Below are 72,089 nucleotides of genomic sequence, written 5' to 3' on the forward strand. Positions count from 1 at the left end.
CTGTCACCCACGGAAGCAGTCAGAGAGCTCCTGTAGCCACAACTGTTGAAGCTACACTTCTGGCAGATAGCATGATAGAATCCAGTGATGCCTCAGAAAGGAAAAAAGTTTTGTTTTTTTTCCGTTATTTCCATTCTCTTCAATATTCTACTTAGTTTCTCTTGAATGTCTTTATACAGATTATCCATCCAAATTCTGAGTGCTCAGGAGACCGAGGCCATGGCTATTCCCAGAATGAATTACCATTCCACAGGCAATATGAAGCATTTAAAAATATATACCCCATTTTCCTATCCATTGGGTCATTTAATGGACCTCCATCTTCCAATGGAATAGCAGTTCATGCCGAAAGGTAGGCGACTGCAGCATCAACTTTAGGTACCGAGTCATTTCCAATTGATCCCATTCCTTATCCAGAAGTTCTCTAATCAGTTTGTGTACTATGAACATTCTACATTTGTGATGCTTATAGCCAAAAAGGCATCCTGGGGACTGGCATGTCCTGTTTTTCTGTAGTCTTAATATGTTTGATCAGTTCATACACTACTTCGGCGTTAAACGTCTGGGGTTCCTTTTAATCTTCCCTTCTTCACTATCTGATGAGCCGTCTCCGAAGGTACCTATAGACCTACGCAAAGAAATTTCTTGTATGCTATCCATGTCTTACACATCTGAGACCCGGTCCTTTTTAACCCCTTGACATGCTTTAAGTTCTTTTGATACAAAATATTTAAGCATTCAGCAAATTGACGCTTTATATTGTCCTGGGGGTTATATTGGGTTTTCTCTATGATGAATACTGTCCACACATAAAGCCTCATTATAATTATTCGGTAAATCCTTTTTACATGCTTCACAGAAGCATTTATGAGCCTTGCTAGTGTTCTTCCATTCAACAGACTCTGAAAGAGTACTGAGAGTTTGAATTCAATGTCATTACAGTCCCTGTTTGTGTAATGGTTAAGCGTCCGAATTCTTTTGTCCCTAAAGTATATGTAGACTGCATTAAACATTAAAAAAATGTCCATGATGTTCTGCATAAATCTCTATTTGTCTTGTTCATTTTCATAAACAAATGAAGTTGAATTATTAATTTATGTTACCAACTGTAAGTGATATCATCAGAAAGTGGAAGCGTTTAGGAACAACATCAACTCAGCCGCTAAGACGCATGGTGCATAAAAGTCACCAACGCTCTGCTGATTCCATAGCTGAAAAGTTCTGAATTTACACTAGCATTAATGTCAGCACAAAAACTGTGCGGTGGGAGCTTAATGGAATGGGTTTCCATGGCTGAGCAACCAATACCAAGCATCAGATGGAGTGGTATAAAGCACACCGACACTGGACTGTGGAGAGGTGGAAACGTGTTCTGTGAAGTGACGAATCACGCTTCTCTGTTTAGCAGACAGATGGACGAGTCTGGGTTTGGCGGATGTCGGGAGAACGTTACCTGCCTGACTGCATTATTCCAATGATGGTTTGGTGGAGTAGGGATAATGGTATGGGGCTGTTTTTCAGGCTTTGGGCTAGGCGCCTTCTCTCCAGTGAAGGGCAATCTTAATGCTTCAGCATACCAAGTAATTTTGGACAATCCTATGCTTCCAAGTTTGTGACAACAATTTGGGGACAGTCCTTATCTATTTCAACATGACTGTGCCCCAGTGCACAAAGCAAGGACTACAAAGACATGGTTTGATGAGTTCGGTGTTGAAGATCCTGACTGACCCGCACAGAGCCCTGACCTCAACTCCATTGTACACCTTTGGAATGAACTGGAACGGAGACTGAGAGCCAGTCCTTCTTGTCCAATATTAGTGCCTGACCTCATAAATGCTCTGCAGAATGAATGGTCACAACATCTCACAGAAACACGCCAACATCTTGTGGAAAGCATTCCAAGAAGAGTGGAAGCTGTTATCGCTGCAAAAGGGGACCAACTCCATATTAAAGTATATGTATTTGAATACAATGTCATTACAGTCCCTGTTTGTGTAATGGTTAAGCGTTCAAATTCTTTTGTCCCTATAGTATATGTAGACTGCATTGAACATTAAAAAAAAATGTCCATGATGTTCTGCATAAATCTCTGTTTGTCTTGTTCATTTTCATAAACAAATGAAGTTAAATGATTAATTTATGTTAACCAATGTCTCATTAAATTGTCAACTTTTATTATGACAAGGGTGTTGTATGACATGGCCATGAAGGACCAAAATAAAGTTTGAAAAATCTGGTTATATATCGAAATAAAGAAAATCAGCAGGGTAGCAAACTAACAGAATAAGAATGTACACATCTTATCTCCAAAGCGAATAGGTCAAATTACCGGATAGAGAGTCTGTAAGCTATAAGCAGTGTATATACATGAGAATTGAGAAAATTACAAGACCAAATGCCTAGGAGGACTCATCATTGGAATTCTCAGAGATGACAACGCATATCGTGACTTAACCCACCGTGACCATATTTTGTAGTATTTACGCATGGAGTTCTTGGCTGAATGAATATAGCGCTCATGGCCTACTTTTTCATTAGCAGCAGACAAAAGCGGGGTCATCAGCAGCCATCCATTTTCTAGCTATAGTAACTTTAGCCAGTGCAAGCAAATATATCACATAATGGGAGGACAAAAAGGAGATCAAGGGAGAACCCAAAGAGGCAAATTCTTGGGAACACTAATGGGACCCTAATCCCTTTTAACTGAATACAAGACCCAATCTCCTTCCAATAACATCTGACCCTGGACAGGACTAAAAGAGATGCCAGAAAATAGCTGCCCCGTACCACACCTAGGGCACTTTGAGTCCTGCCTCCTACCAAATTTCATTAGTCTCACAGGAGTATAGTAAACTCTGTGCAGCAGATATTATTGGATCTGACGAAACTGATGTATGAGGTAGCAACGCGAGTACTGCCAAGCATAGTGCTCCAGTCCTCATCAAAGGGACCTAAGTCATCTTCCCATCTAGTTTTAAGGAGAAACAAATCCCCCTGTAAAAGATCAGGAAGAATATTGGCATACAAATATGGAAATCATTTTACAGGGTCCCAATCCATATAGTATAGCTTTAACCGGGGCATAACAGAACTGAGGATCAACATCATAAAATTGAGCTTAGAAGGCATGTCATAGCTGTAAATAACCAAAAAATAACTGCTTCAATATCCCAAATTCTGACTACAATTTGTTGAAGGGTTTCAAATAGGTTTCAGAGTAGAGCTGGTCAATTGACCTTACTCCATATTTAAGCCAGGAGAAGGCAAGCCCCAACTTAAGTACTCAATTTAGAATTTCCCCACAGAGGTGTATTCAGATCCCAGCTCAAATAATCCATGGAGTCATGCACCTGGTTCCAAACCAGAATTGCCTGTCTAAGAAGGGGGGCTGTACCTCTAGAGACCCTGGTTCCCAGAAGGACCTGCATCTGAGACTTGGAGGAGCCCGCCTGCCCACATGTGAATCCGCAAAGCGTTCCACCTCGGTCATTCCCAACCGTCTGTGTATTCCTAGAGGGGGGGCTCTGCATTTTTTTTTGTAGACCGGACCCCACTCCCTAGGGAATCCATCCTTATGCTGACCAGCCTGGGGTTGGTGGTCATCATGGCAGGAGGACCCCCTGCTGCGGATTCCCCTGCTGCAGGTTCTGTCTGTCTGGGGACCTTTATATGTTCCGCTACTCTGGTAATTAATGTGCCCTGAAGAAAAGCCTTAAAGGAATCCCACAACACAGGGAAGCTGATGGTATGAGAATTATCCCCAAAAATATCTTTCCCATTCGGCTATCAGATCACTGCCCATACCCATTAGGGTAAGCCAAAAAAAGGGTAAGCCTTTCCAGAATTTAGTTCCAGTAACAGGCTTAAGGGTGACATAAGGAGAGGGGTGAATGATCCAAGATTCCTCTAGACATATATCAGACATCCCCAATTAGAAAAAGCAGACTATAGGAGACCAGGGCCAAGGCAATCCAGGACAAAGTATGATGGAATACTGTAGCAGGCAAAATGCTGCACCCAGGGGTACCTACATCTCCAAACATCAGTCAGACCAAGTTCGGCTACTAATTTAATACCGTGGGCCCAGAGAAAATGGCAACGGCAGAAGCAGATTCCCTCCACCTATCAAGCTCTATATCCATCACATTATTACAATCTCTAACACAGAGCAGTGGAGCGTCCGGGGAGAGGTCTGTAAGGGCAGACGCTTTCCTGAGAACATCATTACTAAAAGAAGGGGGAATGTACACCATCAGGATAACAAGGGTGAGGTATCAACTTTAGCACGAAGAAATACAAAACGACCATATGGGTCAGTCTGCACCTGCTTCATAAAGTGTACGCTTTTCTAAATTAGGATGGACACCCTCTAGAATTAGAACACTGGAAGGAATGATAAGCCCAACCCACCCATGGGCACTTAAGAGCAAGACTGTGACTGCCTTTCAAATGCATTTCTATCAGGCATGTTATGTCAGGATTGTATTTCTAAACCTGAGTCAGAACCAATGATCGCTTGATCTTACCATTAAGATCCCATACAGGAGCACCAAGCACAAGAGGGTAACACAGCAACAGAATGGTACCAGTCTCCAGGCATGCAAGTGGGAGATCTGGAGCCCTGTTACATGCAGGGTAAGAGGAACACATCTATAAGTAGCCAGGATTTAATATAAGAGAGTCAGGGAAATGTGTCCTACTCTATGCTCATCCAAGCCACTCCCCTTAATTTTATTTTTAAAGACACTTTAGCATATGACTATATAATTTTGTTATCTTCTTTTGGGTATCTTAAGCAGGGCTGCACAGTGGCCTAGTGGTTAGCACTTCTGCCTCACAACACTGGGGTTTATGAGTTTGATTCCCAACCATGGCCTTATCTGTGTGGAGTTTGTATGTTCTCCCTGTATTTGCGTGGGTTTCCTCCGGTTGCTCCAGTTTCCTCCCACACTCCAAAAAACATACTGGTAGGTTAATTGGCTGCTATCAAAATTGACCCTAGTCTCTCACTCTCTGTCTGTCTCCTTCTCTGTCTGTCTGTGTCTGTGTGTGAGTGTGTGTCTATGCTAGGGAATTTTGACTGTAAGCTCCAATGGGGCAGGGACTGATGTGAATGAGTTTTCTGTACAGCGCTGCGGAATTAGTGACGCTCTATAAATAAATGATGATGATTGTGACTATTTACAATATGAAGTTCCATTTAATAACACTCTGCCTTTGTGTTCTTAACAAAATTATATGCTAATTAAGCTCATTTATTAAAGTGCTACTGTTTGTTGGTTAATGAAAACTGGTTAAATTAAGCTTAATTGTAGTCGAATAGAATTTCCCTCACAGTGGGATCTTTGAAGATAAATTTTGGTGGCAGTTTAGAATCAATAGTGAGCATGTGATATAAAAAGGAGGGATTTAATCATTGCCAGACACACCATGTTGGTTTGCTGTGATCAACACATTGTCACAAACACATACTCCATTGTGGCGACCTTTCTTAAGTTCTTTGCACAGGATATCATTGTTACTTCTAATATCATTGCATTGCTTCTGGCGCCTTCTTATCAATTTATAAAGGCAACTACTGTTCTGTTGTCAGAAAAACTCTTTTGAGATATCTGTGTGGCAGGAAAGAATTAAAGTCTTCAATTGCTCTCATTTCCAGGATATTTGTGTGCAGGTGTGTTGCAGTCTGCAACTATGTGCTGTTACGAGCCGTTGCGGTGCCCGCGACTCTCACCTGCGTCCCGGCCGTCGCTATGGCCAGGGCAACGGCTGGACGCAGAACGTTCCTTTAGCACGCCCCAGCAACACTAAGCAGCTGGGCGTGTACGCTAGTACTGCACAGCCTGTGGGCTGATTAAATCCCTTATTAATTAATTAGCTGGTAGTGATTACAGGGCTTAGCCCTGATTGGATAGTCTCAGTATATAAGGCAGGGAGGGCTTAGCCTCCCTGACGGTTATAGCTTCCAGTTTACTGCCCGCTACCTGCTCCTGAGGTGCTGTTGGTGTATAAAACTTTTGGATTGTCTTTGCTGTGTATGACCCCTGCCTGTATCTTGCATTTGCCTCTTTGCCTGTGTCTTGGACCCCGCTATATTGCTCGTGACCCTGACCTTTGGCGTGTTTCCAGATTATCCTGTTTGCTAGTGACCCCTGACCTTGGCTTTTCTCTGACCATTCGCTGCAATCTACACTGCCTCCTGGCCTGCCGCTACGGTTTTGTATCACAAACGCACACTACATCTGGAGATAAGACCTGGGGGCATCCGAGTACCGGTGAGCGTATAAAGCTCTATGGGAATGGCGGCTGCTAAAGGTGAAGACCTCCGCCAACTAGTTCTGTGAGTTTGTGTACTGACTGTCAGCGTAACATGTGCCTTGTACTGTCACTGTTAGTAGGTAAGCTCCCCAACCTATGGGGCTAGAATCCTCAGAACAATCTATTCTAGTTCTGAAAGGGACATGCCTTTATTTCATACTTTTGGATCTTGCCACCATGTGAGAAACTCTAAGGAGCTTTGTAAATCTAGTCATTGGATCCAGAGAACCTGAATTGAGATTCCATTGGGGCTAATAGATCTTGACCATCATACGCTAGCTTGCCAAAAGAAGAATGACTGGCTGCTGGGAATGTTTTAGTCAGCCATATCATCGAGACAAATCCTTATCAAAGATCATTGTTGACACTGAAGCTAGCATGGCAGAAATTGAATCTTGATAAGTCTTTCTTGTGACAAAGCCCTTGGTGGGTCTATTGACACTCATAAGAACTACAGTTGTTGATGGACCTTTAACCACATTGATATTCCAGCCATGTTGTTGCAGAAACAAGGTTAACTGTATTGTCATATTCTTTGCAATTTGTTTGGACTTTCCAAAGATAAGAATATCATCCAGATAACAATAAGAGCTACTTTCTGTTTTATGAGAGCAGTCATAACAGTAATGGCTGCCTAACACTTTGGTAAAAGTCCTCGGAAATGTGGCAGAACGGAAGACAAAGTAAACTCAAAATGCCGACCTTGGACAGAGAACCTGAGACATTGATGCGCCGCAATAGGAATATGGAAATACGCAATCTGTAAGTATTGAAGAGAATTCCTATATCCCAATCAGATTGAGAATGGAATTTACAGATTTCATGTGGAAACATCTTGCATGAATAAACAGAACATAAGTCTTCAGAAAAAACACCTTCTTTATGAGGAAAAGCTTTTCATAGAAGCCAGTGACTCTGGGTTATGTATAGGAGAGATGGCTTTTGCTTTCATAAAATGTTGTAGGCCATTTAGTAAGGTCTAATTCCACTGGGGAGGATTTTACAAAATAGTTTTCTGTGTATCTAGTAAAATTAGATGTAAAAATGTTTGGCGATAATATTTAGGGCTTACTGATCCTGGGTTGTAAGCGGAGTTTGATATCCTGACACCCACAGGAGTTATTAGATGTTGAGACTGGAGATATTTATTGAGATGTTTGGGCTACCTCATTTAGGCCATAGGGGCCACTTAGATCACACAACAGATAAAGAGGACAAAAATGACAGCTGCAGTACACAAACAGAAAGGAAAGTGTTCTGTAAAGACTAAATACAACCCCAGTAAGATAGTGGAGATAGAGTGAGGTTTTCCATGTAAATTATAATACTTCCTAAGGAGAGAGCTTCAAGATGCCTTTGCCTGACCATTTTGGTAGGCTTTTCTGGGTTTTAAGATGATAAACCACAAGGTAACTTTATAAACATTTATAAAATGTAACAAATGTAACTAACTTACTCACTTTATCTTAACAGAAAGAGAAGACAAATGACACCTGCAGTTCACAAACATGAAACATTCCTGCAACAAGACACCAGAAATAACATAACGCACACAGAAACTTCTTACACTTGTATTGCCATTAGGAAAGAGAAGGAAGGAGCTGCAGATTGGGTCTGTTTTGGCAGGCTTTTCTCTGTGAGGAAAAGCTGCCAATGAGTATGTGCTAAGTTTTCTCGTTTTGCAGATCCTCTAAGGGCCCAGCACTGAACTCACTAATAGGGGGGTTTGTATTATGCACATTGTCCATGATTGTGACTAGTGAGGGGCTGCTATATACATTATCTGGCCCACCTCCCTAACACTGGAGGCACTGCACTACCACACAGACCCCCCCATATGGTGGGCCACAACAGTAGACTCCCATCCCCCAGTCAGAGAGAAGTTCACTTATTATTCTCCTGTGTGAAGTGTGGCATCCAATGTCGCTTCATCAGCACTGGGTTCTACTGTGACTACCTGCAGTGGTAGTGACCAGGACCCCCCATGGAGGCAGATCCATGTGGAAAGCAGACACCAAAAGAGCATCTTCCGCTCACTTCTGGTCTCCCACCTGGATGCTGCTAGCTGTAAAAAGATTGAAGTAAATAAAATAATGGGCAGCACGGTGGCGAAGTGGTTAGCACGTCTGTCTCACAGCACTGAGGTCATGAGTTCAAATCCCAACCATGGCCTTATCTGTGTGGAGTTTGTGTGTTCTCCCGGTGTTTGTGTGGGTTTCCTTCAGGTGCTCCGGTTTCCTCCCACACTCCAAAAACATACTAGTAGGTTAATTGGCTGCTATCAAAAATTGACCCTAGTCTGTGTGTGTGTTAGGGAATTTAGACTGTAAGCTCCAATGGGGCAGGGACTGATGTGAATGAGTTCTCTGTACAGCGCTGCGCTATTAGTGACACTATATAAATAAATGATAATAATTCAATGCCAGAAGCAGCCATGATGAAAAACAATACTCATGTGGGTGCTCAGGGAGGGGGACAAAAACCCCAAAACAAAACTGGAGTTACCGCCAGGGAGGGAATATAGAAGGGAGAGGAGTTTTAACTTGAAGTTTAAAACTCTAGACTCTTGTCTGTACCCTATATACACCTTAGTTCCTTTTCAGAATATGTGCATCAAATACATGGGAGGCTTACTTTCAAATCTTTACACAGCAGCTGCTGTCCACCACAGTGGATTTATTGAAAGTGTACTGTTGCTCCTGGCCCACTAGAATGCCGTGCATTTGCTACTGAAGGTAGACAAAAAGCATTAGTGGAGCTTAAACTTGTCCCTGTTTGAACTGAACTAGTGCACCACAAGCACCCTGAGAAATGGGCAAGCCCACAAAAAATAAAATGCTAGCTACACTAAAGCAAAAACTGCCTTAATTACAAGACAGGAAAAGACACAGGGGAAGCCACACCAGGGTGTTCCTTTTCCCATCTACTCAGCTGAATGAAGTTAAACATAAGATCTGTTAAAAAACGCACACACGGGGAGGTGTGTGACAATCTTGATTTCTAGCCATACAAAATCAACGAGACAAAAAATCCCGTGTTAGACATGTGCACATTATGATTTATAATTACTGAATCCTTCACCGTGATTCAATTACCTTATTTACCATAATTATATCATTGGATGTCACCCATCAATTTGCTGCCCTATACCCCAATTTGTCTAGCTCCTAATGTAGCTTAGACATTTTAGAAAGCAAAGTGGCAGAGGCACCAAGCAAAACCTTCAATAATAGCACCATACCGAAGTGTTTAGATTTAAGTCATCTACACAATCTACAAAGGAAGATGATGGATTTGCAGAGGAACAGGGGTTTGCACTGGCTGATGGGAGTTAATTATGTCAATCAGTCTAAAAACAAAGAGCACCAAGTCTACCTAATTTAAATTTTGTTCTGTACAGTTATATTGAGATGATACCGTACAGTTCAAAGTGTTCCTAGCCTGGGGCTGATCTAGTGGAAATTGTGCCTCATGTACTTTTAATGACGTTTTCTTGTCATGTACAATGTAAAGTTTTGTTTAATAAAAAGGAGATTGAGAGAGGCTGGACTCTGACATATTAGAAATATTGTAGGTTACACAGCGATGTGGAATGTTCTCATTAAGGGCAAGAAAACATTTAGTGGTATATAGACCCAAACACTGGGATTAAAATAAGTTAAATGAGCATAACACTGCTTTTAACTATCTCTGGATTGCTGTATCAATATGAAGGGGCTTGCAATGAATCCCTTTATTGTAGCTGCTGCATCAGACTATCCTATTATAGATATCATGTGTGCCAATAGAGCTTTTCTTCATATTATACTTATTTGTGCATAGCCAAACACACGCAAGCAGTAATACTGGAGAATAGAACATGAAAGCCCAGTCACCAAAAACAATACTGTTTATATAGTTTATTGAAAAAAATAGATTACATTGATTCAAAGTTGTGGTTTCCAAAAAAGGTATCCCAGGAATAGTCCAGTACTTCAAATGAAGGTTAATCTAAGACAATGAGAACAATGAAGTGGCTTTCTGACCTTTGTCAATGCTACCACGTCAATGGTATAAAAAAAAAATAAAAGGGTTCTGTACAATCCTTAAAACAGGATAACTATTTATTCAAGACCTTCCCAACAGAGTGCCAGGTCACATTCCACCACTGTACTTGTTTCTAATCAGAAGGCTCTCTGTGTTTCTTTTTTTTCTTCATGCTTTTTGTCAACTAATATTAAAGGAAAAATAGAATACAAGTTAATGGAGGAGACTTGTAAAGAAGTAAAAAAATAACATTGTTTACGTTAAGCACAAAGCTTTCATACTGCCATTAAGGTGCACCAGCAACATCACATTAACTGACACTAAGGGGCAGACTCAAATCAGAGTGATGTGCAAATGATGTCCAGCTGCATGCAATTCCGGTCAATACATTAAAGAAATGTCCGGTCTGTACAGTGCCTTGGAGTGACTGCATGGAGGTACCCCGCACTTAGTTGTATCTGCCATAAGATTAAGTACACTAGAAATTCAGTACCAACAAAGGGTCATATACTGCCATGGTAGTGGGAGGGGTATACTACATTGTATATACATATAGGTAGGGCCAGTCAAGCACAAGTAGTTTTGCCTCCCCCATTCCACTCTAGGTTAAATGCTAGATTTGGGGGTGGTTGTCACATGTGAATGCTGTCATTCACCGTAGTAGCATTTCTACTATTGATGTCCAAAATTATCAACTAAGAAGATCTAAACTTTAAATTGTAAAGCATTCTCACTGGGAAAGTCCAAAACTAAGAAGCCTTACTCATTTTCTATGGCCTCAAACCACACTTTGAAATGGCTCATCTTAAGTTTGGAGCTGTGTATGGCACCAGTTTGCACAAAAGTTAGTGTACAAACCTTTGGAGATTCTTCTGTCAATGATTGGTCGCCTGTGCCTTCCTCCTGGTGTTTCTTCTTTTTCTTTATTTTAAGTGAGACCCCTTCACTGTCACCATCACTCTCTATGTTTCTCTGAGGGAGGAAAACGATAAAAAGGTGAGTTTTTTGGGGGAGGGGGTAGAAAATAAGACACCCCCAACACACACTGCACATAACATTTCAAGACAAGGCCCAAGGCAGTTCCCTTTTATGCAATGTGTAGCATATACTGTTCTCAACTCTTCACAGAAATAACAGTCATAAAATTTATGGAGCGCTTTACCTTAGTTGCTTCTTTAGCTGGAGTGTCACCACTCTCGTGCTTCTTCTAAGAGGAAATAAGAAAAAAGTTTAAATGAAAATTATCTACCTTCAAACATAATAACTACCGTTCAGCAGGATCAAATTTGTTTTCTACACTTAATGATCAGATTTCCCCCCAGCAAAACATTGAATTAAAATTGAGCAGCTGCGATATGAAAACAGAGCATCAAGAAATGTGTTGGAGAAATACCACCACTAAGGGTCCACAACACCAAGTCAAATTTACTACTGGCTCAAAAATTTAATTTCAAATATACACACATTTCTTTTTTTATGCATCACGAGACAATTGTCAATTATGAAATCCGGGATCAATTCTGTTCGGGAATTTAGTTACTCTTTATTGGCGCTCCTTGTAATCTGTCATGCATGATGGGAGTGATCTTATGTTACTGATACAGAAATGTGAAGATGAATCTTACCACTCTTCAAACCATTTCATACACAGAACATAACATTGCTCACTTCCTTCCTATAGAACCACTCAGAACTATGCAGCCTCTTCAATAATGCTGCAGCTGTAACATATATTACCTCTGTACATGCAGCCTAGTGTATGTAGCATTACAATAATCAAAACTGACCTGCTTCAGAGATATACAGCTTCTTACATAACGCTGCAGCTGTTACATGTTGCCAGTCTGAGCCAACAGCCTAATCCAATGATGCCAACAGGTTGCACTGCAGCCTTCACCTGTGCCCTCCCCCCAGCTAGTCCATGCTTTATTGACAGATTTGTTTGTTATTGCTTATAACAAGTTACCTTTTTCTTTTTGCTGGAGGACTTTGGAGTCGCCACATCACTGTTTTCTGTGTCGCTTGCATGTTGTCTCTAAAATAGAAAAAAAAAAAAGTTAAGTTACACAACAGACATATACCCCAATGGGTAGTGTTGGCTGTACTTTGACAGAGGAGACACATTGAACCCCTGATAAGGAGTAGCCAGTTTATATTGCAGGGTGACTCCCCCATGATACCATGAGTGGGCAAGAGGGGGATAACTTCCTGCTTGCTATAACATGGGTATATGGCAGAAAAGCTGCATACCATAGGAAAGCCAAGTTATATAACAGACGTAAATATATTCCAGTGGGTAGCACTGGCTGTACCTTGATATAGCAACATTTTGAATGTCTGCAAAGAGTTGCCAATTTATAGTGCAGGGTGGCTACCCCATGATATTATTGGGCCAAAGAGGGATAGCTTATTTTAAGTTTAACATTCACTGTAGCTTCCACTCTTTGGTAAGAATGAAGCTAACCTGAAATGTTCTCTGCATTGTGTGAGGGATAAGGCCATGGCAGTTCCCTTCTATGCAATGTTCAGCAAATCCTATTCAAATGAAACAGATTACAAATTCTCAATATTTTATATTTACCATAACAGCGACTTCTGCGGAGTCACCACTCTCCTGCTGCTTCTTCTGAAAAAAGAAATTAGATTTACAGTAAGAATACTACTGTTCTTTCAGAATGAAAATTTACCATTCGTTCAACATGTAATGCTAAGTCTGCACATATAAATTACAATGCCACCTGATAAATGCTTATTAAACAGGTATCTGAACATTATGGGGAAAAAACCCCACTAGTTAGTAATTTAGTTTACTTATTTAATGCCACTCTACAATCTTTCATACACTGTGGGAGTGGCCTTACCAGTATTCAAATGTCTTAATTTCACACCAAAATATTTCATAAATCAAATATTTTATAACTAGCCAGCAGACGAGAAGAAAGTTCAGTCTTAGCAATACCTTCTACCTATTGACCCTGAGGTAGAGTGGATGTAATTTCTCTATATCTGTGTATATGCAATTGTAAAAAGTAATTTGCTGGTTTGGCATGTGAGCCATATAGTGCCAATTTGCTTGTACTACATGTAGTTCTCATTTGGATAGTTATCTGGCATAGTACCTCAGTTTATATAGTGCAAACAAATTCTATAGCGCTTTCCAATTGGATGGAAACTAAAAATTACTAGGTAAAGCAGACAGAGGTAAGGTGGCCCTGTCTGCAGGCTTACAATGTATGGGACAATGAGTTTGATAGATGAGGTTAAGTGCTACATATTGCATATTGGTCTAGCCAGATTGCAAAGGTAAAAAGTGCTTAGTGAGTTATATAACCCAGTCTCACAGCAATGCTGATCGAAGGGTTCTTGTCTTGTGTGAACTGTGTAAAGGGAGATAAGGCAACCTAGAGAGGTGGTTGAGGATTATTATTTTGCCTGAAGAGGTGGGCACTTGAAGACTAAAAGTAAAGTCGTATTGTGCAAGGGCAGAAATTCCACAAATTAACTGCATCCCAAAAAAAGATGTTGCCTGCCTATAGATTCAGATTCTAGTTATCATTTATTTAGTACATTCTACAAAATTACAGCTACAATCTGATTGGTTGCTATAAGCAACATCTCCACTTTTTCAAACCTGCAACTTGATAAATTTACCCCTAAGAGTGGATCAGGAAAGGAAGAACGATTTGAAAAGGAAAACCAATCTAGCTGCTGCGTGCAAAATAGATAGTAAGGTTGAGTGATTCGGAGAAGATCAGCAAGAAGGGAATTGCATTAGTCAATGCGGGAGATGACATTGAATTAAAGTTTTTGCAGTGTTGTTCGATGTGCATATTTTAGAATCTTTTAAACATATGCAACATGATTTAAAAATTGTTAATGTGGGGGAACAAAGGATAGTTCTGAGTCAAGGATCACACACAGGCAGCAAGCTTGCGTGGTGCGATTTATAGTCAGGCTATCAACAGAAATAGCGATATCAGGTAAGTCACTTCTGTTGATGGGTGGAAATATTAACTTATTGAAAGTTTTGAGTTGGGAGAGGACATTCAAGATGAAATGTCAGAAAGACAGTCAGTAACAAGAGCCAACACTAATGGTGAGAGAAGATATACGTTTGGGTATCAGCCATATAGAGAGGATACTGAACACCAAATGAGTTATTGGTTTTCCATGACAATCGGTGAGCAGTTTCTGGAGTGTTGAGAACAAAAGCCGGACTGAAAAGGATCCAACATGTTGCAAGGAAAAAGCGTGCGAGGCTGCAGGCAATTTCAAATTTTTGGACAACTTTGAAACTTGTTATTCCTACGTATCTACAATACATCCCTGGATGTCATTTCTTTGTATTTGGTCTTAGCCTGTGTATGTGCAACTGGAAGCAATTCACCTATTTTGTATGCAATCTACATTGTGCCAATTCTCTTGCAATACATATGGTTTATTATCTGGCACAGTACCTCAATTGTGTATGTTGTTGTAATGCAATTAGTGTCCACTTTAAAGCAATGTTCCATGTCCTAACTTGTTCTTTTTTCATTGTAATACATCTACTTACTTTTTTCTTTTTGCTGGAGGTTTTTGGAGTCGCCACATCACTGTTTTCTGTGTCACTCACATGTTGTCTCTGTACAAATAGAAAATCAAAGTTACATAACAGACGTAAATATCTAGCTGTACCTTGATATAGTAACATTTTGAATGTCTGATAAGCAGTAGCCAGTTTATACTGCAGGGTGGCTACCCTGTGATACAATATTGGCCAAGAGGGCGATTGCTTATTTTAAGTGAAACATTCACTGTAGCTACCACTCTTTGGTAGAAATGAAGACATCCCCCACAATGCACAGAACCTTTCAGGTTAAGGCCCATGGCAGTTCTCTTGTGTGCAATGTGTTAAAGTCCTATACAAATGGACCAGATTACAAGTTCTCAATATTTACCTTAACACCGGCTTCTGCAGTGTCACCACTCTCCTGCTTCTTCTGAAGAGAAAAAACAAAAAAAAGACCCCCAAACAATAATTGTGAATTTAGTTTATTTAATGGCACACCGCAATCTTTCATACATGGTGGAAGTGGTCTTACCTTCTGTTCCTCTGATATGCAATTTAATATCTATTAATGTAATAACACACCAAACTATTTCATAAACTATTTTATAACTAGCCTGCAAACAAGAAAGCAAACTACACTGTCTTATCAATACCTTCTGCCCATTGACCCCTCTGGCGCTGGAGGTACAATGAATGTAATTTCTCCTCCAGTGTCAGAGGGGTATCTGTGTGTATATGCAATTGTAAAAGGTAATTTGCTTTTACTACATGTAGTTCTCATTTGGATAACTATCTGGCACAGTACCTATTATGTAAACATGTTTGATGCAATGCTTTAAGTGTTTAGTGTAAAGTGATGTCCTCCCTTCTTAGTTATTTTTTATTCTAATACATTTAGTTCCAAACCCGTCCTTACTTTTTTCTTTTTGCTGGAGGCTATTGGAGTCTCCACATCACTATTTTCTGTGTCGCTCACATGTTTTCTCTGTAAATTAGAAAAAAAAAAAAGTTAAGTTACACAACAGACATATACCCCAATGGGTAGTGTTGGCTGTACCTTGACAGAGGAGACACATTGAACCCCTGATAAGGAGTAGCCAGTTTATATTGCAGGGTGACTCCCCCATGATACCATGAGTGGGCAAGAGGGGGATAACTTCCTGCTTGCTATAACATGGGTATATGGAGGGGAAAAAAGCTGCATACCTTTGCTGGAGTTTTCACCACTGTAGGAGTCACAGGTATCTGTGATGCACTGAAATAAAAATGTACAATGGCTTGAGAAAATGAGAAGCAACCAACTCTCCGCAAAAAGGTACATTGCAGAGATGGGTGTAAAGATTACCCGATCGCAGAGTTTAATAAGCCATTTACCTATAATCAACATATCCTTGGCTCCAGCTCTCTGGGGTACTCTCATTGGGTTTCCCATGCTTGTCAAGTAATCCTTTCTGAATCATCATCTTCTTCTGACTGGCCTAAGAAACAACAATTCTGTTAGATATACAAATTCACAAGCATAAACTTCCTGTATGCATTATTCAGCCACAAGTGAGAGCCATCAGCTATAGGGTGATAGATGGAAGTCATCATTACTCAAAGTTCACAAAATCAGATTCACATCATATGGCTCAACAGGCTTATACAGTACATGCTGGAAACTGTTCCTGTTTGTAACTTTACCTTTGGACCAAGGCCCCACTTGCGTGGATAAGTGTCCCTCTCCATAATAACACGCTTAATCTTTGCCACAATACCATGGTCACATGTAGATATCACAGCTGTAGTCATAAGGGCAGTAGCTGCAGGTAAAGGATTTAAAAAAAATTATAGGAAAAACAGTTTCTTCACATGTGCACCTTATACTTTTATCAATGTGATCAGACAGTTTCTGTCATCTTAAGCACTAAACCAGAATTCCTGACCCAACACCTATTTGCAAAGGTAGCTGCAGAACACAGCAACCAATGCTAGTAGGCGGTTGTTTCCCTGAATTCTTAAGACAAGAACGCAGAAATGGAAGCCTGAAGGCTCAGAGAATGGATAAACTTTGTCATCACATCACATTGATGATTCAAGTTAAGCTAGGAAGAAAAGTTACTTACCTATGCAGATTGCTTCACCTTTGGTTGTTATCACCACAATATCCTGGTTAATTTCAATACCATCTTCATACCTCAGAAGGCCAGGCAGCATAATCTTTGCCCCATAACATATAGCATTAACCTGTGGGGAGGAAAAGTAAACTTTCACGAGACAAAAACAGGAAGCATTCTTTTTATATGCTCAATGCTACTGTGTAATACTTACAGCACTGTCCTTCATGACCAGTCTTTTATGAGATACCAGAAGCTTTTCCAACGGAAAGATAACTCTACGAAGGTAATTTTCATCCTTATTATTATCATATTGCCATTGAGCATCCAATACATCATGCATCGTGACAAGATTATCCTATAATAAAAAAATAAAAAAAAAAAAAAAAAAAAAAATATATCAATATGCTGCCAGGAAAGATTGGCCAACTGAAACTGTCACCTCCAAGCCAAGACAAAAACTTGTCTGAAAGCCTGTGAGTTTGTTAATGTCCCAAAGCTAATTACCAGCCACAGGGAGAGAGGCCTTTGACTGAACTCAACGCTTTTGGGTGGGCATTTTGAATGAAATTGTTACCTTCTCTCCCAGGACACCTGAACGAACCCTGCGCAGCTCCTGCATCTGCCCACCAACCCCAAGCAGCAGACCAAGGTGAACACAAAGAGTGCGGATGTATGTACCAGCTTCACAGCTCACCCAAAATATACCTATGGGAGAGGGAAGCAAAAAACAAAAATCTCATACATATTCTAGCTTTGTTATGTAGGACTAAAGTAATGTTTTACCAATTCACACTCGGAGCCATCAGTAATTGGGTGATAGATATTAGTCAGCATTACATAGTTCATGAAAGTTCATTCACATCATATGGCTCATAAAGCAGTTTCTCTTTGTTTAAGTAAAGTGGTTTAGTTCCAACTAACAAATTACAGGGCTTTAAAAGTGGGCTGCACAGAATAAGTTCATGTATAGGCCCATCTAAAGGTTTTTGCCCCTTTAAGCAATTAGGATACAGTCCTGTCCCCTCTTAATGAATCAGTGGTGTACTTTGACAGAAGCTAGTCCAAATGACCAACCCAGGATACTCACCCAGTCTACGCTCTGGATCATATTCTATGAGTTTGCTCTCATAGATTGTTCTTACACGCAACTGTCTCTTCACAGCAGCTATCAGAGGAGGCCTCTGAAAAAGCGCACCTGTGAGAGTCTCTAGAGCCTGTAGGACAAGAGGAAGAAAAATGTTAATAAAAATTTACACAAGTTATATTTAAATCAATATACACAAAACCCTCCAGCTTGATCAGTCAAGTATGCCTCATCTTAACCATAAGCCAAACCTCCTGCTCTTAAACACTGAGTGTAAGCAACACTGCAAAACACAGGATCACCAGCCCAGCATAGAGAGCACACCAGATTCCAAACATGGAAACTAGTGCTTCAGAGACAGCTATAGGATCAGAGAATGGATAAACTGTGTCATCATGTACACTGGGGGTTCAGATGTATTGAAAAGCTGAGGATAGAGGAAACAAAAATAAAGATCAGTAAATAACTAGCACATTTTACCCGTGAAAGTTGCAGTTCATTCTCCAGTGCATTGTGAAGTCTTACAATTCCAACATACTCTTTACCTAAAAAACAAAACAAAAAATTCAAAGTTGTAGAATGAGAATGTTTGTCAAGTTGCTAAGAGATTGCTCCTAACACGTGCTTAATCTCATACCCTCCAATTAATAGTGCTGCAAATAAAAAAAACTAAGAAATAAAAAACACAAACAGGAGCAACTAGGCGTACTAGTGCCTTTTCCAACTGAAGTCGTGTCGCTAAATATCTCCAGCTCACAAGGGGATATTTTAAAACAATATCCATTAATTTAGTAGTAAGTTACAAGATCACTCACCTGCACTCTGCTGTGATTTCACAAGTCGTGTAGCACGGTCAATGCATACTATCAAACAACCTGTAACTTTTGGATCCAATGTTCCACTGTGACCAGTTTTCTCCACCCTCAAAATGCGGCGAATCCATGCTACCACCTCATGTGAGGAAGGGTTAGCCGGTTTATCCAGATTAATGAATCCTGTTCTGAAGAGATAAAAAGTCAAGAATACATAAAACAGATTAGATTCCAACACGAGAGAAGACTGGATTTGTGGACTAGAATTGACCTGTTGCAGTCAAAACCTTGCTCTTAAAGGATCAACAAATCTAAAATATAAAGTCTCTACAAGTTTGTTTTTCCCATCAAGGTGATATTAAATGCATTGTTTGGATATAGTAGCATTCACATGTCACTTGACAGTAATATGACAATTGTTTGGCAAGGTGATCAGCATAGAAGGGCATTTCAAATACTCTCCCCTTTCCTCCAGATTTACAACAGATCCTTCTGAGCCCAGAGTGTCAACAGGCATGTGTCCAAAGACACCCTATTTCACAGGTGCCACAGTGATCCATTCAGATGACATGTAAATGTCTATTATTGTCTCTGTACATTTAAAGCTCAGGCAATTGTAGTTCCAGCGCATTCTTGGGAAATACTCCCACTAGACTGTGCGCTCCTCTAAACAGCACTTTAACATATTAATCCCACAAACCAGGTATCCCAGATACCTCGATACTTACTTAACATATTCAGTGATGTCTCTCTTCAAGGGATTGGAACCAGATGGAATGGGGGTGTAGTGTGCTGTCCGAACATTTAGTTTATCAAAGTTCTAAGAAAGAAAGGCAGGTAAGAGTTGACCCACACATTGTACCAAAGAACCATGACAATTTGCTTAAAAAGAATGTGCAATAGATCATGTAAAGAAAAACTGATATATAAAAAGAAAACCACAATACTAACTTCAACAGCTTAATATCTAGAAAGGTCAAGGATATACAAATACTGCCCCCTCACTCATATTGTAATGATCAAGAAAAACCTAGATCAGCAGTGGTTTTAGATCCACTAAGAACTTTATAGATCTGAAGCAGTTCCTGTGTTTTAGAAGTAGTTTGCTCTGTCCCAATAACACAATCCCAGTGTTAGTAATCCTATGAAGTACCCAGGGAAAAGGTGGGCAGCATCAGCCCCCTGGGCCAATCCCATAATGGGCTACCTTGGGCTGGGTCATCTGCATTTTTTTTTTTACCTTAAAAATATTCCCAATAAGCTACTGAGTTGAGTCTTCCCCCCCCCCCCCCGTGCTAAAATTTGCCAGCCCTTCTCTGGAAGTACCCCATTTTAGGATTACACTAAATGTAGCCAGTAAACAAATTAGTGGTTATGTTTGCAAAACAGATCCCTTAGACAAAAGGGTCAAGATACAAATATATTTACAATACATACTAACCTTGAGCAGCAGAGGCCACTGAGACGTATTCAACTGAGTAACTTTGGATTCTGGTTGAATGAGAAAGCTTCCTTCATGCTGAATATCCTGCAAAGAATAGCAGAGTCAGAGTTTGATAGTGATAAACCAAAACACAAGACTGTGGCAACACAGTGTTAACCACTGAAATAAAGAGCTAATTTGCGCTAATCACCAACACAGGGTAACCCAGAAAGGGAAACAATGGAAGACTCAGTGGTTAGCATTTCTGCCTCACAGCACTAGGGTCACGAGTTTGATTCCCAACCAGTGCCTTATCTGTGTGAGGTTTATATGTTTTCCCTGTGTTTGCGTGGGTTTTACTATGTGCACCGGTTTCCTACAACACTACAAAAACATACTTGTAGGTTAATTGTCTGCTAACAAGATTAATCCATCTGTCTATATGTTAGGGACAGTACATTATGTTAATATGGGGCAGGGACTCATGTGAGTGACAAATTCTCTGTATAGCACTGCAGAATTGGTGGTGCTATAAATGATTAAGGATGATGAAGGCCTGGCAAATTATGTTCCAATACTGTATGTACAGTTTGTCTAAAAGAGCAGTGGGGAAGAGATCAAGTTACAAGGATGGCTGGCATGAGCACGTTCTAACACATGCTACATTTTAGAATCTTACTTTCACTAAGGAAACCACATTTCTTTACAGTAGACAATTCAGGGCCAGAAAAAAATGGCTCCAGCAGTGTGGCACTTAAAATACTTGCATGAAAACATCACAAGGCTACCTAGGCATTTATAATTTTTAATCCAAGGACCAGATCCCCACTACAGTATACACTGAAAAAAACATTTGTCAGAATTACACAAAAAAAAGCCAGTGTTAAAAGGTGGCTTTCCCTATTATGCCAAAAAGGGGTATATGTTGCAAAAAGAAAGTTAAGCTAAAATGGATACAATGAACACAAAAGTGCAGATTAAATATCATATGTAAAGTTAAAACAAAATATCTAAATCCAATTTATGCACATAAACGGTATATGAAAGCCTGGTGTCCGCATTTACATAGCTAATCTATTGCATAGACAAACATTTGAAAAATGCCCCTTATCCTGCGCAACATTACGAAAAATGAAAGTTCAAAAGAGCCAATAAAAAGTTACCGTACAGTGCATACACCAAAAAAAAAAAAAAAAACAAATATGAAAGAAATACACTCACTGCAATCTCCCCGAGTGTTTGAATCCGCGACTTCTTTTTCTTAGAGCCTAGATTTAATGATGAGAACGATTAAGACACTACATATTGCGCGCTAGAATGAGACAGGGTCACTCACGTAGATTGTTAGTGAATAAAAGTTACACAAATAAAAACCGTGCTGCAAACACTGCCGCACAGGGCAAAAAATGACTATAAACTTTTTTGCACGAGCTGAAAAGCAGCAGTGCCCTTACCCTCTCCCTCCGCCATATTTCCACCCTCGCTTTCTCCACGCGGCGACTGAGACAGAAATGCTCGAGAAGCAGCAGGATATACCACGTGGGAGGACTCATGTCTGAAGCCAGCCTCTTCCGTCTCTTAAATCTACACTTGTATCCTCTTCCGACAATTCTAAGCGCCATGTTGTTGTGGCCTCGTGGAAATGCTTTATGGGCTGATCTTCGAAAATGTGGAGGAATATCGCAGACATTTTCACACAGTAAAACGCACGTAAAAATGTCTCATCCACTAAATAGAGCTGCACAACAGGAACGTTTTTCAAATGTAAAAGTAGAGAATGCGTAAAAGATTTTTTTTTTTAAAGTATAGTTGGGACACCGAGAAGCAGATGACCACAATACAGATTATGGGGTCCCAAACCACCGGTTACGCATCTCTGGCTTACCATACTCATTTTTTTTTTTTTTAAATAGTAATTGTCATATCTGACAGGACTTAAGTCACAATTGCTGGGACTGTTGTGAGGTATGTCTCGATCACCACGTTCTGCACTGCAAAGCTACGGTGGTTTTAGGAGACTAGGTTTGTGAGCCTAGGGGCACGGCCGGTGATAGCCTCCATGGCGCCCTAGGCATTTTTACAAAATCGGCGCCCCAGCCCCCCCCCCCCCCCCAACAATCGGCGCCCTCCTCCCTCCGTCTTTCCTTACCTCACCACCGCCGCCTCTCTGCTCCGTCTCCTCCCCTCCACTCACTGAGTGGAGGGGAGGAGACGGAGCAGAGAGGCGGCGGTGGTGAGCAATAGCCTCTTCCCCCGTACATCTGAATGTTGTGCGGCGGCCGTGACAGGTATGGTCAGCGGTCGCCGCACAGTTTTAAAGTACTTTTAATTCTGGCGCCCTCCAGAGCCCGGCGCCCTAGGCAAGTGCCTAACCTTGTCTAATGGGAGCGCCGGGCCTGCCTAGGGGGCATATTTAACAAATAATGATAGTGCACTATCCTGCACTTATCATTAAAAAAACGTCCCTCTGTGTCCCTCGCATATTTAAGAAGGGTGCATCACAGCAGATATCATGGATCTGCTGCTTTGCATTCCTTTTCGTTTGTGGGAGCAGTCACCATTCTACAGTATGGTGACTGCTCCCAGCCGCAATCTAACAAGTTCCGAAAAAAACATTTTTTTCGGAAACTTGTCATGTTAATGTATGCCAGCCGTACATTATCATAATGGAAAGTTTTCAGTGCTGCTCCGAAGAGCAGAGCTGGACAGCACATGTGTGGAGGGATCACATGATCCCTCCCTGTCACTCACTGCTCGCTCTGCAACTATAGTTGAAGAGACAGAGCGGAGATGTCTGTGCGTATGTGCAGTTCTTCGAACTGCACATGCGCAATTCCACTGTGAAGACAAATGACCTGGAGGACATCACGTTCCGAAGACGCAGGGTAAGTGTGATTTTTTTTTTATCACAGAAACAGCAGTTTATTGGAACTGCTGTTTCTGTGTTCTGTTTTTAATACATTTGAGAAATAGTTCAATCCTTATCCATGCGATAAGGATTGATAACTATTTTTCATTTTTGACAAGCATTGATAAATGTGCCCCTAGGGCCTGATTCATTAAGGATCTTAACTTGAGAAACTTCTTATTTAAGTCTCCTGGACAAATCCATGTTACAATGCAAGGGGTGCAAATTAGTTTTCTGTTTTGCACATAAGTTAAATACTGACTGTTTTTGAATGTAGCACACAAATATCAACTTTAGATTTCAGTGTACAAATAAGCTATCAAGTATTCGTGTGGTACATGAAAAAACAGTATTTCACTTATGTGCAAAACAGAATACTCATTTGCACCCCTTGCATTGTAACATGGTTTTGTCCAGGAGACTGAAATAAGAAGTTTCTCAAGTTAAGATCCTTAATAAATCAGGCCCCTAGTTCTTTAAAAGCACTAGGCACAGGCGATATGGCATGATGATACAGCCACGTTTCCAGCACTACATGACAACGTGACGTCCCCTATTTGGATGGCCCGATTCCAAAACTTAAAATATTGGGAGGTATTCATTTATGATAGGATGTACTAAAAAGAATGACAGTTCCAGTCTGCAAGAAGGAATGCCAATTGACTTGTTTTTATATTGTCCTGGCCTAGAGCTGGATTAAGGCTCTGGGGTAACCCCTATGATGTCACATGGTTATCATTTTAGACAAGTACACAGGCAATACTGTGTGCACTACTGTTATGTGCACACAGTTCTGCCTTCACGAGCAGTACACAGTGAAGCGAGACATACCTGCCAACTGTACTAAGCGAAACAGTCACCCAAATTTGGGACTGCCCCACCAGATTCAGGACAGTTGGCAGACTGTCCTGCTCTCTCCTACCTGTTCTTGTCTGTTAAAGTAATTCTATCATTTTAAAATAAGCATTGCCCAATCAATTGAATGTGTGTCCAAAGCTCAAAGTGATTTATTTTTAACAGATGTAAATAGTCAACAATTCAATACATTATTATATCATGATAAAGTACAGTACAGCACAGCCAATACCAAAAGATAAGTACATACCAATGCAATCGCTTGCGCTCGCTTGCGCACCCACGGGACCCGATGGACAATATTCTGTATAGAATATTGTGTCAGAGTTGACTGAGGCCCCAGTGAGATGCAGCTAATATATATACAGTCAGTGTTTCATTGTGAACAATAGAGATGACGTAGATTGTTTCTATAGGTCCAGACGTTGGGTGGGTCCAGGCCAGACAGGTAATAGGTTGATTCAATCTAAGGAATCCAAAGGTGGGGGTCTTCTCTCCAGGGGGTCTGCTCCTTTTCATAGCCAGTATCATACAAAGGTTTTACTCTCTAATATCAATAGCTAAAGTATGCAATGTGCGATCTCTTCGCCGACTGCACCGGACAGCTGCTGATGATTAGGGCTTCAATATGATATCAGGCATGACACCTTTCCTATTACCTAAACCTTTAATAACATTACAATGTACATATAATCAATATATATATATATATATATCTATATATATCTATATATATAGATATATATATAGACTAATAATAAACCGAATACTATCTGCTCCTGAATTACAGTGTAACAGAACCAATATGAAATTATATAAATAACTGTTGTAATGCGAGTGTGTGCGTACGCATTTTACCGTGCGAAAGCACCACGTCACGTAACACGTGGCGTACGCTTCGCAATACGCACGGCAAACCAATATTGAACCAATATACTTTCGTTCATCCAATTATACGACTTTGACAGTCCACCCTTTGATAGTACAATAAACTATCACCTTAAAGGTGTTATAAGCAGGATCTCAGTACCACGTTTCATTGTTATGTAATACAAATCCCCCTTGGTGTATGTCCACGCTGTTTGTAGATCTAAACAAGTTATCATAAGAGAGAGTCTTAATCCTCTAAACGACTTCTTCTTTTACTATAAACCGTACACTTCTGGAGCTTGGAGATAACCTTTTGTATGCCCTTCAAGGGTGCAATAAAACACTTAATACATTATTTGGAAAGGTACATGGTACAGTAGAACGTGTATCAGCTATACAGAATTCTCTACTACAGTTCTTCAAGTTTAACAGGTTCTTCTGTCCAACGCATGTCTTTAAGCTCAGAATACATTTAAACACTTCATGTTCATCAATAGCATCATCCTCTGTCTATCAATAATGTCATATGCAATCTCCTTCAGCTTGCGTTAATATACACACATCTAATAATGTCACCAGTTCTTTTCATCAACACTTGTGGGCGGGCTATTGTCTGTTCGTTCTTCCCAGTCTCCCAATACTCAGATTTAACAGTGATCGGCTTGTAAAGCATTGGGAGACTTCAGACTAAGGGACCTAGGTGTCCTACTTTTTCCCCTAGTGACCTCCCACCCATAGTTCGGGTACCTCAAGAATATTTAGTGGAAAGAGAACTAATCCTACTTGATATAATCACTGAGGCACGTGTGAGCACGCCCAGCCCTTTGTTTGGTCTAAAACCTTACCCTCCCAAGAATGATAATCATTCTCAAGGATGCCTGCTCAAGTCCGAATATTACTGGACTGGCATCGCTGGGTGTGTCTCTTTTCTAACCATGGGGTAGCCGTACTTACGGACGTAATGCTACTCAGACAATAGCCCCTTGCACTTTCTCCAAGCTCCAAGGTTTTCAAATTTTCCTTTACCCCTGAATTGAATAGAGTAATTGGCCGGACTGATTATGCTACTAACTTCTTCCTCCCCAATACCTCCTTATCATTACCCGAACCAGTCTCTGTCACCTGCTAATAATCAAAAGAATTAACCGTCCTGAGAAGAGAGTGAAATGAGAGAACACAAAAGAGGAAAAACTACAACTTCATGCTGGACAACAGTCTTAGCCTTTGGCTCAGGTGCTACTAACTGCATTCGAGGCCTTCCAGTACAGACTCATGAGTGCCCTTGGACCCTTCTCTGAGTGTTGGCCCCTCTACAGTGGGTGGAATGGGCACCAGTGTGTCTCTGCTACCCTTGAAGCCGTGATGCTGGTAGCCTACACCTGGTACCTGTCTGTCAAATAACCTAAGCTTAAGAAATTTCTGCTCCACAACTTACTCTCCCGATCCAACATCCTGACAGTTAGTGTGACTTTTCAGGAAACAGTGTTTTGGACGCTCTTTGTTGCTGTCTCACTATTTACCTTCTCTCAAGATCTAACCTAGCCTCCCAGTTACAATCTCATCTCACGAGGGGTCAAGAACATTTCAAAAACTAACAGGTTAGGAGTCTGCCCAGGAGTGATCTTTTGGTAGCGGGAAAGGACTAGTGGCCGAAGCTATCAGTCACTTCAGTCAAGTTCCAACTCTTAATCTATTCAATTCGTTCTACCGAGTACCACTACTTTATGTTCACACTGGTTTATGGCTAACAAAGTATGTGATTTGTTACCACTACTCATACATTATACCTCTATTATCAATAACATGAATACCCCTATCATCTATTATAACTCTAGGACTATCACATTGAATAACAAAAGTTTTGAGTATGACACAGTAATACATTAGACACATTTCAATACACCTTTATCCAGACATATTTCATTGGTACACCAGTGTATACTTGAGGATCCTGCATGGTGGTAATTGGATGACGTGTATTTGTTTTACCTGGAGGAAAACCCATCAGCAGGAGGGATATGGGATGGCTCTATTGGTCTACCTTGTCCCTCTCTCCAGAGTCCACCAGACTCCTCACCACATCTCTTCACCTTCCAGACAGTTTATCCCTCAGGTAACACAAATCTTCCTATATTAACCAATATGTGTATGCGTGCATGTGTGTGTGTGTGTGTTCACATTTTAAAACTTAAAACAATACAACAAAAAACAAAACAAAACATAGATTTGTTAACTGTCACATAAAACCCTGCTGTCTATTTGACAGCTTTGTTCGCCCTGGTGTGACAGCCATGTATGGTCGTGTGTGTAAGTGTGGACTTTACTAGCAGCTACTTCAGTTGGTAACTGTGTCACTGTATAAAGTCCTCTATGTAGTGTCCTAATCATGTGCTGGTATTGCTATAAAACGATTTCTCAGTCACCTCAACAACGCCCCCTTGACTAGAAAAATGCTGAAGACCAATGTATATCAATCGATTTTCCCTCTGCCAACTCACATGTCATTCTCAGTACCTCACATTCAGCTACTTGACTAAGTGGGAAAGGCAAAGGGGTCTATTTCTATAACACTTTCTTCAAATATAACAGTATCCAGTACATGCCTGTCTAACAGTAAAAAAATATAAAACATGAAAATTCTACATTTTCTAGGGTTTCACATTATGTCGTATCTTGTAGTAAAAATCCTACTCCAATGTTCTATACAGAGATGCATATCTGTATGCCTAACCTCTAGCATTCTTCTGTCCTCCTGTCCTCCCCACCCTTTGTGCATCCATATAAAGGCACATTTTTGTACAGGAGGCACGAACCAAACCAAAAAAACAAAACAGATATGCAATCTATAAAACATGAATCGTATTTCCACAACAGAACCTTTCTGCTTAAAATCAGCAGTTTCTATACACATGAAAACAAAACCCCTGACTGTTTCTGTAACTCATGTCAATCTAGTGTGTGTATCTCTGAATTTGTCTTATGTAAAAAAATAAAAATATGTTTTAGCCCCATTGTTGAGACTGTGTCTGATTTTATCTCTACCAGAGCAGAGAGAGAGAGAGAGGGAGGGAGAGATGGAGAGAGGGAGAGGGAGAGAGAGAAAGGGAGAGAGAGAGAGGGAGAGAGAGAGAGAGGGAGAGGGATGGAGAGAGAGAGGGAGAGAAAGAGAGAGAGGGAGGGAGAGAGATAGAGAGGGAGAGAGAGAGAGACTAGCGTTTGTGTAAAAAAATGAGAAATAGGAAAGCAATGAATGATGGGAATATAAAGATTTGAATACAAATATACATGTAGAAAGGGAGATTTTTTTACAACAAAATGACAGCTGGATTGGACTCTGACTCTATGGGGAAGTGATTGTATTCATTCCACTGCTCCCCTTAGCTATTTGCTAACTATGACCCCTCCCCATACTTAACTAGGGGGTCTTAACAGTGCAATCCAGCGTCGTCCGTCATTTGTTCATTAAGAACTCGGTATCTCATTGACTACATACCTTTTCAACGGACTTTCCTAACTTATAATAGAGAAATGTAAAAATTAACTGTTGATGACTCATCTGAGATACCTACGATATTTTGGAGCAAAGTATGTATATACTTCATTGTTGGATAATGATTCTCAGCCAAACAAATTATCATGAGACACTGCAGCCTAAAACAAGGAGTGTTCCATTTGTCTATTGTTAATTAGTCTTTCAAGAGTAATTCTTCTATTTCTCTATCTCACCCCTTTTTAAACACTTGTCTATACTTCTTTTGTCTGCCTTTATCTGTGAAGAAAAGACAAGATAGTTATCTTTAAACAACAAACAAGCCAAGCATTCTCATTCTTTACCATCGGCCAGCGATTAGGAAAACAAGCATTTGACAACATAAAACAAACAAAATCAACAAAGATTACTTTTTAAACTCAGTTTCTTCCTAAAAGTACACACTAATACTTACCATAGATTAAACACCCCCTGGTTGTAGGACTGCAATGTCTGACCTGAACTCTAGAGTTAGTTATAGTTCTCCCCCAAAGTATTAGTTGTTACAGAGTGTGCAATCAATTGTAGGGGAACCTCTGAGAGAAGTGTACGCTTCTTTTGTGGATGTCTATGTGATTTCCACCCCAGGTATCCGTTCTTCTCTCTACACAGTTCCTACTCATGTGTCCCTTCTTACGGCAGTAGAAACACGTCCCTGTCATGTCTGCACACTGTTTTGCTAGGTGTCCTATTTTATTGCATTGAAAACACTTCCTCAATTCATGTTGTTTCTCTTCCTTTTTACAATCTCTTGCGAAATGGCTTTCTTCGTTACACTTAAAACACCTGATTTTTCTATGTTTCTTATTATGTGGGTTGTATGCTGGTGGTCGGGTGTGCAGACCCTCTAGTGCTGGGATACTTACCATCATTACCCTATCACTTAGTGTCTCTTTCTGTTCATTTATACTTTTATCATGTCCTATACCTGACTCCCTGAGAGCACTTACAGTGATTCCTCTCCAGTTTGGTAATGAAGTTTGCACCCTTCTTTTCAAGTTTTCCCTGAGTCCATCCTTTAGAACTTTAACAGCAACCTCTCTGTAGGGTACACTATCTTTTATGTCTGGTACCCCAGTATATTTGCCCATTGCTATCAGAGCTCTGCAAAAATAGTCTGTTGTATTTTCACTATCTTTTTTGCTGGATAGTAAAAATTTTACTCCAGTCCACTATCACTGGGAAATATATGGCCAACCGTGAGATTATTTGTCTAATATTGTCCTGATTATCATCCTCGGTTAAGGATTCATCCTCCTCCAACATACAATCCTTAATGAACTTTTGTATATCAGTATTGAGAGGAAGACGGGTCTTCAATAATACTCGCCAATCGTTATTAGTTGGCTCATACATATTACCATAATATCTAATAAACTTCTGACATTTGGTCAAATCTTTCCTAGGATCAGGGAAATCAGACAAAATTGAAAATGTTTCAGACCTAGTGCATGGATCATGCTTTGCTACATGTTTTAAGGGAACATCACTATTCCTGTCCGCTTTCCCATTGGGAACTGTTGTAGTGCAGACAGGAGGTAAGTCTACCAAATGACTATGTTCTGAACTAGTTGCTGAAATTGCTGCTGCAGTACAATGGATGTCTCCCCCTGTGTTAACCTTTTCATTATTCTCACCACTTTCAGCCGCTGCCCCTGCTGGTGGGACCGTCCCTCTTCTTTGTCCTGAAACATTACTTTTAACATTACTTAAAACAACATACAAGTTACCAGTTACAGTTTTTACATTTTTGGTATTGGCTGTACTTCCCGCCCCGACCGAATTTTGTCGGGGGCGTGTTTGCGCTCAGTTCGCCACGTTTAGCAACGCACACTTCCGGAATGCTTGTTTCCGGTATGCTTACTTCCGCTGAACACGCGTTTTTCGCTACATTGACTTCCGCTGTGCGTTCGCTGCTCTGCCACGTGTTACCTTCCATTTGCCACGATGTTAAACAATGATTATGTGCATTTCTCACTTTCGTTGACTTAATCAACCGTACTTTATCTTTTACGTCAAGTAATTATACTATGCACATATACTATCAAGACGATTGTTTAACCACATGGCAAATCTACCGGAAGTTAGCGTACGCACAGCAGGAAATACACATACGCTCAGCAATGCAATACACTTTAAAACGTAAAACAACAATAAAAAGAAACATTTTTCTTTCTTGTCCCTAGATTCCAATTAGCGTTCCTTCAGTCTATGCAACAACGGACATTCGGTTTCGCAAAACACAGTGAACCACAGGTCTTAAACGCATTACGTTCTTTCCTGCTTATGCGACGCATCCGTCAATCCACCCTTTGTTGAGGAACCGAATATCGTAAGCGTTGCATACCTGCCGATAACGTAACTCACCTTCGAGCCCCCAAATTATTAAAGTAATTCTATTGTTTTAAAATAAGCATTGCTCAATCAATTGTATGTGTGTCCAAAGCACATGGTGGTTTATTTTAGCAGATGTAAATAGTCAACAATTCAATACGTTAACATATTATAATACAGTACAGTACAGCACAGCCAATACCAAAAGTTACATACATACATACCGCTGCAATCGCTGCGCTTCCATGGGTCCCAATGGAACAGTGTATCTGTTAGATTACTGTGGTCAGAGTAGACTGAGAGCCAAAGGAAGCGCAGCTATATTATATACAGTACAGTGTTACACTTGAACAATAGAGATGACGTAGATTGTTTCTATAGGTCCAGGCACAGGGTGGCTTCAGGGTAAACAGTTCATAGGCTGATTCAGTCTAAGGAATCCAAAGGAGGGGGTCGTCTCTCCAGGGGGTCTGCTCCTTTCATAGCCAGCATCATACAAAGGATTATTCCCTAATATCAATAACTAAAGTATGCAATGTGCGATCTCTTCGCCGACTGCACCGGACAGCTGCTGATGATTAGGGTATCAATATGATATCAGGCATGACACCTTTCCTATAACCTAAACCTTTAATAACACTACAATGTACATATAATCACTATATATATATATATATATATATATATATATATATATAGACTAATAATAAACCAAATACTATCTGCTCCTGAATTACAGTGTAACAGAACCAATATGAAATTATATAAATAACTAAATGTTGTAATGCGAGTGTGTGCGTGCGTATTTTACCATGCGAACGCACCACGCCACGTAACACGTGGCGTACGGATCGCATTTGCATGGCTAAACAATATTAAACCAATATACTTTCGTTCATCCAATTATATGACTTCAACAGTTTTCAGCGAGAGCTTGCTGATTATACCTCGCCTGCACCTGAGCATGAGAGATAGAATCTCCATAGCGGGGCTCACTGAGAAGTGCTGAAAAAAGCATATAGCGTACAATCTGCACCGTGCAAAGAATTAAATGGCCGTTTAAAAGATGCAGTGCAAAATGTCAGTGTGACACACAGGTGGAAAGTGGAGATGGTTCAGACCACTACCATTACGAATTTAAATCTTGCACCGCTGCTGCTGACGTAAATGCACAAATGTTTAAGCAGCAGTTAAAAGTATGCATGGACTAATACATTGCACAGCAATGACAATACAGCAAAATGGCATCACCACTTCATTATGCAGCTTACTTATGTTTCATTAAGAATTTTAAATTTTAATGTGCTATAGAGTAACCTTTCAGATGAATCACATCAACATTTCTGGGGGTAACCAGTAACAGACCATTAACTGCTAGGCAAATCCAGAGAGGTCTGTGCTGAATTTCACACATGTTTATTGTTTGTGTTGCATTGTTTTGTGGGGCTTATGGTGTCAGCATCATGTGATTGCACAGGATGTAACAAGTAGTAGGATTACACAAAATCTTTTGCAGAGTAGTATACATAACAGTGTAGAAATTGAGAGAGCCAGATTGAAGAGAAGATAGCAATGTTCGTTTATGAGACATTAGAGAGCAGGCAGTTCTAGTGCAGTGTGTATCTAAAGGTAAAAATTAAGCAGGAAAGCTAGCTTCTTCTGGGTTTATATTGTTACTGACTGTCAATATGTCTCCAGAGGCTGCAATTCTACCTCCTGCAATGCCTCCCAGACACCTCACTTTGATTGTTTTGCTCTGTGGGTTCCTGGCACTGTCGTTAGACGTAGTGGCCCTTGTTAGCCCTTCTTGGGTGACCTCCAAGCATTTCTCTCTATCCCTGTGGGAGATATGCAACCAACAAAGAGACGCATGGTACTGCACATCTGCACTGCACAGTGGTAAGTAAGAGATGAGTCAAGGGTTGGGTAAAAAAATTGAACAATATTGATATACATGAAATTGCTGGAGCAACTAGATACTAAATGAATAGCAAATTGAACTAATGTAGGTGAGATAATTGAAGAATCGTGTCAGATATTGTCTGCTGGAATTTCATATATTTAAATTAGAGAAAAAAAGTTATTTTTAAGTTTTTGTGCATATAGATAGCTGCTTGTATGAGGTTATACAGGGTGTTTATTGAAACAAATATCTGAAAGCAGTTGATGACAAGAAACTAATGCTGTGTTACTAAGTGGATAATATTATGGGAATAGTACAGTAATGTTAGGTTAACAGAAATATGTAAACTATTTTATTACTATTGTCATAGAGCTGTTTATAGTATAAACTAGTCCTTATATCAGAAATCAAGATCTGACTGCATGTAATCTTGATTTCTGTCTACAACATTTCTGTCTATGACTGTAACAGATTGTTACAGTCATAAGACAAATATGTGTATTATTTGGAGTGACTTCTGTGACACTTGTCAGAACATGTGTGACACACAGAACATGTGTGATATTAGATAGCATGATACAACATTTGATGGAAATACATGTATTTACCTAATATTAACAAATTGAACATGACTTAAATTTAAATTAGTTTAGAGTTTATTGTCAAACTATACACTTCAGCATTCTCTTTCTAAATAATGACATACACCATGACCATCTATTTATCACAAAAATGTTAAAAAAAATACAGTGAGAAGCTTATTGAAACCTTAGGGTGTAGTGCAACGAGTGGGGTTGCTAAGGAAACTGGCTACTGAAACTGGACCAACAATGGCTACTGAAACTGGACCAGCGCTCTGTGTAAAAGTGTCCTGTATAATGGGGAAACTTGTGCAATAACTAAATGTCACCAGATGAATTTCAGGGGTCCTTGTGAACTGATGAACTGTATTGCTGACAATTATCATACTAGGTACCCAGCTTACTGCCAGGGAGTATTGATACCGGGGTACCCACAGGCTATTTGCCCAAGCTAAATGGGATATCAGCTGCAGGATTAATCCTTCACTGCAGAGGCTCCTTCACGGATGCTGCTGGCAAAGCTGCTGTCACACTTCACTGCCACCACACTTTCATCAGGCACAGAGATCCACAAGACCCACATGGATTCAGGATGAAGGAAAATTTCACTTTAGCCTCCGATTCTTCAGACAGTTGGTGCAAAAGGAGCCGTAATCGCTCATCAATCCTGACAACCAACTTCACGATTCTCTCTCTGGTCTCCACAAAGCTGTTCACCCAGCCTTTGGTTCCTATCCTTCAGGGAGGTGTTTTCCTCTTTTACCTACCCAATCTTTTCTCCTGTGGCTGGATGGTGACTCCCTATCTAAGATATTCTAACTATGACATTTTCTATTTTTCTGATTGAAGCTGGGAAAATTGAACAGTTTCTTGCCCTGAGGAATCTAGTAATATAGATCATTTGGGGAAACAAGATTTTATAATGCAGAATGTGTATATTTTAATATGACTTTAGGAGTGAAGGACTGAAACCAGACATAGATGTATTCTTTCAGTGGGATGTCTCTTGCTTTTTCCAGGCACATTTTATGTTAGAAAAGTCCCTTAGAAACCGGAGCCTTTCTCTCACAGTTTAGTGTGAATCAAATGTAAGCTGTAGCATTGATTGTATCTTTACTCTCTGTCAATATTGGATTTTGTGAAGTTTTGAGCACAGTCTATTTCAGGTGAAAATTTTAGAACAGCCATTATACATTAGTGCATTGTCAAATCTAAATCAGATTGTTCACCTGTAAGTGCAGTTTATCAGTTATGAGCTCATCAGCTGGAGAGAATTAAATACACTGCATGGTTTGAGTGTAAAAATAATCTCTGCCTTATTAGTTACAAGTTCCTATGTATATAGCAAAAATCACGTATTACATTAAACTACGCCCCAAAAGGTGTTTTGTTTTTTTTTTAAACTTTTTATTTATAACAGCAGGTAGACATAAAGCAGAACCATACATAACATTGACATTAATCGTGTATCAAGAATATAAAATGCACCGAGTTGGAGAAAAAAAAGAGATAAACGAAAAGGACATATATTACATAGATGTAACTATCACAATGTGGTGCATTCCAAACGGTAGCTGAGAATGAAAAACCTAAAGGACAAATAAAACAAAAGTAGAGATTTTTCCCGTACCAGAGATAGACTATGTAAGGTTGGGAGTAAATATCAAGTAGGGTAATCTGCTGGGTATTTTTTGAATTATTTTGTTAGGGGAAAGAAGAGAAGGGAGCTGGGGACAGGGGGAAGGGCATTCCAAGCTGGGGGTACGTCTCCGTTCGTGACCTTTACACACCGGGGATGGTCTTGAGGAATGAGGGGAGTGAAAGAAAAAGAAGGGCAGGGGGAGAGAGCATATAAGACTTATAAGAGGCCTGGCATAGTACTATTATTGAAACTATACCAAGGGCCCCACACTTTGTGGAATGCGGGAACTGTGTCATGGAGAAGACTTGTTATATATTCCATGGAAGCAGTGTGCCAGGTTCGATTTATAACAGCCTCCCTAGAGGGTTGTGTAGCTTTCTTCCAATCACTAGCTATCTGTAGCTTAGCTGCATTATATATGTGTCGAACAAGTTTATCCGATGGCTTCGAGATCCCTTTCAAAGGTTTATACAGTAACACCGACAGCGGGTTTTTAGGCATTTTGATTGAGGTAACCTGTTGAACCAGTAACAAAACCTCATCCCAAAATCTGGACACAAGCGGGCAATCCCACCAAATGTGGAGGAAAGAACTCACATATCCACAGTTACGCCAACATAGGTCTGAGGCGTGGGGGAAGATAGAGTGTAGTCTCGCAGGAACCATGTACCACCTAGTATATATCTTGTATGTATTTTCACAAATAGCTGTGTTAATGGAAGACTTTGAAATCTTTTGTCGAATGAGCGACCACCCCTCCTCGTCCAGAGTTACTCCCAGATTCTGTTCACATGCTCACTCAAATGGTTCCTTGAGAGGGGATGAGGAGGACACGAGCGAACTGTACAGGATTGATATGTAGCCACGGCGACCTGGGCAATAAATACAATGCCTCTCAAAGGGTGTTGGTAAGCGTAGCTTGGACAATTGCGTCTGGGCCTGGATAAAACTTTTTACTTGTAGGTAGTGAAAATACAGATTGCTTGGAAGGGAGTGTCTCTCATTCAGGTCTGTAAAGGTCAGATGAAAACGATCTAGTCCCACTTTCCTCCAAGGGTAAGCAAATGCCTCAATACAGCCTTGTGGGAAACAAGGGTGTCTCCACAGCTGAGTGAGTGGTGAGGGATAGGGGGCCAGTGTATATTGTTTATTCAGTTTGTCCCAAATCTTCAGCGTGAAACGGATGGAGGGGGTAACAGAGGCTGAGGCTGGTTTGATATTCCCAGGGATCCAGGGTAAAAAACGCACACCTATATCTGGGGACAGCAATTCTTCGATATCTACCCATTTTTTGAGTCCTGCAGGTGAAAGCCAAGAAATGAGATGCGTCAGTTGTGTGGCCTTATAATACTTGTCAAATAAGGGAAGGCCCAGGCCCCCGTTATACTTAGATTTGGCTAAACAGAGCCTGCTACGTCTGGGTCTCCCGTCCCGCCACACAAACTTGCCACAGATGGATCGAATAGATCTCAGGAAAGAATCTGGTACTTTAACCGGGAGGGTTTGAAATAAGTATAGCAACCTAGGTAAGATGTTCATTTTAATAGTATTGATTCTCCCGAACCATGAAATGTGAAGAGAGCCACGCCCCAAAAGGTTTTAACCACTCATGTTCCCTTCACACAGATGTTAGTATATTCTCTCATTATCCACACTAGAACTCCCCAGGGGGTGGGGGATTCTGGCTTATCTCCTGTCTGGTATGTCCAAGGTTATAAGCATAGCCTTGCAAATAATGAATTACTCCTACAAAACAGGTGCATCTAATTGTATTTAAGCTATAACAGAACAAAATGGCTATAAGGCAACAAGATGGCGTCAGCTTAGCAAAATCACATTTCTCATTTCCCATCTTTTATTCATTATTTGCCCTAACACTACCTATCAGAGATCACATTCTTGCTGTAGGCTTTTAATGGGTACTTATACGCATACACCCTTCTAACAGAACATATGAATAGGATTGCCTAAAACTGGATACATAGAACAACCCATCCCCCACCAATAGCAAGTCCATGATCCCTCTTCTAGCTGATAGATGGTCAATGAGTCGACAACCGTCTTGCACCCGACACATGTCCTGATGTCAGATCTTCACATATATCAGTGAACATGAGAGGCTCTGGGGCCTCTTGTGCTTCCTTTTTGTCTTCTAACTATGGATTTTTTTAGGGAAGGATAAAAGGAAAGGGAGGGAGAAAATACACAGCGCGCTTGGCAAGTGCTATATGTCACTTATTTCACAATAGAAGGGATCGTCCATTGTGCTGTATATCTTCATAAGGATAAACTTCAGTAACGACCATGTGGATTCCAAGGTTTCCGCACTGATCACAACTGGCAGTAGTATTGAGAGTTCCACAAGGTTCACACTCATTAGATGGGGTGTACAGTACAGCGGTTAAGACAGATGTGGTAACTGTAATTTTTCTGGAAGAGAAACACTTAGCTTTAAAACACTTGCTACTAAGCCACATCATCAGTTTTATTAGTATATATATATATATATATATATATATATATATATATATTATAATAAAAATTAGTAACAGTCCTTGAAGTACAACATGTATAAAACCTGATAACCATCCTCCTATACCCTTGAGTGTTCATCAAACATTTTCTCTGTATCATCTGCGTCACTAGCTAAAAAGGTGCAACCCTGGGCTTCAATTTACATATTTAAGGTTAGGCAGTACCCTCCAGACTAAAATGTCAGGTAGTCCAATATTAACCTATTGTCTTGTGTAAATGTAATAATGTGTTGGGCCACAATACTCACAAATACATTTCTGTGTTGGATGTAAACCCCTACAGTCATGGGTTGCTCTTTTCTTATTTGGTTGGGTTAAACTTTCATATTAGAATTTTTCTCATTATGTATAATGATCTCTACATTACTATTGGCATGAGTCTGGTTCTTCCAGACCTAGCTTTCCTTTCTAGACTAGTACATATCTACAACCTACAGCAAAGGAACATAATGTGCAATCAATATCCCTCCTGCTAATATCAATGAACACCACTCCCTGGTCTCCCTTGGACCTTTAAAAAACTTGTAAAATACATTTTACTCAGACTCCCCTTGTCTGAAGATCTTGCAGTGGGATGAGTGTATTCAGGTGTCATTTCCCTGTACTTCCACTACCATGGGAGTCGTCAATAAGACCTGAAATAAGGACTCTCATATCTGGGTTCAATCCCCTGGTTGCAGTTTATGGGTACCTGCATCAAAATTAGGGCCTGGAATGGAAGAAATCACTTGACCATGTATTTTAGTTAGTTGTTTCTATAATAAAGCAACATAGTTCAACAAATCACCATGTACATGCTGTAGTTGCTATGGAAAGTAACAGCCTGTTCTGTGTGCTGTGCTAAACAGTATCTGATTTGGTGCTAAACCAGTGTCTTTCCTAGGAGTGTTTCTTACTCAGTGCAGGTAAACATGAGATCCATGGCAGACCTGTTTCAGTCATTATTTTCTGCATTTTCAATTGCAGAGTACCATTAAGGCGCTCCACACATCACGAACTTTGGGGTCTGTGAGGGGCGTGAAGGGCAGATATGATTCCCATGTCGTTTAACAGTTCTTTGAATCCTTGCCCCGTAAAGTGTGTCCCTCTGTCACTTTCAATGACCTCTGGTACCCCATATCTGCAGATTACCTCACTCGTAAATTTCATGGCTACTGCTTTAGCATTTGGTTTTCTATACAGCCATGTCTCCAGCCAGTGACTAAAGAAGTCGACACAGACTAGCACATTCTCAAAGCCCGAGCATTTTGGGAAGTTGTATAAAGTCTATCTGTATCCTCTTATAGGGATATTATGTCTGGGGTGTGGTTTTCCATAGGACAGACTTACCTGGGTTATTCTATGCACAGATTAAGCATCCTGCTACTAACACCTGTGCTGCTTGGACAAGCCCTGCTGCTATCCATAATCTGTTAGTGAGTACAACCATAGCATCTTTCCCCAGATGCACTTTCTCGTGTGCTATATTGGCCATAATCATGCGCAATTACAAACGCATAACTTGAATCAGTGTAAATATTTACTTTGTCCTTTTGCATATATGCATGCAAGTGTCAGGGCCTTTAATTCAGTTTCTTGTGCTGACATGTGACTCGGTAGATTCTGTTGAATCACTCTTTCTGTGTGTGTGGTTACAGCACACCCTGTATACAAAACACCATCTATGTGGTAGCGTAAGATGTCTGCATTTGATAGCAGTGAATCTATGTCAGATAAAACCAAAAATCCTTGTGTCATTAGTTTTACACAATAATATTCAGAAAAATTTTGTGTTTGCATTTTTTTGTTCCTGTTCAAACTGGGATGGGATTCCCCCAAATCCCTAGGGGAACCCCGATATATAGAGGTACTTCTCCCATCTTTTGAAACTTGCTGCAATAAGGCAGCAGGTTTCAACATTGTGCACCACTTAAGTGTAACGTTACAGGGAGTTAGCAGTGCTACTTAGTCTGGCTGCTGAGAAGTGTTTTGTTTGTGCTTGATTTAAAATTTCTGTTACCGCATGTGGCACCATTAGGGTTACTGGGTGCCCTAGCACAATATCTGTACTTTTTCCAAACACTATGGCCGCTGCAGCCATTGCTCATATGACTGGGTCTAATTGTGCTGAGTAGTATGCAAGTGACCTTAGCTTGCGACCATGTATCTGTGTCAGTACTCCTTGTGCATGTGCACTCACTTTATAACAAAATAATGTGAAAAGCTTGTCGTAATCTGCCAAAGTCAGTGCTGGCGTTAAAGTTACTTCAGCTTAAAATTAGTTAAACATTTGGCTCTGCTCAGAGGAGAGTATAAATGGCATGGTATCATCCAGAAGTGCTATTGCAGGCGCACAGATAATTGCTCATAAAGTCTTAAGGCTTTTTCATTTATGTACAAACATTGAATTCCCATCAATGCATTACCATACCCATGATACAAAGGGGTATTTACAGTATATGATGACTATAGCACAGTAAATAAGGGCAGTGAATGTCTTTACAACACTGATTGACTCAAAAATATTTTGAGGATAAAAGAATAAAAAACTTTGTTATCTACCATAATTTGACATTACATTGCATTACTTACTTTCAAACCATCTGATATAAAATTTGGTTAAAAAAACCCTCCTGATTTCTGAGAACATTCATGAGCGCCATTTTACACAGATAGAAACAGCTTGTAATATCTCTCCATGTAAAGCTCACTCCCACAATTCTCAACTTCATTAAAGAGAAAGCTATTTTTCTCAACTTCAGAAACAAAATTACTTTGTTTAAATACAGAAAATGGCTTGTTGGACCCCAGCCAACTTTGTTCTGACACCAGTAATAATAGTGATAATGTACATTATTTACAGTCTTGTGACGGACCAAAGATTTTAAAACTTCTTTGCATCTCTTCAAAAGCATTACATTTACAACTGTCTCTTGTAAAACGGTCAAGACAGACAAACACGGATCTCCCTCACATGCAGTAAGGTGGAAATAAAACTCACATACAGAGAAAGAAAAATGAACTGCTATCTTCCAGCCTACTGCTGTGGAACTACAAGTCCCAGCATTAGACTAAATACACATTAGCTTCAACATGTTACTATCAATCAGCACTCCGGACATATTTTTTCTCTTGAAATATTGAAGCATACTTGAAGAACCTTTTTATCAATGTTACATACATTGTCAGACAACAAAAAACAGCGTGCTTCTTATCTCAACACACTGAAATCTTTTACACAGAATAAGGGAGGGGCACATCTCACTCTTCAGCTGCGCGGTATCAAACATACATTTTTATAATACACAACCTACTTGATTCATTGTTTTAGTCATTATATCATTTAGCTTGTGATACATTTAGCCTATCTACATATTTTGCAACTTTCCAGATCTCTTAACTTTCCTTTGCCACCTCAAACTATCTCTTGGGGTTTGGGCTCAATACCCCTTTGTTCTTGTCACATTAACGCTTGCAACACCCTTGTTTCTTCATTAACACATATCAATTCCTTCTTTGGCTATCCCCACTTTCTTGATAAATTACTTGCAGACCTTCTACTCCCCACACATCCTAGAAATCTGCACATCATTTCTATGGGGGGGGGGGGGTTGCTGTCATCTATCTGCTTACTGTCTATATTCCCCTATATTGACAGTACTTTTGAGTCCCAATAGAGACTCTGGTCTAGTTTCTGTGGGTTGTCCCAATAGTGGACGTCCCGTTCTGTGGACTCCTAACAGTGAATGTCCGGGTCCTGTGGGCTCCGTACACTAGATTCCCCTTTTGGGCTCCATACACTGGATGACTGTCGCGGGCACTAGGAGTCTTTACCCAGGGATCACCAGGTGATGGACTTACCAGAGCAATATAGGTGGTAATATGGTACTCTGGTAGCGGGGTGATCACGGAACAGGAGACAGCAGATTGTAGAGAATGCTCGTGGAAAGTCTATGACTAGCAGCACTGGTAATATATAGGTAATAGTACACGAGGAACTGAATGGACAAAGGAAACGTGAAGGTAGTCAGTGGTCTGCGGATAGCAAGTTGTACCACTGCTATAGTGAGGAGGAATGTCCAGAAGTAACGAGGAGGTGATGAGAGTCAGCGGTCTGCGTTAGCAAGTTGTACCGCTGTCTAGGTGAGGGAACGGAATCCAGGTGGAGGTATCCGGGAAGTCAGTGGTCTGCGTTAGCAAATTGTACCACTGCTATGTGGAAGGATACTGGAAACAGGTGACACAGGGAACAGGAATCAGTGGTCTGCCTCTAGCAAGTTGTACCACTGAAATATATATGTGAGGAGGAGCACGGGGAGATAAATGGAATGCAGAGTATACACGGGCACACTGAACTTGATCCCACGATGATATGCACAAAGTATTAATAACTGAGCAGCACTGCACAAATATACAAAGTCACAGGAACTATCCAGACTACAAGGTAACACAGTCAAATGATGGCAATAGTTTCAGTGGATAGGCAACTCCAGAGAAGAACAACTCAGTCCAGCAAGGTATGCAATACACGAGCACAGTCAATGATAAGTATGCATACCGTGGTTCAGAAGAGCAGGCTGTCAGAAAGGAGTGCAGGGATACCTGAGCGGCAGGAGGCCGGCAGGATGCGAAGTCCCAGGGAAATGGAAGCGGTATCCAAGTAGGTGCAGCGCACAGGTAGGTAGACCAGCAACGATGGAAACAATACTCAGGAAGCAGTAGTATATAGGACTGGTCACCTGGAGATCACTGAAGAGTAGAAGTGGTATGGCAGAGAAGACAGCAGCGGAGCGTTGATCCAATGCAGACAGGCGAGTTGACACAGGCAGGAACACTGTAGAAGCACGGAGAGCGGATCAGCTGGCTGCAGACACGAGGAGTACTGGAGGGTAGCGATAAGCAGGACACTGCAGATACACGGAGGTAGTGAATAGGAATCAGCAGGTGCAGTCACGATGAAACACGAGAGAGTTGAGGTAAGCTGGAACTGTTGAGCACGGAGACAGCGGATAGGAATCAGCTGGGGCAGTCTCGATGAAACACGGGAGAGTTGAAGTGAGCTGGTAACTGTAGTGCACGGAGGCAGCGGATAGGAATCAGCTGGAGTAGTCACGATGAAACACGGGAGAGTTGAAGTGGACTGATAACTGTATTGCACGGAGGCAGCGGATAGGAATCAGCTGGTGCAGTCTCGATGAAACACAGGAGAGTTGAAGTGGTCTGGAAACCACAGGGGAGTTGAAGTGGTCTGGAAACCACAGGAATCAGCTGGGCTGAATACACGAGAAAACACAGGAACACCTTCAGAGGCTCATAGGGAATGAGACTCCAAGATCAGGCAACGAGGTATAGACAGCAGGTGCTTTAAATAGGGAGTGTTGCCTGATCAGCCAATTAACTAAAAGGAACATGTACTGAAGGTTTGAAAGGGCTGCACATGCGCAGACCCTCAGGATGGTGGACGGCCACGGTTCCTAAACATACGGGAAGAAGCACTCACAGTCTGGTGAGTGACAGTACCCCCCCTTTTAAAGGTGGGCACAGAACACCTGGAACCGGGCTTGTCCGGAAATTTGGAATAAAACTTCTTAAGAAGAGCTGGAGCGTTGAGATCTTCAGCTTTGATCCATGAACGCTCCTCAGGACCAAAGCCCTTCCAATGAACGAGGAAACGAAGAACTCCTCGCAAAATTTTTGCGTCCAATATATGAGTAATCTCAAAGTCTTCCTCCTGATGAACTTGAACTGGCTGAGTTGCTGAAGGAGGGACCGAGAAACGGTTGATGATGAGAGGTTTGAGCAAGGACACATGAAAGACGTTGGAAATACGAAGATTCTTAGGAAGTAGAAGTTTGAAACAAACTGGATTTATCACTTGAATGATCCTATACGGACCAATAAAACGAGGAGCGAATTTCATAGATGGGACCTTCAAACGAATATTTTTGGTGGATAACCAGACACGATCTCCAATTTTCAATGGTGGAATAGCCCGCCTCTTTTTATCTGCAAAAGACTTATATTTGGCAGATGTCTTCTTTAAACAGGTTTTGACCTGGGACCAAATATTTTTGAAGGTCTGACAAACAGTCTCTACAGCAGGAACTTGGGTGGGAGGGAGGGCAGGAAATTCCGGAAAAGATGGATGGTGACCGTAAACCACAAAGAATGGAGTTTTGGAAGATGACTCATGGTACATGTTGTTATGAGCGAATTCAGCCCAAGGAAGCAATTCTACCCAGTTGTCTTGATTGGCTGATGAGAACATCCTTATAAAGGTCTCAAGATCTTGATTGACCCTTTCAGTTTGTCCGTTTGATTGAGGATGGTAGGAAGATGAGAGTGCTAATCGTATGCCCAAGGTCTTACAAAGGGCCCGCCAGAATCTGGAAACGAATTGTACTCTTCTATCTGACACAATCTCAGACGGACATCCATGAATACGAAAGATTTCTTTGACGAAATGCTCAGCCAGAGTAGAAGAGGAAGGCAAACCAGACAAAGGGACGAAATGAGCCATCTTCAAAAATCTGTCCACCACTACCCAAATAGTATTACAGTTTTTACTAAGAGGAAGATCAGTAACAAAGTCCATACTAATATGGGTCCAGGGCTTGGACGGAATGGGTAGTGGTTGAAGCAAACCCGCTGGAGTTCTGCGGGAGGTCTTAAACTGAGAACACAATTCACAAGCGGCTACAAACTCTTTGACATCTCTCCTCATAGAAGACCACCAGTAACTTCGAGAGAGAATCTCAAAAGTCTTGCATTCACCAGAGTGTCCAGAAAAATGAGAAGAGTGGAACCACGAAAGGATTTTTATCCTAAGAGTAGAAGGCACGAGGGTCTTCCCAAATGGTAGCACTTTAGTGGAAGAAGCAGCCAGCGAAATACATTTGGGGTCTAGTATAGAGTGGTTGGAAACCTCTTCAACGTCAGAGGACGTCACAAAGGCTCGGGATAGAGTGAGTCTGGAAAGAACTTCTGCCACATGTTGGTGATGAGACGGCAGGTCCTGTGAAAAGATCAATATGTCCTCCAGGTAGACAACGACACATACATATAACAAGTCCCGAAAGATCTCATTAATGAAGCCCTGGAAAACAGCGGGGGCATTACATAACCCGAAAGGGATTACTAAATATTCATAATGCCCATCTCTGGTGTTGAAAGCTGTCTTCCATTCGTCACCGGACCGGATTCTAATTAAATTATAGGCACCACGAAGATCCAACTTGGTAAAGATCCGAGCTCCCTTAATGCGATCAAATAACTTAGTAATCAGAGGAATGGGATACCGATTTTTAATAGTAATGGCGTTAAGTCCACGAAAATCTATGCAGGGGCGTAGTGATCCATCCTTCTTTTTTACAAAGAAGAACCCGGCTCCAGCGGGAGAAATGGAAGGTCGAATGAATCCTCGCTGGAGATTCTCTTGGATGTATTCAGAGGTAGCTTGAGTTTCAGGTAAAGAAAGTGGATACACACGACCCCTAGGAGGAGTCTTGCCAGGTAGAAGATCGATCGGACAATCCCATGAACGATGAGGAGGAAGACGTTCAGACTGAGTTTTATCAAATACATCGGCAAATGAAGCATACTGAGGAGGAAGTCCCGGTGAGGAAGGTGAAATGGAAGATTGCTGTATTTTAAGAGGAATGACTTGGGAGAGACAACGATGATGACATTCAGCTCCCCAAGACGTAACTTGAGGAGTGCGCCAGTCAATCTGGGGAGAATGACATTGAAGCCATGGAAGGCCTAAAACAATCGGACTTGTAGTAACAGGATGAATTAAAAACGAAATTTCTTCTTGGTGTAGAACACCAATCTAAAGCGTTAATGGAGACGTACTCTGGGTGATGAGACCATTGATAAGACGTGATCCGTCGATAGCAGTCACAGTAATCGGTGTCTTCAGAGTAATCACTGGTAGGGACCATTGATTCACTAGGGATTTAGAAATGAAATTTCCCGCTGCTCCAGAATCAATAAGTGCTTGGGACTCAAAGGACTTGGTAGCAAAAGAAATCGTAACATCAAAAGCGCAGACTTTTAATTTCGTAGAACATGGAGAGGACTCCAGGGACCCTAACTTCACCTCTCCAGAACTAGTTAGGGCCTGGCATTTCCCGATTTCTTAGGGCATGAATTGAGCAAATGTGTGGAATCAGCACAATAGATACAAAGTCTATTCTTTACTCTTCGGTTCCTCTCCTCAGAAGTTAATTTGGAACGTCCTATCTCCATGGGGATCACAGGAGATAAAGCTGGACGAAGTTGAGGGGTTGAGCGAAGAGGTGCTTTAACTGAAGTTGTTTTTTCAGATTCCCTTTCACGAAACCTCATGTCTACACAATGGCAGAGGGAAATCAAATCTTCTAATGACGTAGGTAGCTCTTGGGTAGTCAGTGCATCTTTAATTTTATCGGAGAGCCCCTGCCAGAAGGCGGCAATTAACGCTTCAGTGTTCCACTGAAGTTCAGAGGCTAATATCCTAAATTGAATGACGTACTGGCCTACTGTACGAGAACCCTGACGTAAACGGAGAATGCTGGAAGCAGCGGAGATTACACGACCTGGTTCATCGAATACACTTCGGAACATAGAAATAAATTTGGCACTATCCTGTAATACTGGATCATTCCTCTCCCACAGAGGGGAAGCCCATGCCAGATCTTGTCCAGAAAACAATGAAATAAGATAGGCCACTCTGGAACGATGAGTAGAGAAATTTTGAGGTTGGAGCTCAAAATGAACTGAGCATTGGTTGAGAAAACCCCTACAAGTTTTGGGGTCTCCATCATACTTTGACGGAGTAGGCAGGTGAAGCATGGAAGCCGTAGACACCTGGGATGGCACTGGGGAAACGGAGGAAAGCACAGGAGCTTCAACATTAGCTGTGATATTCTGTCCAGATGTTCCTTGGGAGGCTAACGCCTGGTAACATTGTAGTAACAGCTGTTGGCGAGCATCCTGTTGCTCCACACGGGTAACCAGATGCTGCAGCATCTCTTTAGCTGTAGGTTCCGAATCTGGGTCTGTCATGGCCTGATTTTACTGTCACGGGCACTAGGAGTCTTTACCCAGGGATCACCAGGTGATGGACTTACCAGAGCAATATAGGTGGTAATATGGTACTCTGGTAGCGGGGTGATCATGGAACAGGAGACAGCAGATGGTAGAGAATGCTCGTGGAAAGTCTATGACTAGCAGCACTGGTAATATATAGGTAATAGTACACGAGGAACTGAATGGACAAAGGAAACGTGAAGGTAGTCAGTGGTCTGCGGATAGCAAGTTGTACCACTGCTATAGTGAGGAGGAATGTCCAAAAGTAACGAGGAGGTGATGAGAGTCAGCGGTCTGCGTTAGCAAGTTGTACCGCTGTCTAGGTGAGGGAACGGAATCCAAGTGGAGGTATCCGGGAAGTCAGTGGTCTGCGTTAGCAAGTTGTACCACTGCTATGTGGAAGGATACTGGAAACAGGTGACACAGGGAACAGGAATCAGTGGTCTGCCTCTAGCAAGTTGTACCACTGAAATATATATGTGAGGAGGAGCACGGGGAGATAAATGGAATGCAGAGTATACACAGGCACACTGAACTTGATCCCACGATGATATGCACAAAGTATTAATAACTGAGCAGCACTGCACAAATATACAAAGTCACAGGAACTATCCAGACTACAAGGTAACACAGTCAAATGATGGCAATAGTCTCAGTGGATAGGCAATTCCAGAGAAGAACAACTCAGTCCAGCAAGGTATGCAATACACGAGCACAGTCAATGATAAGTATGCATACTGTGGTTCAGAAGAGCAGGCTGTCAGAAAGGAGTGCAGGGATACCTGAGCGGCAGGAGGCCGGCAGGATGCGAAGTCCCAGGGAAATGGAAGCGGTATCCAAGTAGGTGCAGCGCACAGGTAGGTAGACCAGCAATGATGGAAACAATACTCAGGAAGCAGTAGTATATAGGACTGGTCACCTGGAGATCACTGAAGAGTAGAAGTGGTATGGCAGAGAAGACAGCAGCGGAGCGTTGATCCAATGCAGACAGGCGAGTTGACACAGGCAGGAACACTGTAGAAGCACGGAGAGCGGATCAGCTGGCTGCAGACACGAGGAGTACTGGAGGGTAGCGATAAGCAGGACACTGCAGATACACGGAGGTAGCGGATAGGAATCAGCTGGTGCAGTCACGATGAAACACAAGAGAGTTGAGGTAAGCTGGAACTGTTGAGCACGGAGACAGCGGATAGGAATCAGCTGGTGCAGTCTCGATGAAACACGGGAGAGTTGAAGTGAGCTGGTAACTGTAGTGCACGGAGGCAGCGGATAGGAATCAGCTGGAGTAGTCATGATGAAACACAGGAGAGTTGAAGTGGACTGATAACTGTATTGCACGGAGGCAGCGGATAGGAATCAGCTGGTGCAGTCTCGATGAAACACAGGAGAGTTGAAGTGGTCTGGAAACCACAGGAGAGTTGAAGTGGTCTGGAAACCACAGGGGAGTTGAAGTGGTCTGGAAACCACAGGAATCAGCTGGGCTGAATACACGAGGAAACACAGGAACACCTTCAGAGGCTCATGGGGAATGAGACTCCAAGATCAGGCAACGAGGTATATTGGAGCTTGTGATTTCACTGCTTTTTTGATTTCAAGTGCTGTTTTTGTTTAAAGTGTGGAGTTGGTTCCATTAAGGAGTTGAATCCAGGAAGGGGTTTAAACTGGTAAGTGGCTAGGAAAGGCTAGTACTAAAGTTCTCTGTAGGCTATAAGAAGTTAGGTTAGCCATAATAAGATGAGTAGTAGCAGGCTTGATGATCTCACTCAATGCATATCTTGTCATATGTATGCACACTTGGAGCAAGTGTTCCAAGGTTTATACCTCTGTGAGAAATGTGAGCAATTGGTCTCTTTGGAAGCCCAGGTAACTGATCTAAAGCAGACCATTGCAACATTAAGAGACATTGCCAACCTGGAGCAGAGTTTACAGCTCACCGTTGATGCGTTAGCTGAGCAGGGTGGAGCAGAGACAGAGGAGGATGCACAGGTAGGCAGCTGGGTAACAGTTACTAGGGGTAGCAGAGGGAGGAAGAGGCAGGCCAGTTCTGAGCTAGGCAATCCCAGCAGATTTGCCAGATTGGATGAAGATACTGTGGAAGGCAGTTCAGAATTGGTAGAGTTGGATGACACTGCTTCCTCTAGCAACCAGGGGAATGGTCTCTCCAGCACAGAGGGGACCAAAGTTACTCAGGGACCCAGGCAGATTGTGGTGGTAGGGGATTCAATTATTAGGAAGGTAGATAGGGCAATCTGTTACCGGGACCGTGCATGCCGAACAGTGTGTTGTCTCCCGGGTGCTCGGGCTCGGCATATTGCGGATCGGGTGGACAGATTGTTGGGAGGGGCTGGGAATGACCCAGCGGTTTTGGTGCATGTTGGCACCAATGACCGAGTTAGAGGAAGAAGGGGTGTCCTAAAGAATGATTTCAGGGACATAGGTCGCAAACTTAAGGCAAGGACATCCAAGGTAGTATTTTCGGAAATACTACCTGTGCCACGCGCTAGTCCAGGGAGGCAGCGGGAGATTAGGGAGGTTAATGCGTGGCTAAAAGATTGGTGTAGGAAGGAGGGTTTTGGATTCTTAGAGCACTGGGCTGATTTCTCGGTCAGTTGCCATCTTTATTGTCGTGATGGATTGCACCTGAATGAGGAGGGGGCTGCAGTGCTAGGGGAGAGGATGGTTAGAAGGTTGGAGGAGATTTTAAACTAGGCTCCGGGGGGGAGGGGCAAGCAAGTATTTATGGGATAGACATTGAGAGTAGTAATGAGGAATTTAACAAGAGTAAAGGGGGTGGAGAGGGGGGAAAGGGAAGCATAGCCGATAAGGAGCGGCCCTTTTTAAAGCAAAAAGAAATACCGAAGGGAGCCAATAGACTTAAGTGTATGTTTGCAAATGCAAGAAGCCTGACAGGTAAAATGGGGGAGTTAGAACTAGTAGCAATGAATGAGCAGTATGATATTATAAGTATTACTGAGACCTGGTGGGATGATACACATGACTGGGCAGTCAACTTGGAAGGCTATTCTCTCTTCAGGAGGGATAGGGTAAATAAAAGAGGAGGAGGAGTATGTCTTTATATTAAGCCAGAATTAAAACCAAGTATTCAGGAAGTTAAATACGAGAATATTGGTGATAATATAGAGGCATTGTGGGTGGAAATATCCAGCGGAGGAAAAAGTTCAGAGAAGTTTCTGATAGGGATATGCTATAAACCGCCAGATATTAGTACGATTGAGGAAGCCCAACTTCTACAGCAAATTGAAAAGGCTACACAACTAGGTCAAATTTTAATTATGGGGGATTTTAATTATCCGGACATTGATTGGAGTACTGAGACCTGCGGTACAGCTAGGGGAAATAGGTTTCTGAGCACGCTAAAAGACCATTACATGTCCCAATTAGTTGAGGAACCAACTAGGAACCGGACTATACTGGACCTAGTAATAACAAACAATGTAGACGTAATATCAAATATTCAAGTAAAGGAGCACTTGGGAAACAGTGATCATAATATGGTCTCATTTGAAATTAGTTTCCAGAAACAACAGTATAAGTGATCAACTAGGACTTTAAACTTTAAAAAGGCAAATTTTAATATGCTAAAGGAGTCTATAAAGAGCATAGACTGGGACAAAGCCTTTGAAGGAAAAAATACGGAAGAAATGTGGGCTGTCTTTAAAATGTTGTTGGAAACATACACGTATAAGTTCATTCCTATGGGAAATAAATGTAAAAGAATTAAGTCTAAACCAATGTGGCTAAATAAAAAGGTAAGGGAAGAAATGCAAAGGAAGAAGCGTGCATTTAAATTGTTTAAGTCTGAAGGGTCAGAGGAGTCCTTCCATAGGTACAAGGAATGTAATAAAACATGCAAAAAGGAAATTAGATTGGCTAAATTAGAAAATGAAAGGCACGTTGCAAAAGAGAGTAAGACAAACCCCAAAAAGTTTTTTAAGTATATAAATGGCAAAAGGATTAAAAAGATAATATAGGACCACTAAAAAGTGAGATGGGTGAATTGATAAATGATACTAAGGAAAAAGATATTAAACACGTTTTTTTCTTCAGTATTTACCAGAGAGGAACAAATGGCAGGAGTAATACATAAAAATAGAAATGAAACCATGCCATTAATTAATACTTGGTTGTCAGAGGAAGAAGTCCAAAAGCGACTGAAGAATATTAAGATAAATAAAGCTCCAGGTCCAGATGGCATACACCCAAGGGTCCTTATGGAATTAAACTCGGAAATAGCTAGACCGCTATTCTTAATTTTCAGAGATTCAATCTCATCAGGCTCAGTACCAAGGGATTGGCGAATAGCAGATGTGGTGCCGTTGTTTAAAAAGGGGACGAGATCACAACCAGAGAATTATAGACCTGTAAGCCTGACATCAATAGTGGGGAAACTACTGGAAGGTATTTTAAGGGACAGTATTCAGGATTACTTGGTACGCAATAAAATTATTAGTGGGAATCAACATGGATTTGTGAGGGATAGGTCATGTCAAACTAATCTAATTAGTTTCTACGAGGAAGTTAGTGGGAACTTAGACCAGGGCAGGACAGTAGATGTGGTCTACTTAGATTTTGCAAAGGCCTTTGATACAGTGCCACACAAGAGGTTGGTTTACAAAATAAGGGAACTGGGTCTAGAAATCAAAATTTGTACTTGGATCGAAAACTGGTTAGAGAATAGGGAACAGAGAGTTGTGATAAATGGAACATTTTCTAATTGGTCAAAGGTCTTAAGTGGAGTTCCTCAAGGTTCCGTGCTGGGACCACTCCTTTTTAATATATTTATTAATGACCTTGGTGATGGTTTAGAGAGTAAAGTTTCTATTTTTGCAGATGACACTAAACTCTGTAAGGTAATAAAATCAGAGCAAGATGTAGCTTCTCTACAGAGGGACTTAAATAAACTGGAGGATTGGGCGGCTAAATGGAATATGAGGTTTAACACAGATAAATGTAAGGTTATGCATTCAGGGATCAAAAACAAGAACGCAATCTATAAATTAAATGGAATTAATTTGGGAGAATCTATAATGGAAAAGGATTTGGGAGTGCTCGTAGACAGTAGACTTAGCAATAGTGCTCAATGTCAAGCAGCAGCTGCAAGGGCAAACAAAGTATTGGCATGCATAAAAAGGGGCATAGATGCAAGGGAAGACAGTGTAATTTTGCCACTGTATAAATCATTGGTAAGACCTCATCTTGAATATGCAGTACAGTTCTGGGCACCACTCTATAAAAAAGATAATTTGGAACTAGAAAGGGTTCAGAGAAGGGCGACAAAATTGATAAAGGGTATGGAGTCATTAAGTTATGAGGAAAGGTTAGCCAGTTTAGGCATGTTTACTTTAGAAAAGAGGCGCCTAAGGGGAGATATGATTACTATGTACAAATACATTAGGGGTCAATACAGAGAGCTTTCATGGGAACTTTTTACCCCAAGGACCATACACAGGACACGTGGTCATCCCCTAAGGTTAGAGGAGAGGAAATTTCACAACCAGCAAAGGAAGGGGTTCTTTACAGTAAGGGCAGTCAAGATATGGAATTCATTGCCAGGGAAGGTTGTGATGGCAGATTCAATAGATATGTTTAAGAAAGGGTTAGACAAATTTTTAGCGGAAAGGTGTATCCAGGGATACGACCGTTAATTTAAAATAAAGGATAGTAGTGGATATAGGGTAAAAATTGGATTGCAATATTGAGTCTGGGGGGATTTTCAAAATTGAAACAGATGGGCGGTTGCCTACTCTGGATTAATTTCAAATATAAGTGCAGGATCGCAGGAGATCCAAAATAGGTTGAACTTGATGGACTGGTGTCTTTTTTCAACCTCATCAACTATGTTACTATGTTACAGCAGGTGCTTTAAATAGGGAGTGTTGCCTGATCAGCCAATTAACTAAAAGGAACATGTACTGAAGGTTTGAAAGGGCTGCACATGTGCAGACCCTCAGGATGGTGGACGGCCACGGTTCCTAAACATACGGGAAGAAGCACTCACAGTCTGGTGAGTGACAATGACTCTTTTGAACTCCTTATACTGGATATCCGGTTCTGTGGGCTCTGTGCACTAGATGCCCCTTTTGGACTCCTTACACTGGATGTCCCCTTTGGACTTTTTACACTGGGTGTCCGTGCAGAATAGCCTGACAGCATCTGGGATGAAGGTCTGAAAACTCTTTCTAAACTTCTTGACAAAGTTCTGGGGATGGTGTATCACACATGCACTCAAGATTCACTCATCTTTCAGAAATCTAATTACCAATACAATTACAATAAACAAATTGTTAGTAACTGTATAATTCTGTGACTTACAGATCTGCGTGCCTGATACCTTAGACGGACATGAGGAAGCTCTAAACATAGGAGCCTGACGAGTAGAAAATTCTACTCACCCGGGTTATAGTCAGAGTCCTGTGTCCAGAACGACCTCCAGTTCTGTCTGTCCTTGGCTCAGGTCAGCAGTCTCGGTGGTACCTCCAATGCTGTCCAATCTAAATCAGATTGTTCACCTGTAAGTGTCAGTTTACTAGTTATGAGCTCATCAGCTGGAGAGAATTAAATACACTGCATGGTTTGAGTGTACAAATAATCTCTGCCTTATTAATTACAAGTTCCTATCTATATAGCAAAAATCACGTATTACATTAAACTACGCCCCAAAAGGTTTTAACCACTCATGTTCCCTTCACACAGATGTTAGTATATTCTCTCATTATCCACACTAGAACTCCCCAGTGGGGGGTTGGGGTCTGGCTTATCTCCTGTCTGGTATGTCCAAGGTTATAAGCATAGCCTTGCAAATAATGAATTACTCCTACAAAACAGGTGCATCTAATTGTATTTAAGCTATAACAGAACAAAATGGCTATAAGGCAACAAGATGGCATCAGCTTAGCAAAAGCACATTTCTCAGCATTTTAGTCTGTGTTTACATAAACTGTACATGAGAATATACTGTAGATCTTTATTTATCTTCATAATGCATGAATGTGATGTGGCAAATAATTATTGTGTTGAAGCTAAATATCAGGTTTGAAATAGCGCAAATTTGAAGTAGATCAGTATGGGGTCTCAATTATAGTTCTTGCCATTCCTTGGCAGTCCTTTCCATTAATTTCTTGTGACACTATTAGAGATGCTCACTGACCCCCGTGTTTTGGTTTTGGTTTTGGATCTGGATTACCGTTGTGTTTTGGTTTTGGTTTTGGTTTTGCCATACCATCATTGCTTGTTTTGGTTTTGGTTTTGTTTAGTTTTGTTTTGCTATTTTGTTTAAAAATTATTGTTTTTGGGCCTAAAATAACCAAATGTAGTGCTCCACCTGTTTCTTGGATAAGTAATGTAATTGTAAAGCTAATAAATTAACCAAAAAACAGTTTAATTCCTGGTAGGCCGTCATTAATTTGACACACAAACCAGATTGTTTTCCTCTCCATCTATGAATATTGGCAATGCAGCCATCGTTTTTGGATGTATATTACACCCTACACTTATACTTAAATATGTAAAGAAATGGACAAAGGCAGTTTGGTTTCTGTCTCTATAGGCCCCCCTCCAGTTGTAGAAAATACAAAAACATTCAGCCGTTATAGACTGTACAATATAAATTGAAATGGAGAAAGCCAGTTTGGTTTCTGTCTCTCTAGGCCCCCCTCCACTTGTATAAAATACCAAAAAAATTTAGCCATTAAAGACTGTACAATATTGATTGAAATGGAGAAGGCAGTTTGGTTTCTGTCTCTCTAGGCCCCCCTCCACTTGTAAATACCCAAAAATTCAGCCGTTATAGACTATACAATATTAAGAGAAATGGACAAAGACAGTTTGGGGTCACTCTGTGTATGACACTCTACCCTTAAGGAGAAATTGCCCAAACAGCAGCCTTTCAAGACGGTACGTGATATGGAAATGCCCCAAGTCCCTTTCCTCTTTGGGGGTAGATTGCACCCTACACTTACATAGAAAGTTTTAAAAAGATGTTATCGTCATCATCTGGAGCTTCATCCTCACCCTCATCAGTGTGTACGTCATCATCACAGACTATCAATTCATCGCCGCTTGAATCCGCCATTAGAGAACAGTCAGTGCTTGGATGTCTTGGATGGTGAAGGCCTTACTCGTGGAAGATGTAGTTCATTTTTATAAACATAATTTTCTCCACTTTTTGGGAAGTAACCTTCTACGGCGATCACTGACTAAGTTCCCTGCTGTGCTGAACACTCGTTCAGAGTACACACTGGAGGGTGGGCAGCTTAAGTATTGCAAAGCAAGTTTGTACATGGATTTCCAAATTGCCTGCTTTTCTTTCCAGTAAGTAAAGGGACTGTCTGACATTTCCATATCAATTACCTCTTGAAAATAATCCTCCACCATCCTTTGCATGTTAATACTCATATTGGATGGAGTTATGGGCAAGGTCACACATTTTTTAGAAAAATCCTTCAAACCAGCCCAGATGTTAAACTGTTCTGGTCTGCTCTCTGCGTCTTCCCTGCTTCTTTTTTGAAAATTCAATTTTTTACGAGCAGCAGCTGCTTGAGAAAGTGAAGGAGGACACGTCGGCAAGCCAAGGCCCAGTTCAGCTAACAACTTGCTGAGCAATAGCTCCTTGCAAAAGTTCACATCTCGTTCATTTTGAAGCAAAGACTCAATGTAGGTCTTAAACCTTGGATCAAGCACAGTGGCCAAAACGTACTGATCCGAGTTCAAGATCTTAATAACTCGAGGATCATTGTGAAGCGAATTAAGTACTTGATCGACGAGGCCAACATACTTTGCGGAATTGCTTTCTTTCATCTCCTCCTTCAGTTTCTCAAGCTGCTTTTCCAATAGTCTAATTAAAGGAATGACTTGGCTCAAACTAGCACAATCTGCACTCACTTCACACGTCACAACTTCAAATGGTTTTAGCACCTTGCACAGCACTGAAAGGATTCCCCACTGTGCAAGAGTGAAATACATGCCCCCTCCTTTCCCAATGTCATGGCTTGTACAATATGCTTGGATGGCTTTGCGCTGTTCCTCCATCCTCTGAAGCATGTACAGGGTGGAATTCCACCTAGTTACCACCTCTTGCTTAAGTTGGTGGCAGGGCAAGTTAAACTGCTCTTGGAGCTGCTGTAATCTCCTACACGCTGTGGCTAAATGTCTGAAATGGCCTGAAATTTTATGTGCCACCGAAAGCATCTCATGCACCTCACGGTTATTTCGTAGGAAGCTCTGCACCACCAAATTGATGGTGTGAGCAAAACAGGGAATGTGTTGGAAATCACCCAGCTGTAATGCTCGCACTATAATGTTGGCGTTATCAGAAATTACATATCCTGGGGAGAGTCCAAGTGGTATAAGCCATGTATCAATCACATCTCTTAGTTTGCGTAACTAATTGTCAGCTGTATGCCTGTTAGTGAAGCCGGTGATACAAAGAGTAGCCTGCCTGTGACAAATGTTACGTAGTGGTGTACATGCTGCTGCTGTTCCTGCTGGTGAAGGTGAATGACCAACCCAGTGGGCTGTCACAGTCATATAGTCTTTGGTTTGCCCACTTCCACTTGTCCACATATCTGTGGTTAAGTGGACAGTGGGCAGAATGGCATTTTTCAGCGCAAGCTCTACATTTGTACACACTTTTTCGTATAGTTGTGGAATAGCTTTATGGGAAAAATGGTGTCGCGATGGAATTCTGTAACGCGGACACAAAACCTCAATTAACTGTGAAAAACCAGCTGCGTTTATTGTGGATATTGGACGCAGATCTAACACTAACATGGCAGCCATGGCGTCTGTGATTCGCTTGGCGACTGGGTGACTGCTGTCATATTTGCTTCCCCTAGCAAATGATTGTTTCACAGTTAATTGTTGAAATGTAGGACTGCTCTTTTTCTTGGCCTTCCTCTGGGCTGACAATTCACCCCCAGCAGCAGCAACAGCAGTGGGACTAACGCTTTCTTCAGAGGAATCAATAATAGTGCAGGAGTCATCCAGCCTTAATAAGTGAGATGCAGGGCTAACTCCGAGCGCTACTGAGGATATTGATGAGGATGGTGTGGTGGGTGTATTTAGTAGTCGTCGGGATGTCGGTGAGCGGAGGGTCCTAGCTGATGATGGAGTGATTGTAATTTTTTTGGAAGAACTTTCAGCTTTTCCCAACACTTTGCCATGAACTCTTGTCAAATGGCGTAACACAGACAAGGTTCCAAGATGGTTAAGGTCCCTCCCTCGACTGACTGTGGCTTGACATACACTACAAATGGCTATACAGTTGTTGTCTGGATTGGGGTAGAAATAATTCCACACATAAGAAGTGGATTTTTTTCTTTTATGGCCTGGCATGACAATGGCCTTTTTCTTGTCACGTGCCAGAACTGCTGCCACTGGTGCAGGACTTACACAAACAACCTCATCCTCATCAACATCCTCATTAGCGCCCTCGTCGCCTACACAAATCTCCCCCTCATCTTCTTCTATTTCCATAGTGGCATCCTCAATTTGTGTATCACCGGCTACACTCGGGCTGTTCAGGCACATATCAGCAGAACTGCTGAAAGGGTCCCTCTTTATGGGTACACTAACAGAATGCTCACGATTAGACATCCCACTGTTGGATGGACTCTCCACAGGGATTGGTGTCACTTGTGATTCAGAGCAAACATTATCCTCTAGTCTGAGTGGTGTGTTTATTTTCACTGAAGGCAAGTAACTAGAGCAGGCAGCATCCAAAATATGTGGAGCACAATTAGAGGTGGCACATATCTGCTTATCATAAATTTCGATGATCAGTGCTTACCGCTGTCCTCAAAGACCTTTATGTGGACAGCAGCATTTGGCATGTTAGGATAGCGTTACTGGTCATTTTCATTGGGATCCAGTTAAAGTCTCTCCATCTTCACTGTATGCTTTACAGGGAAAGTGCTTTGTGTAGGCACAAAGCACTTTCTACATTCGTCCGAGTTAGTTATCCAAATGGATATTTTAGGGGGGAGCTGGAATTTTTATGAGTTATGAGAAAAGAGATAGATGTGAGTTCAACCATCCATATAATGGCTGCGATCTCTGTTTGTTCAAAGTTTGTAAATCATTGCACCAGCTGGGCAGCCAATTATGTGACCCTGCAAGTGGATATGGGGTCATTACCTGCACCTTGCTTTTGTATTGTCTTTGTGCAGTTATGAACACAAAAATTGGCACGTTTGCAGAATTTTCTAATAATGCACCATTTCTTCAAGAAATTGAAAAACACTTTGGTATCCACATATGTAATTCTTCGATTTACAGTGGAATAAAACACAAAGAGCCAAAAAAGCCAGAGCTTATTCTACAGAAAAATCCTTAAATGAACTGGGCAAAATTATTAGCACCTTTTAGAAATAGTTAGAAATAATTAGATTTGAAGCAGGTTGTGACTTGCTTCACCAAATTGTGAATGCCAACTACGCAATAGTTGTAGGAGAATTAGGCTGCCAACACTAGGCTCCTTTAATGGCACCTAGATCTGTTTACTTCTGGGTAGATGGTATAGCTGCTGCAGTACCTCTTTGTTGTGGGCTGACTGGTACCTCCTGACCGCTTCCTATGGATCAGGACTACTGGGTAGCAGGCAGAGCGTTGACACAGAGACTCTGGGTCAGCTGGGGAACGGATTATAATGTAAACTCTTATCTGTTGGCTACAGGATACAGCAGGTGACAGACAGAATCTTCAAGCAATAATGTTTATTGCCTCAAGGAGACCTTACAAGGACCATTAGACACTAGTTGGAGGCACTGGTAATTATACAGAAGTACAGATGGTATAATACAGTCAAAATACAAATTGCAGCTCTTATATAATCTCTCTGACAAACATGTTGGAAGGGGGTAACCCAGCCCCCTTCCTAACTTGCACCACAAAGAGATATTACATCAGATATTTAGCATCAGGATGGAATATATTATCTAATCTTGGATTTAATAAAGCTCACATGTGATTTCCTAAGTTACTGGCTGTTTGCATTACTGTTTGCATTACTCATGTAGTTCGTCTATCTTTTTAACAGGACAGGATAAAAGGTAACGATCCCCTGCTATATATTCAGGCTAAAATAGTGTTGATCACTGACAGATGAAAAAGGCTTAATTAGCATGGGATTTCCTTCTTCAGACAGCTGAAACAATTTTCCTCTAACATGGCATCAGTACATTTACAATACACAATTCAGTACATTTGCAACTATAAGCATTGGCCCGCTGCGCCACTAAGTGATTATCTAGAAGTACAGATGGTATAATTTAGTTCAAATAAAAATTACAGTTCTTATATATTTATTTGGACACACATGTTGGCAGCGGGTAACCCTGTCCTCTTCCAAGTTGGTACCACAAAGTCTGAGACATCAGCACTGCGCCACTAATACCACGTTCACACTCCTGTCCCGGCTCTGTGTCATGTCACAGAGCATCCCAGCTCATCAGACCCCGAAAAAACTGCACCTTGGACCCATGAAATTCCTGTGTCGACCCCATTCATAGAGGAGCTTTGATTGGCTGACAAGGATGAGGTCATTTAGAGGGGACTTTTTTTGCATACAAAGATGAGGCCAAAGTGGGTGGTAACTGTTCACTGCATTGCTTTAATCATTGCCAACGTTACTATTGTGTAGCCTGGAGTTCCTGGTTAATTGCATTATTTTGCTGTATCATACAGCAAATGAGAGTTTGATGCATCTGCTAACACTGTACTACCTTGCAGTGTCATTTCAGGTGGAGAAAAGCGCAATTTATGGCAAAATGGGAGAATACTCACAGTGCTAGGGTCATGAGTTCCATTCCCAACCATGGCCTTATCTGTGTGGAGATTGTATATTCTCCCGGTATTTCCAGGTGCTCCGGTTTCCTCCCACACTCCAAAAACTTACTAGTAGGTTAATTGGCTGCTATAAAAAAAAATTGACCCTAGTCTCTCTCTCTCTCTCTCTCTCTGTGTGTATGTTAGGGAATTTAGACTGTAAGCTCAAATAAGGCAGAGACTGATGTGAATGAGTTCTCTGTACAGCGCTGCGGAATTAGTGGCGCTATATAAATAAATGGTGATGATGATGATGAATACTCAACGTCATTATTTGCGCAGGAGAAGAGTCAGGTCCAACATTTCCTCCATATTCAAATTAAGCACGACGACTAACCAAAGAATGTAGGCCAGAGACCCCAATTATGGAAAAGCTTTGTGGTCTACTGTGAAAGCTTTTAATTATGAGCAGTGGATGGCACACTTTCGCATGTCACATGGGACATTTCAGTATGTGCTGGACCTTATCACCCCAGCACTTTCTAGACCGACCACAAACTGCAGAAAACCCATTGCACCAAGTAGGAGATTAGCAATTGTGTTGTGGTGGTATGCTGCCCCTGGCGAATACTGTACAATCTCCTGCTTGTTTGGAGTGGGGAAATCCATGGTTTGCACTCTAGTGCATGAAGTCACGAAGACAATGCTGGAAGCCCTTTACCATCGCTTCATCTGGTTGCCTCAAGGACAGCAACTAGATGACACCATCACTGGATTCCTGCGACGTGGATATCCACAGTCTACTGGAGCCATAGATGGAATATACATCCCTATCATTGCCTCCACAGACAACCCTGCAGATCACTACAACCGCAAAGGCTGGCATTCCATTATTCTACAGACCACAACTATTAGTAAGCTTCATTTTTTATTTTAATGCGACTGTGTCTTATGATGTGTATTGTAAAACAAAGCTAAATATATTTTATTTTCAGCTTCACAGATGTCTTAATTGGCTGGCCTGGACGTTCCCATGACGCCAGAGTCCTGGCCAGTTCGGATTTGTACCAGATTGCAGAGGAGAAGCAAGATGGCTACTTGTTCCCTAGAGAGGTAAATATCTATATTTTTATATGATGCTTTTCTCAGCAAGCTAATACATTCATGTATTTTTTGCTATTTGTTTACAGTCCATGTCCATCTGTAGATGTTCAGCTTTCCAAATACAATTCTAAAATATACCAGCATGTGAATTGTGTCCTGTAACCAAAATGTGGCTAGCGTGTATATGTTTTGTGTTTTTTTGTGCAAGGTATTATAGATTGCAAGATCCACAGGTGTAGTGATTGTTGTCAAAGTTCCAATATTCTCGGTAAAGTATTGCAGAATATGTGTGCACTATAGAAAGAGTTGTTAAAAATAAAATTGCGCACACCTATATTCTGCTGTGCATAACATTGAATATTTCAGACAACCACATGAACGTACTTGCACTCACTAATATAAATTGAATCTGTTGTATTGCTTTACAGAAATCCAAGACCGTTAATGGGGGTAGAGATCCCAGTACACATCATTGGGGATGCAGCTTATCGATTGCAGCGGTGGTTAATGAAGGGCTTCACCCAGCACCATCAACTTTCTGTACAAGGCTTTGTAAACTACATTGTACATGGGCGCATACTTAAATTACCCCCTTAACATCAGCGATAATACCATCGCTTTTGTCAGTGACGTCAAGAAGTGGCGCCGGCTACTTCCTGCATTGGGGTTGGTTCAAGTCGGTTTGCACAACAGTCGCCATTGATACTCGTCAGGAGGCGTTCGGGGTCAAGATATCGGGGGTAAGTGTTGTCGTACCCCATCCCTCAGGGTTATGTGGAGCAGCTGGATAGACAGGGTTATGTGGAGCAGCTGGATAGACAGGGTTATGTGGAGCAGCTGGATAGTCAGGGCTATGCAGATAAGTCGGGTACTCCGGGCAATGTGGAGGAATTTGTTGCGGATGATGTGGGGTTTTTAGTGATGTGCCTGAGTTGGTGGAAAATTTTTTGCCCTCTGTTATATAAGGGGTAAGTCCCATCAAGGTGGTATGGAGAGTGTGGTTGAGGTTGTGCAGGCCCTTGCACTCTTGACAACAGGTGATCAAGGAAGGTCATTTGAGATTCTCTATTTTCTCTGCTAATATACTCATGCATACCCATTATTTGCGTAAGGATAGACTTCTGCAGCTCGCACTCATTATCAAAGAAGTGTTAGAGACGTGTGTCTTCTTGCGCCTGCATAGTCATATTCATTTCCTTGAGCTGTTCAACCATTGTTGTGGTCATGGCTATTGTTCTTGTTCCATCTTTGTGAGTTTCTTCTTTTTTTGAGGAACACTGTAAACTAGAAATGAGAAAAACAAGCAAAACACATTAGGGCCAGAAAGGAAGAATGTTGCTGCAAAATGAAATAGCAGTTTTGTAAGCTGATATGTGCTTGAGGCCTCCTCCCTCCTGCACACTAGTTTCACGCTGCAACATATACGTGTTGATGTTTTAATATATATTTATGTTTAGTTTTTTAATGTTAAACTCTTATTTATTAATTTAATTTAGTTTTTTTAATGTTAAAGTTAATAACTTGCTGTTGGAACAAACCGGCTGGGTCTCTGTCGCTGGCAATGGTTATGTTTCGGGCGATGGTTGTGTTGCTGGCGAAGGTTGTGACTCCGCAAATTCATCTAATGACCTATTCATGCTGTCTTCATTCAAAGCAGAAAAGTCCAATTCACCACTTTTTTGCTGCGATTCACCACTAATCAGCAGTGATTAACTGCTTTCAGAAGTTGCACTGTAAGCAAGCAGCTTGAGGAGGACAGTGCTATAGGATTTGCCAGGGCAGAGTTGCCGAACACTGCGTTACACTGCTCATAAAATGACCATTTCATACGGTCAGCACCACTTTTTCTGCGCTTGTGGTCATGCACTTTTGAGTATTATTTTCTTAGTGCCTTCAACTTGTTGACTACCTGCTGCTGGGTGCGCTTGATCCCCCGGTCTGTCAATATTTTAGCAATATTGAAGTACACTGTGGCACCCTTTACAGTGCCAGTTATTTGTTTTTTAATTTCCTCATTTCCTCTAATTGCAAGCAGCTCAAGAACCTCTCCCTCCTGCCAGTGTGCCATGCTTTCTCCACTCCTCTGCAGCATTTCAAAGACATCATGTTCCAGCTTCTCTAATCCCCCCAATCAGCTCCTTTTTGTGAGACCTGGTTGAACAACCCGGGTCGCACTGTTCATACTGGCGGCTACCTGGGACAGACCCAGGAATAGCCCTGCAAAAGTCACAGGTCTACTTCCCAGGTCATCAGACCTGAGCAGATGCAGGGACCCCCATTCACACTGAGTCATGACCGGGGTCGTTGGGGCTCGCCCTGACAATATCCCGGGTTTTTAGTTCACTGTGAACGAGGTATAAATTAAAAAAATTATATAATAAGTTATTTTTGTGTGATTCAGCCACACAGGTGATTCTCCTTCACTTTGAAACTGACCACACCTGTGGTGAGTAGCAGGTGTCTGCAATATAAAAGTCACTCATTAATTGAGCATGAATAGCATGGAGAAAAGAAAGAAAGCCAGAGAATTGTCTGAGGATGTCAGACAATAGTTTGTAGCCAAGCAACAATTGTTTGAATGTTTTACGGAATTATTCTACAATATTATCACAACAAATAAATTGAAATAACTACCAATGTATGTCAAGAACTTTAAAAAGCTTTTCAGGAAGCTTTGAGGAAATAATGCAGAGGGTGACTTCAACAGAACCTGCGGAACTAAGTCACAGTTACTGAAAATGTGGAACTCTTATTAAATAATTTTATGCGACAATGGACTTTACTGTTAACCCTTGGTGAGCTGTGGTGTACCTGAATGGACTGTAGGACTGTATGCCATAGGGGGAATATGGTTCTAGGGATTGTTTTCCAGAGACCTAGATTTTTCCTATTTTACTATACATAATGTTATTATGAAAATTAAGGCCCATGACATTTTAGCCAACCTTTCTGGAAAGGGAAAACTTGATCGAAGATTGCAGCACTGGATTGTTTGAATGGTGGTAAAAGGGGTGGGGCAAGTTTGTCTGTCGTCGATAAAGCCAACAACAGTGAGAGCGACAAAAAAAAATCAGATACCTGCAATCCCGACAAGGCAGAAATATATACTTGGTTATACTCTCTTCCCCTGACGCTACATATTACCAGGGCCGGATTAAGGGAATGGAGGCCCCTGGGCTAAGGGCGCCTCCATTCCCCCGTGAGGCCCCCATTATGAGCCGCCCGCCACCCCCATCCCCCGTGAGGGCCCCTCCCAAAGCGCTTACCTGTCAGTGCAGTCCTTCGTCCCCGGCGCGCTGTATGCTCCTTACTGAGGAGATCTCGCGAGAGTTCACTCGCGAGATCTCCTCAATAAGCAGAGTACTGAGCGCCGGGGACGGAGGACTGGACTGACAGTGCTCAGCAGCATCGATCGGGCTGGGGGCGCCCCCACCCCCGGACCGATCAATAATGCTGCTGCGGACTTTGAAGGGCCCCCTGGATGCCCGAGGCCCCTGGGCTATAGCCCAGTTAGACCTCGGGTTAATCCGGCCCTGCATATTACACTTCAGCAATTTCAATATACAATAATTATGCTTACTCTAATCAGTCCTCAGTTCATCAACACTAATCAGTGTTGTAATCAAGGTCCATAATCAGATATGTAAGTCCATGTATAGTTGCGTGAGTACTCACGTTTGTTTGATATAACCTCCATGGTGTTTAAATAGGTCTGTATTGCAGTATTCTCCTAGGACAGAAATTGTTCTTACCAGCCTTCTCATAAGCCCGTGCTCCAGAGACCACTGACTGTACGCGGTGTTTGCTTACTGGTTACTTGGAACACATATGCGTTCCAACTCCCGAACTTCCGGTTTCAGCATCGGAACTTCTAGTTTTGCGGCAAGTTACATATGAGATTGTTTTCTCCTCAAAAATCTATTCCCTTTTTCTTTTTTTTTAAATCCCCTCCTCTACATGACTTTTGGATACTTTTAAGGCCCATTATTTAGCATAGTGATCTGATACACTATATGTTTCAACCCGTTTGCGTATGTTTCTACAGTGTTCGCTCAATCTAATTTTTAAACTTCTTATAGTGCGGCCAACATACTGTAGTCCGCACGGACATTCCAATACATATATTACTCCTGTAGTATCACACGTGAATTTATCTTTCACAGGGAAAGCCTTTCCATTTGAATTTGACATGAATTCTTCTATTGGTTTTGTATTTTGGATATTAGCGATTTTACATGCTTGACACCTATGACAATGGTAAAAGCCTTTTCTTTTATCGTTCAACCATGTTCCTTCTTTTTTCATTTCTTGTAATGGAATTGCACTTTGTACCAACTCATTCTTTATGTTCTGACTCTTCCTATAGATTACTGTTGATCTATATTGAATTATCCCTTTTAATTTCTCATCTTTTAATAGAATGGGCCAATGTTTCTCTACAATCTTCTTCAATTTGATCGCCTGGTCACTATATTGGGTAATAAATTTCACTCCTTCTAGATCTTTCTTTTTAGCCATCTCTCTATGGCATATCAATAGTTCTTGTCTATATATTTTTTGTATTCTTTTGAATTGTGCATTTACAGTCTCAAGGTTATATCCTCGTTCCAAAAATCTTTCTTGCATATGTCCTGCTTGATTTACATAGACATAGAGTTTTTTGAGCAATTCCTTCTTACTTTCAAACATTGTCCACTTGGAATATTTTCTATCCAATTTCTATGGTGATTACTTGTCGCTAACAGATTATTATTACATCCATCTATGCATATTGGCAATGCAGCCATCGTCTTTGGGTGTATATTACACCCTACACTTATAGTTAAATATCTAAAGAAATAAACAAAGGCAGTTTGATTTCTGTCTCTATAGGTCCCCCTCCACTTGTAGAAAAGAGTAAAAAATTCAGCCGTTATAGACTGTACAATATAAATTGAAATGGACAAAGGCAGTTTGGTTTCTGTCTCTATAGGCCCCCCTCCACTTGTAGAAAATAGTAAAAAATTCAGCCGTTATAGACTGTACAATATAAATTGAAATGGACAAAGCCAGTTTGGGGTCAGTCTGTGTATGACACCCTACCCTAATTGAGAAATTGCCAAAACAGCAGCCTTTCAAGAATGTACGTGATATAGAAATGCCCCAAGTCCCTTTCCTATTTTGGGGTAGATTGCACCCTACACTTATTGTGACAAAATGAGTGTGATAACCCTGTGAGCATTCGGTTTCTCATTTCTCACATAATGTGGATTATAGCAAATACATTTTATAGCCCATGCTTTTGTTCCCTAGATCACCAGACTACAACTGCATTGTCCAATAACATGTGGCTAAGGGGACATTGTAGTTCAGTGTAAATATGTATATTATGTATTGTATATTGATGACTTGCAGTAAGGTTGCTATTCATTGTCTTTAAAGTGAAGCCAGGGGGATTGTGAGTAGGGATCAGGTTGCCATGTGCTGGAGTAGGAAAACTAATTAGTGTCCATTTTTCTCACCAGGCTAGTCCAGACAGGCCATCTAACAGGTGAGGTTCTCTGGAAGGACAGCTCATCTTCACTCCCCTGTCCAACCCCCCTAGTCCAGCACTGACCAATGGTTAAGTAGAATAGACCCAGGGGTTTGCCCAGGGAGGGGAAAGACTGTGGAAATTAGACCTGTGATATAAGAAACAACTCCAGGGGGAAGGGTGTTCATTCTGGGATTTCATTCATGAAGGTGCAAGATCTAGGTTTTGAGTTGTAGTTCTCTGACTAAAGTTGATATATGCAGCTGAGAGAGATCCACGGGTCGTGAAGTCTGGACAGCCAGGTGACTATAATTCCTTAAGCTAGTGGGGTAAGGGACGGATGATGTGGTAAATCTGCCTGGCATTTATTTACTGTGTGTACATAATATTCTAGTGTTGTTTGTATGACAATAAATATATTGTTGTATTTTTATAACTGTATTTTGCCTGAGTGACCATAGGAATCCTAGAAGGTACTGGGTAGACTTCCCTGGCATAGGAAGGCACCAGTGAGTGGCCAGCCAGCGTGAAGTGGGTAGCATTGGGCCAGATATACCCGGTATCTTCACACTTATACTTATACTTATAAGTATACTTATTTTTTATTGGGTGTGTTTTTTTCCCTGATTTAAAAAGACTATGTACTTTTACATAAGCTTTACCAGATGGCGTACAGGGAAGACTACCATCAGGACTGGTGCCAGCACCTGCTTGCTGATTCTGCTCATATGTGGACTGCTTTGAATCCATTTTAATGAGCCCAAACCACTTGTAGTGCAAAATATTGTATAAATACTGCTGCTAAATATGACTTTTGGCAGCCAGAAAATTATTGTTTCACACGGGAATATGGGACAACCCCAAACCACTTGTAGTGCAAAATATTGTATAAATACTGCTGATAAATATGACTTTTGACAGCCAGAAAAATTAGTGTTTCACACTGGGGAATATGGGACACCCCAAAGCACTTATAGTGTAAAAAAATTGTATAGATACTGCTGATAAATATCACTTTTGACAGCCAGGAAAATTAGTGTTTCACACTGGGGAATATGGGACACACCAAAGCACTTGTAGCGCATAATATTGAAAAAAAAAGCCTCCTCTCTTCCTGCTCTAACAATTGCTAATATAATTTGTAATAATAATAGAATTGAATAGATTAGAATTGAAATAATAATACAAAGAATAAGGTGTACAATTATTGCTCTGCCCCTGCTCTAATACAGCATGTGACCTAACCCTGCTCTCTCCCTCTGTCAAATGGCGATGGATTGCGGTGTAGGCAGGTATTTATGCTTTTTTATGATATGTATTTATCGATTTCGATTCCGAATGGGTGGGAGAGTACAGAGCCTGCTCGGTTCGGTACTCGGATAGGCGAAGTTCGGGTGGGTTTGGTTCTCGGGAAACCGAGCCCACCCATCTCTAATTACAATCCACCTCCTTTAAGTACGTTCTTGTTTCAAGTCTACCGTTCTCAACAAAAATCTCTAGATCTAAGTACTGGACTCTCTCATTACTGATGTTGGCTGTAAATTTTAAATTCAATATGTTAGTATTAATAAACTCCACAAATTCTACCAGTTTTTTCTTACCTCCTGACCAAATACACACCACGTCATCTATATATCTTTTCCACTCTACAATATGATGACTGTAAGGATTCATATTGTAGAGTACCATCCAATGTCAACTAAAGGCCCAGAGAGACATAAGAAAGATTGGACTGGACTGGAGTTTGCCAAAATACACCTGTACAAGACAAATTCCTTCTGAAAGAATGTCCTGTGGACAGATGAGATCAAATTAGAGGTTTTTGATAGAGTATCATTCCAATGTTTTTAGAAAGCAAATTGAAAAGAATACCTTCTCTACAGTAAAACACGGAGGAGGTTAAGCAATGTTTTAGAGTTCCTATGCTGCACTGGGTTTCTCAAATGTATGCATGGCATCATGAAAATCTGGAGATTTCCTGACCATTTTGGAGGGCAAAGTTGAAACCAATGTCAGAAAGCTGAGTCTCCATCGAAGGTCATGGGTCTTTGAGCAGAACAATGTCTCTAAACACACTTCAAAATGCACCCAGGGATGGTTCAACATAAGATGTTGCAATAAGTCCAGATCTAAATTTAATAGAGCATCTGTGGGGATATCTGAAAACAGCTGCTGGGAGAAGGCACCCTTTAATTCTGGGAGAACTGAAGCAATTTGCACAAGAAGAGTTGACCAAAATGCCAGTAGAGAGGTGCAGAAAGCTCATCCATGGCTATAGGAAACTGTTGATTGCAGTTATTTTGACCAGAGGCTGTGCTTCCAAACATTAAGTCTAGGGTGGCAATAATTTTTTTAGTATCATTTATTTTAATTTTCTGATTTAAAATCATATACAGTATTAAATTCAAAATCAAAATTGTTTTTGATTCTGAATTTAACTCTGTATATTAACAGGAGATATAATTCCTATACAGAACCTATGGCTCCGGGTCGTTTTTCACCATTAGCAGCCGCCTTTCCTGGAAACACACTTTTCACTGGTACTCGGATGCCCCCAGGACTTGATCCCAGTAGTGTATAGTTGTCAATAGCCCTGAGTGAGGTAGAGTCAGGAAAACTTACAGAATTGGAGCAAACCTTAGACAAAACCAAACAGACAGATCACAAAAGAGGATAGTCAACAGGCAAGCTGGGTCTGAGGGCAGGAAAGGTACACAAGGTCAATAAACAGGCGGATAGTTCAAGGGCAGGCAGAGAGCCAAAAGCAGTAAACATAGCCAAGGTCAAACACACTGAAACCAGCAGAAGATATACCAATTGATCTTGGACAAAGATAGAGGAACTAGCCTAGGTAAACCTAACTCCAGCAAGGAAAATATGGCAATGAGTGTATTTATTGCTTGCTCTTATTGCTACACACTTTCATCTAAGTGTTCTTGGCTTCTCTCAAGTCACTGTTCTACAGTATACTGTACACTCCCTCCTTGCTATATACCCTGTTCCCTGCTGCTTTGCTCCACATTTAGCATCACTAGAAATGGATGTGTTCAGGAGCTAGTTCAATCGCCGTAGAAAAAACAGTTTGTTTAAGGTGGTGCACTGAGTTGTACTTTTTTAATCTTTTAAGATTATGAATAAACGTTGTCACGCACCAGACTCTCAAGTACTGTTATCTACTCCTTTGCTGTCTTTCTAAGCTGTTCCTGTGGTCTGCAGGCTCTGCTTGCCTCAGATCTCTCTGCAAGATGTTGCTCAGTCTGTCTCCCGCTCAATGCAAAGCCTGGTGAATTGGCTTGTGAGCCAGGAATCCGCACAGAGACAAATCATGCAGCTTCTTCAAAAATTTTCCTCTCGCCTGGATAGCATTCAATCTACTCTCAGCTGTTCAGGTGACTCTTCTGATCCTACACAAGCTCCACCTGTTCAATTTGCAGCCATTGCTCCTTGCTTCAACTGCCAACTCCTACCAAGTTCGATGGTGATCCAAAACTGTGCAGAGGGTTTCTGAATCAATGTGAAATCAATTTTGCGCTTCAATCCAGCAATTTCCCTATGGAGAAAGCAAAAGTCTCGTATATTATCGGGACAGGCATTAGCCTGGGCATCTCCACCATGGTCAATGAGCAAATTTAGAATTCGCTGTATGGAAACTTAGAAGTGATGGTATGGAAAATGTAAGTGAATGAAATTTGATATTTATAATCAAAGGAGTAATGGTATGTATGTTGACTACTGTGTACACATATATCCAAGGTCAGCGCAAAGATTTGTGTTAAGCTGTTTTTATACCCAGAACTGTATAGGTAATATCCACTGTGACTAATGGAAAGACGGTTTCCCTATCAGCATAGAAAGTGGTTCTTCACTGTAAAGGTAGTCAGACTATGGAATTTTCTAATAGGAGAATTACATATGACCAATATGTTAACTGGAATTAAAAATGGATTAGTTGATTTTCTTACAAGAAATTGTGGGCCTGATTCAGACTGAAACGAACACCCGTTTGCATAAAGTTTTATTTCATTTTTTCATACATCACATGCTCAGAAAGTGAAACTACACAACTATGGCTATTTAGACCTGCAGCTTTTGACACTGACTACCCTGGAGGGAAGGAGATTTCTAACATAAGAAAAGTACAGTAAGCAGGGCCGGTGCTAGGGTCCACGGTGCCCTAGGCATTTTTAAAAAAGCGACGCCCCCCCCCCCCCCCCCCCGCAAAAATCGCCGCCCCCCCCGCAAAAATCGCCGCCCTCCTCCCTCCTCCCTCCTCTCCTTACCTTGTCTCACCACCGCCGCCTCTCTGCTCCGCCTCCTCCCCTCCACTCACTGACACCGCCCCATCTCCGTCCATCTGAATGCTGTGCGGCGGCCGTGACAGGTATGGTCAGCGGTCGCCGCACAGTTTTAAAGTATTTTAGAATACTGTGGCGCCCTCCAGGCGCCCTCCAGAGCCCTAGGCAAGTGCCTAACCTTGCCTAATGGGAGCGCCGGGCCTGACAGTAAGGGTGTATTCTCGCAATTGCTTACAGATTCCAGTCTCCAGTTTACAGCAATTGTGTTTGATTACAGTTGTATCATTTGCAAAACCACATGGGTGGTGTAAGTACATAAGGATGATGATGACGGAGCTAGTATTATTTCCATGGCTCCTATTGGGTGATTGGCAAATCACCTCTACAGGTGACACCACTGCAATAACCTGGATCACCTACATAAGATGACTAAGCACACACTGGTTTGTGACATTTTGTTACTTTTATGAGCAATACTTTTCTATACAGGAGGTATAAAATGTTTTTCTTTGTTCAAATTTTAGTACGCATGTGTCTCGCTGACTCCCTGTCTGAAAGCACAGAACCTTACAATAATCAAACTGCAAACATATTTTTGCAAAAAAAATAGGGATTATATGTAATGTATACATTAGTTATTTATTTCAAAATAACAGCTGAAATGTTTGCTTAGTTCCCTGTTATTTTGAATTTCCCGCCAAAGGACAATATAGTTATTGTATGTATTTGTTGAATTACAATTAAAGAAAAACTATAAGGTATCTGTTATTTAGAAACACCATCAAAGTAAGTGACAATATAGTGATTATATGGGTTTTTAAATTACAATTAAAAAAGCGCAAAGTGACACTATAGCAAATAGACACATATGTTAACTATATCACACACACACTAATAAAATTATGGCATATGTACGTCTTATGTTTGTTGATATTTTTTTTTTTCCTCTCCAGCAAATCACCATTTCATTGGAAGGTGTCTCATGTAGTTGATATTAAATTATATTTCTGTAATCGAATGTCAAACATATTTCTGTACTGAAATCCCATTCCCACAAAATATTACATAATGGAAACATGTAGCCCAGCAGTCAGCATCACCTCTGAAGGCAGCAACTTCCATAACATTGCTGGCCTAGGGACCATGTCTTCAGGCTACGTGTCAGCATTTTTGGGATGTTGGGTGCTAAGGTGCTAAGCATCTATATGCTTCCACATCAAGTCATTCTAGACACTCTTGTTATTGTGCAAAGTGATCTTGAGCCTATGGTCAACATCTGATCATCAATTCCACCGCTGACTAAATTGGTGTCTGTGTTACATTCTTGTGCCTCTGGGTCATTCCAGAGCACAGTCGGTGTTGTCCCAGCAATCCTTTAGTCATGTACAGAAGGTGGTGCTGCACGCTTTCCTATTGCGCATCAATCAGATAATTATTGTAGGATGAGGAGTCTCTTGTGCACATCAAACAACAATTCTTACAGTTTGCTGGGTTTCCACACGTTATAGACGTAGTCACAAATCGTCTTGATACCAAAGGGAAGAAATTAATCTATTTTTCGCAATCGAAAACCACAACATGGTTGCCAAATTCCCAGGCAGCACCCATGGTTCATTTGTTATGAGGCAATCAGGCATATGGTGTAGACTAACCCAAAGGAGAAGATGATGCAAGGACATTGGGTAATTATGTTGACAAACATATTGCGCACCTACTTGAAAAATATCTAACATTTAAGTCAGATAACATTTGATAAATAGGAATCTTTAAGGTCCCTGTACTAGCCAAATTTTGATATAACACCAAAGTGCCTATAATTTATTTTACAAGTCCATATCTGATTTTAAAATTTGCCTTTATGTGCTAAGAATTTT

General features: G+C 41.2%; 1 protein-coding gene, 1 long non-coding RNA gene and 2 other non-coding genes across 6 annotated transcripts in view; 1 reads left to right on the forward strand and 3 right to left on the reverse strand.

Moving 5' to 3' along the window:
• Nucleotides 1–10,211: 10,211 nt before the first annotated feature.
• Nucleotides 10,212–21,858, reverse strand: DKC1 (dyskerin pseudouridine synthase 1). 3 transcript variants are annotated; one of them, XM_075184695.1, is made up of 21 exons: nucleotides 21,769–21,854; nucleotides 21,536–21,582; nucleotides 20,333–20,419; nucleotides 19,620–19,711; nucleotides 18,895–19,079; nucleotides 18,560–18,624; nucleotides 18,083–18,209; nucleotides 17,570–17,700; nucleotides 17,207–17,350; nucleotides 17,002–17,122; nucleotides 16,580–16,698; nucleotides 16,271–16,374; nucleotides 16,103–16,151; nucleotides 15,813–15,881; nucleotides 15,285–15,326; nucleotides 14,900–14,968; nucleotides 12,926–12,970; nucleotides 12,311–12,379; nucleotides 11,507–11,551; nucleotides 11,203–11,316; nucleotides 10,212–10,528 (listed from the first exon to the last, which is right to left on the reverse strand). In XM_075184695.1, the coding sequence occupies exons 1-21, from the start codon at nucleotides 21,782–21,784 to the stop codon at nucleotides 10,478–10,480; spliced, it is 1,791 nt and encodes a 596-aa protein (XP_075040796.1). In that variant the 5' UTR covers nucleotides 21,785–21,854; the 3' UTR covers nucleotides 10,212–10,477. The 3 variants fall into 3 exon arrangements, with proteins under 3 accessions (XP_075040796.1, XP_075040795.1, XP_075040797.1); XM_075184694.1 differs by lacking the exon at nucleotides 15,285–15,326 and having other exon boundaries at nucleotides 21,769–21,856; XM_075184696.1 differs by lacking the exons at nucleotides 10,212–10,528; nucleotides 11,203–11,316; nucleotides 11,507–11,551; ... (4 more) ...; nucleotides 15,813–15,881; nucleotides 16,103–16,151 and having other exon boundaries at nucleotides 16,267–16,374; nucleotides 21,769–21,858.
• LOC142102639 (small nucleolar RNA SNORD83) lies at nucleotides 16,453–16,527 on the reverse strand. The gene has a single exon (XR_012679295.1). It is a non-coding gene; the product is annotated as a small nucleolar RNA SNORD83 (small nucleolar RNA).
• On the reverse strand, nucleotides 17,793–17,865 carry LOC142102640 (small nucleolar RNA SNORD83). The gene has a single exon (XR_012679296.1). It is a non-coding gene; the product is annotated as a small nucleolar RNA SNORD83 (small nucleolar RNA).
• A 42,527-nt stretch (nucleotides 21,859–64,385) lies between the features above and the next one.
• Nucleotides 64,386–72,089, forward strand: part of LOC142101657 (uncharacterized) — an 18,597-nt gene continuing 10,893 nt past the window's right edge. The window contains exon 1 of the long non-coding RNA XR_012679105.1: nucleotides 64,386–64,540. This is a non-coding gene — a long non-coding RNA (uncharacterized LOC142101657). The remainder of the gene's footprint in view (nucleotides 64,541–72,089) is intronic.

The sequence above is a fragment of the Mixophyes fleayi genome, chromosome 9, assembly GCF_038048845.1.
Source record: "Mixophyes fleayi isolate aMixFle1 chromosome 9, aMixFle1.hap1, whole genome shotgun sequence".
Taxonomy (NCBI): Eukaryota; Metazoa; Chordata; class Amphibia; order Anura; family Limnodynastidae; genus Mixophyes; species Mixophyes fleayi.

Bases quoted from the DNA above. Each gene is read 5' to 3' on its own strand.
- DKC1 (XM_075184695.1), bottom strand. The intron at 17,701-18,082 runs GTGAGTATCCTG...CCTCTCCCATAG, and splicing joins TGATCCAGAGCGTAGACTGG to GTATATTTTGGGTGAGCTGT. The intron at 11,317-11,506 runs GTAAAGCGCTCC...TTCCTCCCTCAG, and splicing joins CAGCTAAAGAAGCAACTAAG to AGAAACATAGAGAGTGATGG.